Source organism: Vanellus vanellus, assembly GCF_965231255.1.
Source record: "Vanellus vanellus genome assembly, chromosome: Z".
NCBI classification, from domain to species: domain Eukaryota; kingdom Metazoa; phylum Chordata; class Aves; order Charadriiformes; family Charadriidae; genus Vanellus; species Vanellus vanellus.
Window position 1 is genome coordinate 76,078,299 of NC_138908.1, and position 72,089 is coordinate 76,150,387.

The 72,089-nt window shown below is 42.2% G+C and overlaps 1 protein-coding gene across 1 annotated transcript; it reads left to right on the top strand.

Annotated features, from left to right (window-relative positions):
- Positions 1 to 234: 234 nt before the first annotated feature.
- On the top strand, positions 235 to 43,284 carry NPR3 (natriuretic peptide receptor 3; the record flags this gene model as incomplete). The annotated part of the gene is made up of 8 exons (XM_082497588.1): positions 235 to 964; positions 6,155 to 6,277; positions 11,170 to 11,336; positions 31,568 to 31,703; positions 35,331 to 35,425; positions 38,497 to 38,632; positions 40,165 to 40,252; positions 43,173 to 43,284. The coding sequence occupies 8 exons, from the start codon at positions 235 to 237 to the stop codon at positions 43,282 to 43,284; spliced, it is 1,587 nt and encodes a 528-aa protein (XP_082353714.1).
- Positions 43,285 to 72,089: the final 28,805 nt, after the last annotated feature.

Here is a 72,089-nt window from a genome sequence, read left to right on the forward strand (position 1 = left end):
AATCTATCTATAAGAAAAGCAGAGCCGAGATGCTCCGTCCGTAACCCGCCGGCTGGGGCAGGTTGTGAATTCGCCAAACACCTGAGCAATAAAGCACGACCGACCAATTTCGAGGCGGGCGGGAGTGGTGGTGGTGGTGGTGTTTGTGGGGGCGTTGGGGGGGCGGCGGCGAAAAGTTTGCCGGAGCTCGGGAGTTCTCGGGGAGGGGTGCGGGGGGGCGGCCGGGCGGGCGCGATGCCGCCCTGGCTGCTCGGCAGCCTCTGCTGCTGCGTGCTGGCGGCGCGGGCGGCGCTGGGCGGCGGCGGCGGCTCCGCGGGCGCGGAGGCGGCGGCGGCGGCGGAGGAGGAGGAGGAGAAGCTGATCCGGGTGCTGGTGCTGCTGCCGCAGGACGACGCCTACCTCTTCTCGCTGGGGCGGGTGCGGCCGGCCATCGAGTACGCGGTGCGGAGCCTGCGGGAGAGCGGCGCGGGTCTGCCGCCCGGCTACGCCTTCCAGCTCACCTACGAGGACTCGGCGTGCGGCAACCGCGCCCTCTTCAGCCTGGTGGACATGGTGGCCCTGCAGCGCCGCCGCCCCGACCTGCTGCTGGGGCCCGTCTGCGAGTACGCGGCGGCGCCGGTGGCGCGGCTGGCGGCGCACTGGGATGTCCCCATGCTGTCGGCGGGGGCGCTGGCCGCCGGCTTCGGCGCCAAGGGCGGCGAGTACTCGCACCTCACCCGCGTCGCCCCCGCCTACGCCAAGATGGGCGAGATGCTGCTGGCCCTCTTCCGCCACCACCAGTGGAGCCGGGCCACGCTGCTCTACAGCGACAGCAACCCCGAGCGCAGCTGCTACTTCGCCATGGAGGGAGTCCATGTGGTCTTCCAGGAGGAGGCCTTCCACATGGCCGTGCACAGCTTCGACGAGAGCAGCCGCCACCTCGACCTCGACGACGTCGTCCGCACCCTGCAGACCGGCGAGAGGGGTGAGTGGTGGTGGGAGCGCCCGGCTGGGCTCCTCGACGGCGTTGGGTGGTGGCTGGGGCAGTGGGAGCACCGGGGAGGGAATGTCCGGCGGGAGCGGGGAGTCACATCGCGTCCCCACCCGTGGGGAAGCTCGCTGTGGTGCTGTGCCGGCGTCCCTAGTCCAGGCGGTCCCCGGCGGATGGGGACCAGCTGTCCCGAGCGAAAGCTGTGCCCACAGAAGTTCATTAGAGCTTTGCCTCCTGCCGCAGGGAGGGATGCTCGCCCTCGGGGACCCCGCGAGCAGGGTTTTGTGGCATAGTAAGAAATCAGCTTTCTGCTGGCGGTTTGGGTTACCCAAAATCGCCTGCATCTGCGGAGCAGCAAATCTGTTGCTTATTCTCCGAGACTTTTGCAGTGACTCTGTAAGTTCAAAGTCTAAGCAAAGTTGTTTTCTTCTCGCCCTGCTGTGTCTTCCCGCGGGGATCCTTTTCCCCACTCCTGCTGTTGGAAACCCTGTCGAGTACTTTATAAATAATAAATGCCTTTAGGGGAAGCAGTCATTTGGGGGGATGTGTGGATGCGAAACCTGTGAGTGCGTGCAGTAATATTGCCACCAACTGTTAGCAAAACACTGTGGAGATAAATGGCTTGTAAAACATCTTGGAAAGTCACCCCTGGGGTGGATGAACTGGCTTTGTATGATGAAGTAGTAAAATGCCCAAAGTGCCTTGGGATGTGCAAATTTGTAGTTAGATGTGTTTTAAAGTGAGATCTTGCTGACCGATGCATGGATACATGGGCTTATGAAAAAGGCATTTTCGGTTAGAGGCTTTTACCAGCCATAGGAGTCCCCAATAAGTTATTGCAAAAAAAGAAGAGAAAAGGTGTATTCCAGGAGTGGACCACAGGATCAGGTTGAAGAAAGTCCTGAGCTGTTTTCCAAAAGAGACGTAGATGTACAAAGTGCTTTGTACAATTTTTGCATCCCTGGTTATAAAATGTTAAAATAGCATCAAAATTGGACAGACAAAGATCGTGCTGTGTGTGACTGGTGTTATGGTGCTGTAGGCTGCAGACAGAGCAGCCTTGCACTGCCGATGTCGTTACACTGCTGTGAAGTACTTAATGTGCACAGGAGCGTGTGTGAGAGAACTGAGGTTTAATAACATATGGCTCTTTAATTCTCTCTTCACCAAGGCAGGTGCTTAAAATAGAGCTTTCCTATTAAGTACCGTTCAGGGAAATACACTGAATGGAGAGACAGAAATGTGTAAGCGCTAGAGGAAACCGCTACGTGGGGAAAGATGCTTTTCTTTTTTAATCAGCCTAACTTTTGTGTGCGTGTGTTTGGCTTTCCTGATGTGAGGAGCATAACAACATGCTTACGGCAGGAAAAGATGCGTGTTCGCCCTTAGTCAAAGGTAGTTGTGGCCATGCTGTGTGCACGTGACTCATGGCTAAAGGCAAACCCCACTTGTCAGACCACACTGACCGTCGGGAAGAGAGGCTTGCTTTCAGCCTGGACTTAAATGCTTTAATGAGCTGAGACCTTTGGTCTTACATCATTCTGTAACTTGCAAATGACTGAACAAAAGCAGCCCTCTGTCTTACTTCTCTCCCCTACTTGTGCCCTGTGGGGTCCTTTCTCTCCATCTCACCTCTTCATTTGTCCTCTGGCTCATGCCACTAATGTGAAATGCAGCAAGGGAGACGCTTCACCTTCCACTCGTGTCTTTCTGACTTTAAAGACTGATCATAGGACTCACCTGACACGTTCCTCTGGGCCTGAGGGGGGTCCTGCCATTCGAGACATCTTTCAGGCTGCCCCAATATTTCAAAAGTTGTATATCACATGAAAGATGCACCATGTGCCTTAGCTGCCCAGATGAGGTTTTCATTTCTCCTGGGGACTCCTTGGAGGTCCCCATGCAATGGGGCAGCAGGGCTTGTGGGCAACAGGGCACCATCCAAAGCACCTTCTAGAAACATTTTTGGTTGGTTGTTTTTTTTCACTAGTTTTTAAGGACTCCTGTGTTGCACCTACCGTGACACCATCCTGTGCTGTGGCCCTGCACCTTCTCTGTTTCCAGAGATTGCTGTTAGTGGTGGTCCCACTGGAGTGGTGGGGCTTCCTTGGAGTGGGAGTGGGCTTTCAAGCAGATGCGGGAAACCAACTTGAAACTCTCCCAGGGCTGAGCAGGAGGCTGGCCCGTGGGGACCCGGGGCAGAGGCTGGCCCCGCGGGTTAGGTCACTGCTGGCTGGGGGTTTGCACTGAGCTCTTGGGGGTCTAGGAGGCAGGAGCACCCTCAGCCATGTACCCGTGTTTGCCAGCAGCTGTCTGTTCAGTCCCTGCAGCCACTTCAAAAGGCTCAAGTCCTGGAGCCACAACAAAATCACGATGAAAAGTATGATGATAAAAGTTAACCACTTGTCTGTAATGAATTTTGTTACTAGTTCAAGCTCCCTAGTAGGCTTGGTTAGCCACGCTGCAGGCTTGATGCTGTAGGCTCAGGTTAGCTGCGATGGCCACAAACCCGGCACTGTGCTTAAACACATTCTGCATAAGCACATAGCCCAAGGGATGTGCATAGCGAAGGGAACATTTACTCATTGAACTGGAATTAAACTCTTAAGTATTTGCAGGATGAGTCAATAATCCTAGTCAATAAATTCAGAATATTAGTATTAGAATTACTGTGGTCTGCGTGTATCATACTGGAGGGAGAACATTTCAAATGTACGTACACATTTGTATGTACACAATAGTAAGGTACAGATGTAGATTGAAAACACATAATTTACATTTTTGGAAGATTTTGAGAGACATGCCCATAGCTTATTTGCTTCAAAATCTTGAAATATGTAATCTTTGCTATCCTACTGAGTTAAAAACCACATCCAAATAGTTAATATTACTTCCCTTACATTCCTTTAGAGGCTTACAAAATATGATTTAATGTATTTTAAAGTAGGTTTTTCCCCCCTATTCTTTTTTTTTTTTTTTTAATTTCTTTTGCTCAAGGTCTTTTACTGGTGGTGTGGGAATCTGTTTGATTCCATCTACGGATTACCATTTTATGATAGATGTGAACTATAAAGGCGAAGTCAAGGGAGAATTGGGAGGGCAGCAAGGAAACATTTCAAAGGAAATCTCTCACCTATACTGAAATTAGGAACAGTGAGACAAATTTGTTCCTGATGTGCATCTGGAAAAGATTTGATCCAAATTTTATTTTAAGAAATTTTTTTTCTTCTTTTCCTTCATGCTAATATACCTCACAATGGTCATGAAATACGTCTTGCTCTGTTGCTCTGGAAATTATTATATTACTCTGCTGTAATCAGGAGGACAGAGCTATGCATGGTATAACTCTCCTGAAGCGTGGGGATGTACCGAACGTGACTCACCCCAGCAGCGCATCTGGAGCTTTATGCCTGTGATGGCATCCAACCAGGAAAGCGATGGGAGAAGATTCATTGTGTGCGAAAAGATTTGGCCTGTTTGGCCTTTTCGTTTCTTATAATAGCAAACACTTCTACCCAGAAAAACTGAATGTGGTTTTGATTCAGTTTTATTGTTGGGGTGAAAATATTTGCGTACATTGTTGTAGCTTTTGAGCCCTGCCATGCGTGACGGCGTTCTTGGAAACGTGCGTGCAGTTGGTTTCAAGTCATCGTCCCAACAGGATCTCTTATGACTTTGCTGTAGGATATAGCCCCGAAGCACGCACTGATACAATACTTCACTGCTCTCTCTGATGTCAGTAGCTTCATACCCATAGTCTTGTGAACCTATATAAAAACGTATGGTATAAAGTGCTCAGTGTGGAAGGTGTCTCCCCATTGCTGAAGACCTCGCCTGAGGGCAACTAAGATGATTAAGGGCTTGGAGCATCTGCCTTATGAGGAAAGGCTGAGAGAGCTGGGACTCTTTAGCCTGGAGAAGAGAAGGCTGAGGGGAGACCTTATTATGGCGTACAAGTATCTCAAGGGTGGGTTGAAGGAGGATGGAGCCAGGCTCTTTTCAATGGTTCCCAGTGACAGGACGAGGGGTAATGGGCACAAGTTAGAACACAGGAAGTTCCGTTCAAATACGCGGAAAAACTTCTTTACGGTTCAGGTGACAGAGCACTGGCACAGGCTGCCCAGGGAGGTGGTGGAGTCCCCTTCCCTGGAGATTTTCAAGACCCGCCTGGATGCAGTCCTGAGTAATGTGATCTGCGCAATCCTGCTTTGGCAGGGGAGTTGGGCTAGATGATCTCTAGAGGTCCCTTCCAACTCTGAAAATTCCGTGATTCTGTGAGTTCCTGCTGTCCCTTTGCAGAGGGAACGGGTAGTAAGGGGAGCAGTTCCCTCTGCCCAGCAGCCTGGGAAAGAGACCTCTCAACCACAGTTGTTGCAGTGTGGATCATGGTGTCCACTCAGAGGACACCTGTGGTCTTGTAGGTCCCACTGTAGCAGCAGAGCCCCTGCTTAGCTCTTGGTCTGTGATAAGTGAGGCTCTGTGGTGTTTAATCTTGAAACCATCTTTAATCTTCATGCTCAGAAAGTCGCACTTGCTTTTCTCATTTCTGAATATTAAGTATCACATCAAAGGTCGTTGCCGATGCTTCTTCTGTAGTCTCCAGAGAAAAAGTCACGCCCTGGAGAGATTCATACTGCTTTCCCTAGACAGCTGTAGAGGTGCTGCTCTACATTAGCTGTAGAGAGGCTACAAGTTCTAGACCAGATATCTAAATTTTAGATAGCCGAGGTGTAGGTGAGATGAATCTACACCAAACTGTTCAATGGAATGGAAATTAAAATGGTAATGTTGTGGTATCACCTTTATTCTTCATCTTCAGATTGTCTTGTGTCCACTTAGAAGTAACAATGGAAGCTGATGGTTGCAATCGACTCTATGAATACATGCAGTTGAAGAAATTTGAAGCTAGAATTTACCACGTGTTGCAGGGGTAAAAATACTTAGATCACACAGAGGCTCTATTTAATTATTTTCAGAAGAGACAAGGGAGTAGGAAGCCTCTCTGTGGTACTTGTCTTCTGTCAGCTCTTTGGGAAATCAGCTTTGCCGTCTGCGTTGTCATGTTTGTTGCAACACTGGGAGAACAGCTGGGGTCACTGTCTCTGGCAGCGTTCATGCTTAACAGGCTGTTCCCTGAAGTTCTTGAACTGCTTCTTATCTGTGTTTTCCATTTTCTTCCACCAGTTGTAATCATGTGTGCCAGCGGTGACACAATCAGGAACATCATGTTGGCTGCTCATCGGCAAGGAATGACCAACGGGGACTACGCTTTCTTCAATATTGAACTCTTCAACAGCTCATCATATGGTAATGTTTTTCCTGCTACAAGTATGTTGCGAAGTCTTCTGTAAGCCTGCTAATATTTTTAGGTTTGTTAGCCTCAGAAACCGCCGCCCTGAGTCCCAGAATACACCACTGTTTTTCCCTGTTGTTGCAGTTACCTTCCACTTGGGCTGTGGTATGGCAGGAATGGATTTCATGGCTATAGTTGCCACTGGGTGGATCACAAGAGGCCAAAAACACTATAGGCATTACTTATTTATTTGCTTATAGGGGAAGCAGCACCAAAGGGAGACGTTGGTTATAGCAGCCAGGTGTGGGTACCCTGTGCTGCAGTGTGTGTGGCTTGCACCATTCCCAAGCCTTGTGACTACCAAATCTCAGGACAGGGCTATTCCTGGCTGCCTGGCAGCCTGCGCTCTGTGCGAGTGGCTGGAAGGAGGCACAAGCAATGGCCGGGACTGTGGGCAGCTGCAGGGCCTGGGTCTCCACAAGTCACCTCTGTGCTGAGGGATCCACACGTCTAATTTGTTGCAACTTTTGCAAAAATACTCAGTGGTGTTGTGTTGAAGGGAGAGCACTGGATGGGACACGGACAGTCCGAATATGCTAGAGCAGGGTGGATAAAAGTGGCTGATTCCACCCCTAGAGTAAAAAGGATCAGATTTGTCAAGTTAAAACATGACTTTAAAATGTAAATTAAATACATTTGCTCTTTGAAATATACCTACAGTCAGTTACGTTGCATATTATGATAGTGCATGGCAGGGACTAAAGCTGCTCTCAGCTGCTTCAGCTGCCTCAGATAAATTCAAAGTAATACTGGAGCAACGTATTTGCTGAGTTTTAAACAACATCAGATGGCTGAAGCTGAGGCAAGTTCATGCCTGGGAACTAGGTTTTGTTTTCGTGTCAACATGGCTTTTGAAAGGAGCAGCCTCTTTTGCAGGTGCAGAGAAAATAATTCCCCCCTGCAGGCTGCCTTAACTAATCCATAACAATAACAAATTCATTTCAAATTGAAAACCAAGTGAGAGCTGAGAAAGAAGGAAAACTTGTTTTCTTTCTTTCAAGCTTCAAAAAGCTGACCAACAGGAACAACTGAATTCACAAAAAGATGATTTATTGTGTTTAATAAAACAGTTAATTGTGAGTTAAAATCTTCTGCATAAACTTTTTGTTATCCACCTACTACCTCTGAGATTGTTTCACAGCAAACAGTGCTGTTTGTTGAAAAGTTCTATAATGAATGTATGTAGTTCTTTAAATGCAGAGATATAGATACGTACAGAAGTACAGATACTGCTACACACATCGTCTAGGTTAGCTAAAGAAGTGCCAAGTTTTGCTAGAGAATAAGGAAATCACTTAAATAACTGAAAGATAAAGTTGCGGAGCAAGGTCAAAGCCAATGGTTTGAGTCAAGGTTTTCTTTTTGTTGAGTTGAATTTGGAGTGACTTTATCCCTTGTGGCATAAGCAAAACCATTTGGCATTGCAGCCTTAATCAGGACCAGAGCAAAAATCTGAAGGTCTACCCATACCAGCAGTCACAAAACCCTGTAGCCTTGGCCCTTCTGTACACCCTGGGAGCTTTGCAGGCTTGACTTTACTAGAAACCACTGATCAAATAACCTCTCTGGCTGCCGGTGGTGGCTCGTTACCCCTGCACTGTTACTGCGTTTCATCTCACGGAGTAGGAATGCTTTAGAAGTGATTCATCTGGCCAGAGGTACTACTCTGTGTGTCAGCTGGGCTCCCTTTGGAGTCACAGGAGAGAAGGCGGCACCCCTGGACAGCGATTCACCTCGTCCGTCAGTGTCCACGGTGGCTCGGATGAATTGTCCCCTACAACTGATGGTTTCCTTGGCTTAGCTGAAATCAGTGCAGGGTGACTACCTGGGAAGCGCTCGAGCTGACTGGGACAGATGGTACCCAAAGTTCTCCTTGAGCAGGGGATGCTCACGTAAGAGCAGCGGCTGCAGGAGGTGGGCTGCTGCCTTTTGGAGTGGTTTTGCTTGCCAGGATGGTATTTGCTAGCAGGCAGCGGTGGTTACAGGAGGCAGTGCTGCAATCCCCAGGCTCAGCACCCTGCCCCGGGAGGCACCCTGGCATCACAGCTGGTGTGGGGTGGGAGTCCCCCGTGATGCAGCCCCCAGTAGATGGCCCTTTGTTGAGCTGTGTACAGGGCAGCACTGTGCGATCCTGGTGTGGAACCTCCACGCGGCACGGTGATGGGGGCAATACCTGTTTCCCTGTGGTCGCGTGGGAGCTTCGGCACCATCCTCCTTTGCATCACAGTCTGCTTGTGGCTTTTCTAAGGGATTAATGAAAACTGTCTGTCTTCTGATGTAGTGTAGTTAGAATGTGGCATTTCCTGACTTTTCTAAGTAATAATTCTTTTTAAACCAATTTTTATGTTTCTTTGTGGATGTATTTCCCATGAAGAGTGAAATGACTGTGCGTCAGGAGTTGACTTGTGTGCAGATGGTCATCACATGTGGAAAGCAAGCATAAAAGAGAAATGTAGAGAAATTCTCCCAAAGTCCCTTGTTCCTAGTGTTCAGAGTTACTAGATTTTGTACCTTTTATAAGAGTGGGTGTGATTGGCAAATTGGCACTTTGCCTTTAAGTTCAGATGACTGTATTGCAGTTTGTTGTTGCCCTCTGTTCTGAATATTTTAAATTTTTCAGAAAAGCAGGCGTGTTAGGTGCCAAGACTGCAATAATTGCACATAAGTACTGTGGCAAGATGACCTCCTGCAAAATAATCCATAAAGGAATTTAAATATGTAAAATATTCTAGGAACACTGTTATGCAAGTGTACCTTCCCTGTGCCCAGTGTCACGATTTTTAAAAATAAATATGCATAGCATCTAGGACAGAAACTTACATTCTACCAGCAGTACCATTTTTGCGTGTCTATAATCTCACCCTTTTTAGCTGTCTCCGTTTGTAAATACAAAGCTATAGCAAAGCCCTCTGTGCTGCAGTCTCTGCCGTACTTCTTGAATACTGCACCTCTGAAATGCAGGTTCCCAGCTCCAGGGCAGAGGCTTTTCAGTTTTGAGGCTCTGGCAGGGCTTGTACCCTCTTGTGGGGAAGCCAGCAAGACGTGCTAGCTTGCAATTGCCAGATGTGCATTTCTATTGTTTTGAAGGCAGTAACAAGGAGGGCGTGCAGGCACTGAAGAGAAGAGTGCTACCTCTCAGGGCAAAACCAGATGGTGGGGTGCTAGTTGCTCTCATCAGGTATGATGAATAGGGTCCTGGTGTAAGTCATTTTGAGCAGTTAAACTAGAACTTCTTCCTAAAAGAATAAAATCACTTCCAGAAAAAAAAAAAAAAAAAGAAAAGAAATTAAGAATTAGCAAGGTTTGTGGTATTTATAAAGATGACAGTCCTAGCTGGTGCTGAGCTGTATTAAGTAAGGCTTTCCTGGGGTGGAAAAGAGAGGTAAAAGGGCTCTGGTGGTCCTGTGCCTACCACCCTGTGGTGGGAGTGACGGGAGCTGCCCTGGAGCCAAAAGCAGGAGGAGGAACGGCTTGTCCTTTGGAGAAGTGCAGGTCCTTTGTTCTTTCCCCTGTGCTCTCTGAGGAAGCAGAACAATTCTCCAATTACATTTATTGTCAAAAAAAAAAAAAAGGGTGGGGGGGTGGAAGTCACAGCAGAAGTACTGGGGTACTGGGAGGACAAAACGCAGGCTCTATGTTCACCTGCTTCGGGGAGACCAAATAGTCCACCCATTTATTTGCTCTTGCAGGCATGTGGTGCAGCTGGTAGTGCTGTGCAAGGAGCACCGTGGGTTTGACGCCCGGACTCCGTCTCAGTTAGCATCTCCATTCCCAAACCACTTGCTTCTTTTGGTCTAAATGACACCACAGTCCTTGACCCAAGCAAAGCAGCCACATCCTTTCTCATCTCAGGGTCCTGTGCGCCTCCAAGTCACCCTTGGGAGCTTAGCGTTAGTCTTCATCTTGGCTCATTTAGCCATGATGGGGTTTGTTGCTGTTAGAAAAAAGACTGTGTAGCTTTTAATTATTTGTAAGCATTTAAAGGCACACTGCTTAGGGCTACTAATGTTCCCTCTGGGCCTCTTTTATTTATCATTTATGTAAAATAACACACAACCTGCTCCAGAGCAATGTGAACCTTTCCACTGATCTCGTGAAGCTTTGGATCAGGGTTATAGGACCTGCTGAGGTCTGGCCCTGTTAGGCAGAAGGACTCCTCTGCTACTGAACAGCCAGTCAGCTAGCCTGCTTTTTAAAAATCTGGTTGCTTTACTGGTGGTCTGAGTTAAATTGTTCCCCTGCTGTGACACAAAACACGTGTAAATACAGCATAGGCGCAGGATCCCATTTTATTTCTAAGTGTTTCTTTTCCACTAAGAGCAGTGCTGGTCTGGCAGCCACTGCACACATGGTTTTCTCCTTGACCGCAGTGGGAGAGCTGTGGGAGAAGTAGCTGCACCATCTGCCTCCCATGCAGGGTCATGATCATACTATTGACTTTATTGGTGCCTTTCTGACTGTCCAAGAGTGTGGCTGGTGGAGTGATGTGTAACAAAAACTTTGTGGTCAAATCCTCCCTCACTTGTTCTAACTTAAATATCTCTGCTTTTGAGATCTGGCACATGTTTTTGCTCTGAGATGTCTTCTCACACTTAGGCTTCATCCCACCCTTTAAAAATAAGCAAGCACAGCATGGGAGTAAAGTTGTCCTTCTGTTTGCACATTTACTTCCCATCAGCCGTTCCTCCCTGCCTGGTTTCCTGCACGTCTTGGAACAGGTTCAGTTCTCCCTTGTACTTTGCCATCTCCCCAGGGTGCAGGACAGGGGACTTCTGGGTGGAAAAAGGAGGGCAATCCTGTCATGGTACCTAATTTGGAGTTGGAAATATGCTTGTTTTCCCCTTAGGAAATGGCTCTTGGAGAAGAGGAGACAAACATGACCTTGAAGCCAAGAAGGCATACTCATACCTCCAAACCGTCACTCTGCTGAGGACCGTGAAGCCTGAGTTTGAGAAGTTTTCCCTGGAGGTGAAAAGTTCTGTTCAGAAGCAAGGTCTGCACGAGGATGACTATGTAAGTACTTGATGACAGACTTCAGGTCTTAGCATCTTCAAAAACGCGCTTCTAATTAAAGCAAAAGTAGCAGTGAGACCTTATCAGGACAGAGTCACCTGGGTTCCATTGTAAAATCACACTGTTGCCTATATAATCTCTTTTCTTTTTTTTTTTTTGTGTGTGTATAACGCAAATAGCAAGAACAGACTTGGTCTAGGTGCACTAGATCTGTGCACCACCATCCATGACCAATTGTCCTGTGCTCATTCCCTTGTTCATCATCAGCAGGAAGGTTGGGAAAGGCAGATTGTCAGATCTCTCTCCCTCTCCCAACAATCACTTGTCTTTTTTTTAACAGGCAAAGCACTATAGTCTTCTTTTTTGTTTTCTCCTGATATTTTGTTTGTATAATCAGATCTCAGAAAGTTACACTCTTTCTATTGCATCTGATGTTTTTCTTGATGTGAACGAGAAAAGTGGTCTTATTTCCCAACTAAGCATATTTAGGTTGTTGCTGTTGTTTATTTTAAACTGTCTAAAATACCAGTGTATTCCGTGTGAGTTGTTTTAAGGCTAAGGAAGTGCCATTGTCCTCCAGAGCTGGATGTGGGAGAGTATGACTTTTTTTAATCTCTCCAAATGTAGGAGGAAGATGCCTCTGAAAATTGCTTTTGAGCTACTGCTAGGCTAGTTCATTAGGCGTTTTCATAGAAAAGTCTTCTGTGAAAGCAAGAATGTACAGCACATACCTGTAGGGATTTCTGCATGCTGATACAAGTACTTCCCAGGCAGTCAGTCTTCCCCATGATCGGAAGTAAACTTTCCAAATATGCTTATGAAGAAAAGAGGCTTCAAGAGAGTTTGCTCCATGTTTAGCTGTAGAAAATGAGAGCTAGGAATTGCTGCCTGAAATTCGAGAAAGCAGCCAAAACCCCTCATTTGCCAGGTGCCACTTAGGCACCTATCTCATCTCTTTGGCTTCAGCATTGTGTCCCTCACAGGTGGAGGCATCATTTTAGTTTGAAGCATGAGCTGATGAACTTGAATGTTATGTTAATAAATGACCTTTCCTGCAGTTTATTGTAGCTTATTACTTCAGAAAACCTGTGCTTCTTAGAACTTTAATATATTTTATTTAATTATTTTACTTAAATGTTGTTTGAATCACATCACTGGCTTATATTTTTCCTGTGAAACTTTCAAAGTCTAGGCAGGCAGAAATAGTCTTCTGTTGGCATTCTTTGCCTTGGCTTAGTGGAGAAACCCCAACTGCCGAGTTCAAGGTGCTGCTCTCTGAAGAACCTGATAAATGAGTTTTGAACAAAGCATAGGACTGTAGCGTGTGCTGTTCCTCCCTTTTCCCTCTATGTGCCCCTTTTCAGGTGTCACTTAGCAAGCTGTGTACCTTGATAATCTGCCATGTGCTTTTGGTTGTGGTTGATGAGAAATGTGATTTTGAATATTAAAGATCCAGTTATACACAGTTTTGTGGCTTTTCTAGTTTGGGCAGTGCGACATGTCCTCAGATGAGAAAAGCGTTAAACTGCTGAGAGCTCAGGATGCTGTCTGTGGGTGGTTTGGAGGCAGGCAAGGGGGATGATTTACTATTCTTTAGGATGTGGACCCGCTGCAAACCCTGTGCAAGTTCAGTGTTGATAGGCGCTGGGTAGATGCAAGCCCTGTTATGGTCAAGCATATGGTCCCTGGTGCCAGCAGAGGGAAATTTTGCAGGCTAATGAGTTTTTTGGGGAGACTCCTTGCACAGCTGCATACCCACTGCCAGAAGCCGTCTTTTCTCTTTCCTCATTCCATGGCCGATTGTGCCATCGGCCACCCGTACTGGCAGAGCTCCTGGCTGTCCCAGGGCAGCTGCATGGCTGCCTGGCTTCCTGCTGCCTTGTCCTTGACCATCTTCTGCCCGGCTCTGAGGGCTGCCTCTCCCTATATCCCGTTCCTAGAGCTTTTCATCTTGCTCCTCACCCAAACCCATTAGTCTTTGCTACGGCCCCTCCTGCTGCTGCTGCCTGTCCTACTCCTCTTCCTGCTCTTCCTTTCCCACCTGGCTTTTTGCACCCAATCTCTTCTTGTCAGGGCAGAGAGAGGACTTGTGGTCTATGTACACCTGCCACAGCTGCCAGCCATCTGAAACATCAATCCTTGACTCATGGGAGCCTCGTGGTGGAGGCCACACGGATCTGGAGCCCCTGTGGAGGAGCTACAGATCACGGATATGGGGGAAGGAGGTTTGCTTTTCATCATTTGTGATTAATTTTACATTTGCCCACTTGGGACAGTGGGAAAGAGATGCTTCATATTCTCGTAACTTACAGTCCTGCTGCTATGTTCATAGCAGAAACATTTCGGGGCAGCCTTCAGGCTTAAGAGAAAAATCCATTTTAAAAACGAATGGGGACAAATAAAACACCAAACTGGGCCAGTTCCTTCCTCTCTGGAAAATATGTGGGTAGAGGGCACCTCATTAACGGTGCTTTTTTTTGGCAGCATGGGTGTGTGCTAAGCAAGGCTGTGTCCTCCAAGGAAAACCTGGGAGGGAGAGGTCCTTCAGCTGAGTGGGTGGGAAGTGACAGAGATGGATTTTTCTCTGCTGGATTCTGCTCCTGAAAACAAAACTTTTGCGGAAAGATTGTCTGTGGTACAGTCCATCTCAAGTCCTATCCATGGGTGTTGAAATATAATCCTCATCCTTTTCTGCAAGCTGTGTCCCAAGAGGATGAACTCAGGGAGGTTTGGATTTGAAGCATTAAGTGTTTCTGCTTCTCTGTGTGGATTCTTCCAGTGTCATGGGAAAATGGGGCCCCGGGTCTGTGGTCTAAATTATCTCGCAGTGACCCTAACTCAAACAAAAGTTGTTAGCGCTGCCATTTTGTCCTGGCCTCTTGCCAGCAGTATTCCTAAAGGCATTATTATCTACCAAATAAGAATATCATAAAAATGGAAAATAAGCAGATGACAGAAGGAAAGATAAGGGAGACAGAAAGGGCAAAGTCCTAAAGCAGCAGCTGTCCAGTTGCGGGAGAAGACATACGGCCCTTGGAGGAGTAACAAGTCAAAGACTGTTGTTGGCCATCTTGATCTCCAGATGTGAAATCACACAGAAAAGAGAAAAAATTGTTGTGGCTACGTCCTTCCCAGGTCAGAAATTGCTGTTGTTTCTGCAAGGGTGCTATGCTGTGTCAGGGGGAAAGGTAGAAGAGCCTGTGCCTTGGGAGTGAGGAGGAAAATGTGGAAAAGGCAATTTCTGTGACTCCCCCAGGAGTCTCTCTTGTGAAGGAAAAAGCTTCCTTAAGCACCTTTTAACTAAACAGCATCAAAAACAAGAGTGGCAAAGAGGTTCTGAAAAAGCATCTTTGAAGTATTTGGGTAGGTAGTAGTTGCACAGGATGGGGCTAAAAAGGATGATGTTCTCTGTCTGCAATGCCCCATTGCAACATCTCATTGCAACAGCTGCCTGAGTCCGTTAGCAAATATTGTTAGTTTGCTTGGTCACCGCTTTTGGAGTCTGAAAGCAGTTACTGTCATGTTAATGTAACCCAAAGAACTGTGGGCTGAAGCATCAGATCTGCTCAGCCCTCGTTTCAGCGTTCAGTCAACGCATGATTTTTTTTTTTTTTTTTTTTTTTTTTCTCAAAAAACATCCTGTAGTTCTGGAGAAAGCCTGAGCGTTTTATTTCATGCCTACCTGGAGACTGACTTCTCTGATAAAATAGCCAAAAAAAGTGGAATGCTTTAAAAAATCCAGTCAGATTTGGGGTTTAGGCATAAGGACAGCAGAATCACTTTAATGCTATCACACAAATCACAGCAGTTTTCTTACTTCTGTAATGTTAATGCATTACCAAGACATTAACAACAACATGTCCTGGTCTCTCTAAACCAGTTGAGATCCTTGGTTTAATTGGAAAATACAGGACAAGCTCTGCTTGCAGACCTGTAGCCTAGGTGAGGCAGACAGCAATGGGAATTGCATGCGTTTACTTGAAGGAAGAATTTGAAACTGTCTCTGACTTGATGTGTGAATAACTCCCAACAGATACTCTAGTTAAAAATGTTTATGAATAAATAGCGTTTCAGTTAAAGTATATGCATAAGCCATTTTTATTAAATAATGCCGAACACTTAATGAATTGGCGGTAGCCTGCAGTTTGGAAGCTCTTAATGCACCTTCTGTTCCCGACTCAGGCCTAACATTCAATAAATGCTTTTTTTATGTCCAACCCAGTATTCTGAGCTGGGATGATTTTACAGCCTGGGATATTTGCTCTTCTGAGGTTACAGACCACCCATGGCTTGTTTTTTCTTCTCATTTAAGAGCTGAAAATGTAACTAATTAAACAAATATTTCTGCCCCGTTAACTACGTGACAGCATTGTTTGCGAGGTGGGTGCGTGGGTTTTATCCTATCCACAGCCCTTTTCACACAAAAATGAGCAGCAGGAGAAGGGAACCGGAGCCCAATTTTCCTGTAAAGTTATCTCAGTGAAAGAATGAGCTACGCAGATTAATTACATCAGTGAGATGCTACTACCAATTAGAAAGGGCAAGTCTGTTTTGTTTAACGATTTCAGCCCTCTGAAATGAGAAATAGTCTGCATAAGAGCAACTGTTCGAGCTCCAACAGTTAACTACAAAAGCTACGTGGGGGGTAGCTGTGCTCATAAAGTTTATAATCTCATCCATAACATTCATGCCAGACTCTTCCCCGTGTGTATTCCTTACGTCAGCCTTTTAATTAGGAGTGTACACCAGCTAAGATAAGGGTTGGGAGAAGCGAGCAATTCAGTCATGTCACGGGAGAGAGACGCTGCAAATGTAACATACTCAGCAGTGTATGTCCCACTTGTCTTTTTTCAGGCACAGGCAGGCAAGATTAATTACAGGCAGACTTTTGTGTCTCTTCTGACTATACCAGGATGGGAGAGAGTTTGGGGGAGATTTTTTTTTGTTGTTTTAAAAAAAAACATGCCAAGGGATAATTTGTTCAAATGAATAGGTCTATTCAGCTGCTGGAGTGCTTTGCTAATTGTGTTCGAAAGAATAAAAGCAAACCAGAAGCTGCTTTCAGCAGCCGGAAAAAATGGGTTCACATGCCAGCTTATTAACAAGATTAATTCTATTAGTAAAACATATTTAGGATTTTCGCGACCAGCCCTTCACCCCTTGGAATTAATGAGAGTTTCTTCAATTTCTGTAAGAGCAGTGTTGAACTCTGGACTGCTAAATTTGGTGAATACAGCAGACACTTATATTTTTGCTGGAGTTAATGCTTTCTCAGTGATATGAAAGACTAGTGTCTTCCACATTGGGGTCTTAGGTAAAACTACGGTGTAATAGTATGTTATTTCCCATTAACAGATGTCATAAAAGACAGCAAAAGAAAGAAAGAATTATTCTTCTCTCTTTCAGTGGATTTCTCTTTAGTTTTTCTAGCCTGTCTAAGCACATTTTTGAAGCTATCTTAAACCATGGAGAAGATAGCGTAAAACTGTAGGTATATCTGAAAATAGTAACATCTGAACTCTTTGGGAATGTCGAAGTTTAGAGTTGATCTTCATATATATGTTGTATATTTTCCATAGCCCCATGTTTTTACTTTGGTTTTACAGATATTCACATTCCACTTTACTAAACAGACACTCAAACATTTATGGGCAAGGCACTCTCCCTTTGAAGTACTTACTAGAAATACACCTTATTTTCCACTAATAAAGTGTGAAAAATATGTCTTCCAGCAAAGTTCATAACTTGTTTTTGTTTTTAAAGCCTCTCCCTGCCATTTGCATTGCTAATGATCCAAAAGCTAATTTGTCCCATTGAAGTCTTGCTTTTATGTAGATTTGTAGAATTTTTGATGTTGGTACTAAATGGTCCTCAGGTTTGGCTCTGAGATGTTTGAATGAAGGCAAGGAAAGACTATCTGATTTTGCACAAAATGACACTTAAAAAATAAAAGGCCTTTGATAACTGACTTTCTAGCAGCTTCTTCTACAAGCCTTATTCCCTGAGTAGCTTATGAGAATAACCCTCAGTTGAAAGTTTCCTTTTTAACTGGAAAAAACCCTCAGCTCAACAAGGCATAAAGCAGGAGGTTTGGGTGAGCCTGTCCCGTGTCAGGATGCCGTTGCAGGCAGAAGCAGAGCCCTGGTGGGGCAGCTGGAAGCTGTTTGCTCGTGAGAGCAGTGTGCTTGCTCGGTGGCTGATGGGATGCTCCAGCCTCAGCGCTGCGGGAGGGTTCACCTGTGCTGGTGGCCTCACGCTGTGGTCACATAGACTGGGCTAGGAGTTCGGTGTTTGAAATCTGGCTGAGCCAAACAGTTTAATTGGAGAGTGTGATCAGGAGGGTGGTGGGGGTTGGAGGGAAGGAGCTACATTTTGTTTTCTTTAGGGGAGTAAAGGAAGGACAGTTCTTCAAGGCCAGAAATGAGTATTCCTTGTTTGTGAGCTCCAGGGCAGACGAGATGTTGGCTCCACAGGGGCAGATCCCGCACTGAGGTGGTTCAGGGAAGCTTTGCTGTGCTCTTTTGAGGTATTGATGAAAGTGGTCCCGAATGACAGCAGGACAAGGTCTAACTTTGACACTTGGGTGACAGGTCTTCCTGGAAGAACAATATAGGTGGCAATCAGTAACATGTCAAGTCTGTGACCTCTTGCTACGTTGCCACAATAATTTCTTAAGGCTGAGCGCTGGGAGGTTAAACAACCTGAACGTAGCTCTGAGAAGGACCCATTTGCCAGAGGGACATACCTTTTACCAGGGGGGCACACTGGCCCCGTGGGTGAGCCAAGTCACCCAGGTGTATGAGCACTGGCAGCAGGGCTCAGGCGTGCTTTGCCTGGGCTCTGGGAGAAGATCAACTTACCGCACTGCCAGCTCTGATTTCTCTTTTTTTTTTTTTTTTTTTTTTTTTCTTCAGTGGATGTTTAGCAATTCCTCTAATTCAGAGGGGTTAATGTAGTCAGTCTGTGAGGATGGGTTGTGTGAATAAAGGCAGCGGTGTTCTTGTGCATGCAAGAAGCCATAGGAACCCACAGGAGGATACTCCCAACCTCCCTTCTCTCTTTAATAGATATTTTTTTATTAGGAGGAGAAGCCTGAGACAAAAATCAAAAGGTTTAGTCCATTCCAAGAAGAACTAATATATCAAGGCGGATTGAAAAGACAAGGACTGTCCATGTCCCAGAGCAAATGAATAAGAGGGGCATGAGAAAGGGGCGCGGGACAATGGGAGGAGGGTAGGTGAGGAGCTCTGGGCACCCTTCGCTCGGTGGCTGGGAACAAGGCGGCATTCAGTAGACAGGAGGACATTTACATTTGATGGGACCCATGTTTGTAAAATGCATACAGTTAGCCCACCAGACTGCAGGCTACAAAATACAGTAGAAAGCAAAATCAAGCAGGATCTCGGGGATCAGACAGTCAGTAAGGAAGCTGAAAGAGTGAGGTTTTATCCTTTTGGAGGGGCTGGAAATCCTCAAATTTTGAGGCATTAACTACCATGCTGCTGCTGGATGGTGGGAGGACACATTCCAGGTGTGTGGCTGGAACATTACTGCCTGCAGAGAGGTACATACAAATATCTTCCAAGATAGCTGCTGTACCTCGCCTTTCCCCTTGTTAGTGGGGTCCTTGCAAGTATGCCAGCGAAGAGATAGTTAGTCAGCCAGCCGAGCACCTTTCATCATGTATCTGGTATCTGAAAGAAAATGACAAAACCAAGACATTAATTTCTGAATTATCTGGAATGGAAGCGTGATTAATAGCAGCCTAAAGGTTTGCATTAGTTCCATGCCGTTAAGGTTTACAAGTTCGTATGCCCATTTACCCTGGTATTTAATAAAAGGATCATTTGTCATGGCAACCTCAGCCTCAGGTGGGCTCTTCTGGCAAATGGTTTACTCCCAGCCCAGAGGTACCCCAGGTGTTGGCAGGTCATCCCTCTTCCCCAGGACCTGGGCTTCGGCTCCCGGGCCACGCACCCTGGGATGCCCCGCAGACAGGGCAGGGGAAGGGTGGAGTTCAGATTCCCTGAAAGCGGGGATTTGATCCTGAATTTCTCTCGTGCTAGCACAGAAGCCGTAGCCCCGGGGTTTTCAGATGAAAGGGGCAGGGAATTTGAAAGAACTGGCTCCCTGTGGGGTTTTTGTAAAGACTTGACTGCGTCTCCATGCAGCAGGGAGTTTGTTACCTGCCTGTGTGAGAGTAACGGGGTCACATCCATCCCTCATCCTCCACCTCTGCTGGCAAGGGTGAGGCGGGGTGCTGGTGCTTATGAATCCTTGTTTTGTCTGCCTAATTTTTGCTTGGTACTGAATAAGGAGCTTAGATGACTAATCCCAGCTCCAAGCATACTTTTGAGCTAAGCACCACTTTTGGCTGTGCCTAAATCATCCGTGTTTATCCAGACCTTAAGACTGGATTTCAAGCAAACGCTCTGCTATGTAGCCTTCGCTAACCTGCTGCAAAGCAGAAATCAGATGGCCTTTTCATCAGGTGGCTTTTTACCCCATCGAAGATTTCAACAGCCCACCCTCATACTATTTATTCACCAGCCGGTGTAGCACAGGTAAATTCAGTTTGAAAGTGTGAGTTTTCTCAACAATGATATCGTAATTTTTCTCTGAATTTTGCACGAGCACTGATGTGTTCTTGAGAATTTTTAGTATAGAAAATAAAATATTTCCATGATTTTTGTGGTTTGGTGATAATGTTAGAAAACCAGAACCCAAAACAATTGCACATTGTACAAGGATAAACGTTTAACAAAAAATGTCCTTCCTGTTTGTCCTAGCTCTGCATTTATTTAAGCCAGTTAGCTTATTTTAGCAAGTGGAACTGATTTCTTCAGATGAGTGACTCTGTCATCCTGAAAACTGAAATATTTTCCTGCTTGAAAAACAAACTTTCTCGCTGACTTTTAAAACTTAATAGCTAATGAAAGAACTAGAGGGTTTTTTTGGTTACTAGGTGTTTGTCTGCAATTAAAATGTCCCAGCAGTTGCATAAAGCTAAGTTAAAATGTAAGCATTCATTGCAAGTGTATGACAGGTTATCATCAGACTACCAATGGCGTCCTTAGAAAATTCTATTTAAAAGAAGCATGTTTCAATTTCTGTCTGTGTTCAGCTGAAAAGAATAACTTCTTTAATATCTCTTGTGTTTCACCACTGTGACTAGAAGTATGATTTCTGAACATAGTGTTGTAACTCATTGCACGAATGACTACGTAGTTTGTTAGAAGGCAGGAAATCCTAAAAAACCCTAGAATGGTTAATTTATAAATGACAGCTATACCTTTTACAGTTAAGATTGCGTCAGTATTCAGGCAGTCATAATATAGTGCTGTGTGTTAGACATCCTTTGCATTGGTTGTTTATCTGGAGTTAGAGATGTGTTATGAACATGGGAAGGTGGATTTCACCTCAACTGCAGGAGCACGTTAATGCATTCTCTGATTCTGTCCTTTTGTTTGATAGGTGGCCTGGACTCCTTTAGAACTAAATTACATAGGTGAATAGTACTTTTGTAAAGTATACATAAAGGAAAAATTCTCCTAAGTGATTATTCTGTAGCTGGTTCACTTTTGGTACAAACCAGTACTGCTCCTAAGCTACATTGATTGCACTTGTTTGAGACCCATATTAAAAGGTGACACAGGAACCAAGACCACAGAGGGGTAAAATGGCTGGTACCAACTTGCAGAAGGAATCGGTGAGTGCATTGGATGGAGCCAGGAACAAATCTCACATGGGTTTGCAGGAGGAAAATCTGGTCCCAGAGGTGCTCCCTGTTCCTGGAGCAGGGGAGTTTTCAGCTCATTCCCCTCCTGCTTTGGCCGCGCTGTTGGGGATCTGTTGGGGTCTGAGATCCAATGATGTCAGGGTGTGCGTTTGGTCCAAAGCTCGTGCAAATCAGCAGCAGTAGAAGCCGTTGACGTGAGCCGACTGTGGGTAAGGCTCTAGATCTGCTGAGGTGGCGATTCCCGTTTCTGTGTTTAATGGAAGAAGCAAGTTTTGGATGTGTCTTGAAAGATTTCTGTCTGGCCTGTTGGCAGCAGGCACTAGGGGTTTAAAGTTGTTTTCTAGATAATCATAGGAGAGTGTTGCAAGCAATAAACAAACAAAGAACGAGCAGCTCTCGCAGGCAGTGGAGTGGAAAGGTTCCCCCATGCCCTTGCATCTCGGTTGTCGCTGTGACCCGTCGAGTTTTAGCTGGCGTTTCGCAGCGCAGCTCCCCCGCAGCCTGGGACTGAATAGGTTTCTGCTTCGATTCACTTGTTAAAACAAAAGAGCAACTTGTGGCTGCCCCAGCAGGGTGACAGTGAGTAAATCTACCAGTTTTGCAAGAATGGGGTATTAAGAAAAACAAGGGAGAGAGTATGAAGAATGAGGATGAGGTACAAGAGCAAAAGAGCTGTCTTTGTGGTTAGTTTTCTTTCCCTGGCAAGAAAGTAACCTTCACTGACAAAATCCCTTAACTCCCTGAAGTTGGCAGTCTTTTTTAAGTAAACCCCAGATACTGGTTGATAATTTGCTTTTATTTTCTTTTTGTTAATTCCTTTTATTTCATCAGGCCTTTTGGTGGAACAAAGGGCTGGCTTCAGGTCCACAGCTGGCCTTAAAGTGGATGGGAGTTTGTGACTGGTGGTGTTTCAGCCCTGTTGGATAACCGTCCTCTTGTCTAGGTAGAGCAAGGGTAGCAATGGTTTGGCACGCTCGGGGTGCATGTCAGCTCACCTGCCAGCTGGTCAGATGCGTGGCTGAACAGTGCAGGCAGACAAAGGCAAAGGCACAGTCTCACCCCGAAGGAAAAGGACTTAATCACAGCAGAGCGTCTTTGTGTCCAAATCAAACAGAAAGCACAGTAAAAGCAGGGATATTTCTATATGTCTTGTCTCTCAAATGGTGCTTGCAGGCTCTTCTGTGATGGAGGTGGGCAGCTGGTGGGCTGTGACTGCTGCTTGCTCCTCAGATGTAATCATCACTCTGGTTTTTGTACCTACTGCCTTCTCTCTCAACTTGCACTTCAATTGCAAAGTCCTCTGTGCTCAGCGTTACTGCCGTACCAATAAATTCCAGTGAGGAGATGGACACCAGCAGGCAGCCTTGTTGGAAAAAGCCTCTTTAAAGTTAAAGGGAACTTGTTCGACTGCAGTGCTAAATTTTTAAGCTATGATTTTAAAGCAGAGTATAAGCCTCAGTTTGCAGAATTCACATTACAAAGTCAGGTGCTCCCCTGTAAGAAAAGTTTCATATGGGTTTCCACAAACACACTGGCTCCCTGTGAAAGTTGAAATTGATGCAACAATTTGAATAAATCTCTCTTAAATATGCACAAGGTTTTATTGTTATGTGACATCTCCTTACACTGGGCAATGCTCATCCTCATTTTCTAGGGAGAGATGTGGGTTCCAGCCCCAAATTACAAACAAGAGTTGGGACAGTTATCTGTCATTCAGAAAACCATGTCCTGAGCTCTGGCCTCATGTGTTCTTGAGCAGGTGCCAGCTTATGTATTTATGTATTTATAGAGAGTTGGTATCAGTGAATACAGTAGGAGGCTGTCCTTGGCTACAGCTGTGTTGCCCAGAATTTGGCATAACGCCATATGTTCTATTCAGTTGTGAATTAAATATTGAGGAAATGGCCTTCTCTGGAGAAGGCATGTGCTTCTATTATTTTTCTCTTTCCCTTCCTGTTTCTGTGAACCACTAACGTCCAGCTCCGTTAGGGAAGCAGGCTGGTTGCCCAAGCGAACAGGGTGTATTTTTAGTATTTAGCAATTAACTCTTTTACAGCTTTATCCTCCTTTCTATTTGCTGGGCTGGTTTCACAGTGATGTGATCTCTGTGGAAGCACATTGGGTCAGGTAGCTTTTTCATTAATCCTCCTGGTCAAAGGGAAGGGGATTTGAAAGCGCCAGTTGAATCTGGCAAATCAACAAATGGTTACAGGACTGGTGCCACAGCCAGTCTAAGTTTGGCTACTTAGACCATGTAACTCACTTTGAGAAACCTGGTCTGCAAGGCGCTGATGGTGTCCATCTGTCAGAGAAAGGGGAGAGCATCTTCGGTCAGAGTCTTGCCAAGCTCGTGAACAGGGCTTTAAACTACAGCTGCTAGGGGAGAGGAACCGCATTTCATGCCACTCCTACCAGTATGATGCCAATGCCAACAGTAGATGCCCAGAGCCTTCAGAAGGACCACAGAAGAGCACCTGGAGTGCAGCGTAAAGGAATTCCAGCCACTCCAGCCAGTAAGCCACTTTCACTGGGGCCCCGACTTCAATGCCTCTATGCAAACGCACATAGCATGGAGAATAAACAAGAGGAGTTAGAGACATGCACAGGCCTGCAGGGCTACGATCTCATTGGCATCACAGAGATGTGGTGGGATGGCTCCTATAACTGAGTGTTGGAATGGAAGGATAAGGGCTCTTCAGGAAGGACAGGCAGGGGAGATGAGACCCCCCTGTCAATGACCAGCTGGAGTGCCTGGAGCTCCACCTGGGGATGGATGAGGAGCCAACCAAGAGCTTATGGGTCAGGATTAAAGGGAGGGCAGGGAAAGGTGACGTAACAGTGGGGATCTGCTATGGCCATCCGTCCAGGATGACCAAGCAGATGACACCCTCTATAGACAGATAGGGGCAGCCTCACATTCACAAGCCCTCGTCCTCATGTGGGACTTGAGCCACCCCGATATCTGTTGGAGGGACGAGACAGCAAGGCATGAGCAATCCAGGACATTCCCGGAATGTGTTGATGATAACTTCCTTCTCCAATTGATAGAGGACCCAACAAGGAGAGGTGCCATGCCAGACCTTGTTCTCACCAACAAGGAGGGGCTGGTGGGGAATGCAAAGCTCAATGACAGCCTTGGCTGCAGTGACCATGAGATGGTGCAGTTCAAGATCCTTGGGGTGGTGAGGCGGGCACACAGCAAGCTTGCTACCCTGCACTTCAGGAGAGCAGGTTTTGGCCTCTTCAGGGATCTGCTTGGTAGAGTGCCACAGGGTAAAGCCCTGGAGGAAAGAGGGGCCCAAGAAAGCTGGTTAATGTTCAAGGACCGCCTCCTCCAAGCTCAGGAGCAATGCATCCTGACAAAGAGAAAGTCAGGCAAAAACACCATGAGGCCTGCATGGATGAACAAGGAGCTCTTGGACAAACTCAAATGCTAAAAGGAAGCCTACAGAGGTGGAAGCAAGGGCAGGTTGCCTGGGAGGAATACAGAGAAACTGTCTGAGGAGCCAGGGATCAGGTTAGGAAAGCTAAAGCCCAAATGGACTTAAATCTGGCCAGGAATGCCAAGGGCAACAAGAAAAGCTTCTACATCAGTGATAAAAGAAAGACTAGGGAATATGTGGGCCCTTGCTGGAAGGAAATGGGAGACCCAGTTACCTGGGACATGGACAAAGCTGAGGTGCTCAAACACATTTTTTGCCTTGGTCTTCACTGGCAAGTGCTTTAGCCACACCACCCAAGTTGCAGAAGGCAAAGGCAGGTACTGGGAGAATGAAGAACTGCCCCCTATAGAAGATCATGTACAAGACCATCTAAGGAACCTGAAGGTGCACAGATCTATGGGTCCTGATGAGATATATCTTAGAGTTCTGAGGGAACTGGCAGATGAAGTTGCTAAGCTCCGTCATATTTAAGAAGTTGTGGCAGTCTGGTGAAGTTCCCACTGGCTGGAAAAGGGGAAACATAACCCCTGTTTTTAAAAAGGGTAAAAAAGGAAGACCCAGGGAACTACAGGCTGGTCAGTCTTACCTCTGTGCCTGGCAAGATCATGGAGTGGATCCTCCTGGAAACTCTGCTAAGGCACATGGAAAATAAGGAGGTGATTGGTGACAGCCAACATGGCTTCACTAAGGGCAAATCGTGTTTCACAAATTTGGTGGCCTCCTACGGTGGGGTTACAGCATTGAGTTACAGCCTGGAGAAGAGAAGGCTCTGAAGAGACCTTATTGTGGCCTTCCAGTACTTAAAGGGGGCTAAAGGAAAGATAGGGAGGGCCTCTTTATCAGGGAGTGTAGCGATAGGACGAGGGGTAATGATTATAAACTGGAAGAGTGTGGATTTAGATTAGATATTAGGAGGAAATTCTTTACTCTGAAGGTGGTGAGACACTGGAACAGGGTGCCTGGGGAAGTTGTGGATGCTCCCCTCTCTGGAATTGTTCAAGGCCAGGTTGGATGGGGCTTTGAGCAACCTGGTGTAGTGGGAGGTGTCCCTGCCCATGGCAGGGGGGTTGGAACTAGACAGTCTCTAAGGTTTCTTCCAGCCCAAACCATTATATGGTTCTGTGTATCCATGTCTGTAGCTACCCTGAGACATGCTGTTTATGACAGCTGGCTGTGGGTGAATCCCATGGATTTGCATTTGTTATACTTGGGTGTTCTTGAAATCCCAGTCCCGATGCATGGGAGTAGCTGTTACCCACAGGTGAGATTTTGGAACTCTGTGTTTCTGTTGCATAGTGGCATTAAGATATCACATGAGGATCTGAGGAGCTGGCCGGTAAGTCAATGAGAGCTGTGATAATCCTATTAAGATGGTAATGTGCAGGATGATATGCGATAGCATTATGGCAGTAGGACTAATAAATTACTGCAAAGCTGAAACCGGACGGCATTGCGGGTTTGAAATGCACTTCGTCTATTTTCCAGGTAGTGCTCAGATGTAAGGAAGTCTTCCCTCAGCTTCACATTCTAAGTCTACGTTTCACTTCCATCCAGAGTTTTTCATTGAGTGTATGCAAACTAAAAGTTTAAAAGAAAATCAGTTTGTAACAATCATAGAAAAAAAAATAATCGGTTGTATGTGCCTATCATCTACTCTGTGGGGATCATCAGCACCTTGTTCTGGATTTGTGCAGCTCAGAGCAAGGGCACAGTAACTAATCAAGAAACTGCTGAGGGCCCCTGGGCATCCCAGGAACATAAAGGAGTACTTGTAACAACAGCATCAGCAGTGGCAATGTCCTGAATGGCAGCATGTAACATCAGCAAATGGTATCAAAGACAAAAGTCCCTGCTCTGAAAGTAGGTGAAGAGTATAATGCTGGATAGTGAGTCAATTGACAGAAGACAACCAAAGATACGTGTCAAGAAATGCATGTAAAAAAGTTAGCTACGTCAGGTTTTCTTGGAAGAGCTCATAAAAGAAGGACTGTAATTACAATTGGCTTGGTGAAGAAGGATTAAAAAGAAAGAACTGACAGTTTAATTACAACTGCTTAGAAAAAGACTATTTTATTGAGATATGTTGAAACAGCATGCGATAGTAGGAAAACATCTACCTAAGCTGTAAGATGTGTTGCTGTATTTGAACTTAATTGCCATATTTTTACTGTGTCATGCTATAATTATACAGTATAAAACTATTGCTAAAATTCATGAGGGTTCATTTACAGTATTCATAGTCTTGAAGTTAGATGAGCTTCATGTGTTTGTAGGATCAAACTTCCATACTTGATTGCTTAAAGTTTCATCCCTGTAGACTAATGTGAAAAAGCGTGAAATATCAGTGAACTTTCGGTGGGCATTAGCTCACCTGAGCATCATGTCAAGTATTTTGCAAAAAGCGTGGGTACACCCTATGCAGTCCCCCAGCATCCTCGCTGATTTTGCCTGGGACTATAGTGTGACAACTTGAAAATCACTGCGGATGTACTGGGAAGTAGATGCAGAGTCCAAGTTTGGGGAATGTTAGCTGTTTGCTTTTGCAGTAGAGAAAAAGTGATGATCCTCCCCACACAGCACTGAAGTGGTATGAATTGCTGTAATTGCTGTGATTCAGAGCTGGGAAGTTCCAGATGGAAGAGAACAAGCTTACTTAACAGTCAGTGGGCAGGATATGGAAAATTATGGGTCCTGCATAGCGGTAGCTTGGCCATCTTCCATGTCGGTAGTATTTTGCATTGCTGTGTATGCTGTTAACACCTTGGTATATATGAATAGTGCGGTCACACTATAGCTGCTTGGGGAACTGTAACTTCGAACTGTGTAAATTTATTTATGTGATTTCCATGGAGAGTTGTTTTGTTTTTTTTTTTTTTTTTTTCTGATGGAAGATGGTTAATTAGAGTGGAAAGGTAGGAAAATAAAAGGCGCAAATGTATTCTTATCTCATCCAGCTATTGCAATTATCTCACCTGCTCTTTAGTTATGTGGTACCTTGAATAGGATGTGAAAGTAATATGGAACATATCTCAGCAGAGGGGGTTCCACATATTTGTGTTGCAGCATCCCAAGACATTCAGCAAACCTGACAGCTTCTCTACTGCAACTCGCATTGCTGATGACACGCATTGAGGGGTGGCTTTGCTGTGCAGTATGCATCAGGGACAACAACATTTTAGTAGACCTAAATTTGATATGCAAATTAAGGTCACAGCATTTGGAGCTCAGCTTGCACCTGTAATTAAAAAAGCAGCATAAATCAAAATGGAAAATACTCGACTAAAAGAACTGTTAATCACCTACAGGATTAGTGGATCTTTAATAGCTTTTATGATTTGTTTAATTTTGTCCTGAGGGCTGTCTAATATTGAACCACACATTATTAATTACCATGGAGACCTTCAAGTAACCTGTGAAGACATCTTCCCATTTACTGTCATCCCTATTTGAAACATTCATGGAACATACACCACTTCTATCCCTTTTTAACCCTTTTCCTGCAGCAAAGGAAGGTTGGGGTTTTTGTTAGTATTATTTATTCTTACTGCAAGCAATTCTAAAATTCAAATAAACACAGTCCAAAAGGTGTGAAAATTGTTGAGGAAAATTTGGTGTCAGTCTGTTTCATCATTTCTGATAGGTGGCTATTTCATAATTTCTGATAGGACTGAATGTAGAACAGAAGCTATGTTAAAATAATAAAAAAAGAAGAAGAATGAAAATCCTTCATACCCATGAGGTACATGAGGTATCATTAACAGAGTTAATGTTGTCCAGAAAGGAAGTTCTGAGATTATACAGCTTGGGACGTTGTTCTAATAAGTCAGGAGTGGAATCAGATGGAACAAATTTTGCACTCTTTTTACTCAGAGGATCTGTTGTAGTCAGCCACTGGCAACAGGGCTGCAAAATGAACCTGAGTGAGCTCTGGACACGTGGAAATGGAACAAAGAAAGAGCAATCTCTTCAAAATTGCCTGCAGCTGTTACTTTGCATTGTGTTATTCCTCCCATCTCCGATGCTTTCTCCTTTCTAGGTTAGAGCAGTCCTATACATGGTGCAACCTATTCTCTACCTAGGATCTTCTCTTGCCTAGGCAACTTCTAAATGATCTAGCAAGATGATATGCAGGAAAACTTTATGCCCTTCATGTCATCCTGTATCCCCTTTCAAAAACTGGTGCTTGAACAGGTTCCTGGAATAATGTGAAAAGTAGCCAATGTGTCAGACATACGGTTTGGCTGGGGAGTGTGGTTGCGGTCTCACCTGCAAACAGTGAATATTACTCTTTTAGAAGAAGATTTGAAATGGCATAAATTACCAGCAGTTTTACCTTCCTTGACAACGTAAGATAAAATGTTGGGTTTTGTGCGTGAGGAACTGAAAGGTGGCACAGGTGATCTTCTGATTATTTTCTAATGTGATTTTTCGTATGTAATGTCGGGGCTTTTGGCTGAGAGTCAAGGCGAGGGGCTGTGCCAGTAACATCCCAAACTGCCAAATGAGTTTTGACAGGGATTATCTGGCAAATCTGCAGTGTCTACAGGAGGGTTTTTGGGCTGGTGGCATGGGTAGATTTCAGATTGAGCAAACTACAGAATCACAGAATGATAGGGGTTGGAAGGGACCTCTGGAGATCATCTAGTCCAATCCCCCGCCAGAGCAGGGTCACCTACAGCAGTTGCACAGGACGGTGTCCAGGCGGGTTTTGAACGTCTCCAGAGTGGGAGACTCCACAACCTCTCTGGGCAGCCTGTGCCAGTGCTCTGCCACCCTCAAAGTAAAGAAGTTCCTCCTCATGTTAAGATGGAACTTCTTATGTTCAGGTTTGTGCCCGTTACCTCTTGTCCTTATTACCGGGCACCACTGAAAAAAGACTGTTCCATCCCCCTGGCACCCTCCCTTTAAGCATTTAGAAGCATTGATAAGATGCCCCCTCAGTCTTCTTTTCTCTAGACTAAAAAGACCCAAGTCCCTCAGCCTTTCCTCATAAGAAAGATGTTCCAGTCCCCTAATCATCTTTGTAGCCCTAATTAGCTGACACAATGGATTTTGAAGGTTGCTGTGTTACACTGAGAGGTCTTTGCCATGGACAAAAGAAGTGCCAAATAGCTTTCCTTGAAATGGACGCCAGCCACAAGCTGTAAATCAGCCAGCAGGGAGGTAAAGCAACTAGAGAGACTCATTTCTCTCCTGAGAGGATGAGTGTCATGTCAAGAAAGCCCATGTTTGATCATCCACAGGCCACTTGGACTCTAATGGCAGCACATAAAGCAGTTGTCAAGCTTAGTGGTATCTTGGTTTGTTTTTTTCAATTCTAAAAAATTAAACCCACTGCTGGCAAAGCTTGTCCTAGTGTGCACTCTGACCGTCAGCTCTTGTTATTCCACCAAAAGCCTGACTTTCATGTCTTCTTTCATGCTTTCTTCTTAGCTCAAAATAATTGCAGCTGCCTTTTAGTCTTCTGCGCCTTCTGTAGCGCTATGGGCTCTTCCCCTAAACTGCTGGTGCATTTTCTTAATGAAACATAGGTTGGAGTTATCTAAAACCCTGATTTTAAATGTCAGAGCAATGTAAACTCTTGTCCTATCAGGAAATAATTCGGAAATTCTCCTTACTGTTGGCAACTGGTTTAAGAGTGAAGGAATGTCTTGCATGTAATTACATTACCAGGGGCTTGGTTAGTTCGGCTTAGCCAATCAACTATGTCATACTTTTTATCTATGGAGCAGTTATTTACTTAACTGGCTACGTGTTTCTATCTTTTAACGTGTTTAATGTCAGCTAAAGCTGTGAGAGTTTGAGTAGCACTTTATTTACCAACATTTTAATTAGTGTAGATACACTGAAGTGGAAGATAAGGTAAATGTTGTTTCTGTCCAGAAGAATATTTGTAGAGGTGGGCTGTTCACTGGAAATGGCAATAAGAGACCCCATAATGTGGTATAATCGTTGATTACACCTTTGCTAGGTTGTCAGGAGCTTTTCCATTGTAATGAAACTGAGTGAATGGGAACATCTTTCTTGCAGCTGAAAAGACAATTCATTCTGAATTATTGTGCATCAACGTGCTGGGTGCATTGCACTACTGAGATGTGAGTTGCTGCTTACAGAAGAGGAATAGCTGTGCTGCTCAGGCCATGTGTGCCTGCTTCTGCGGATGGGTCTGCATCTGAACTCAGCTCCTAAAACAATTATTACTTCATCACTGAAGCACACCAGGCTCCCGTAAACAAACCTGTAATGTTCCTGCAGCACTCTGCTTTTAACTGTTGTTGTTACTCCTGGTGATGTAGACCAAAAGCTGTAGGTTGCCTACGTAGACTCGTGGGAGGCAGAGCTGGTTGGCAGCAGTCGTCTTTTATATTAGGGTTAGAAAGCAGCAGTTCATTCATTTCATGTCACTTATGAAAAAACTTTAAAGGACAGGAAAGTGTTCTCCTGGCAGTTCCAGAGAATGCATTACTGTAGAGAGTAAGTAGTTTCCCCCATCGCTTATTTGCTAGTGGAGAGATGCTCAGCTGAACAAGGGCCAGAAATGGAAATGGTAATCATTAAACAAGCAAATCCACCAGTTGTGCTCTCCAAAAAAAATCATGGCAGAACATACTTCCCAATCCTGAGAGGTGCTAAGTCCTCTGCACAGAGGGAGGAGGACATACTCAGTGCTGTGGGGATGAGGGTGCTCAGCACCTTACAGAATCTCACATGGTCAGCTGCAGAATTTGTGCGTCTGGGCATGGGAACTGCGATCTACAAATTTCTCCCCTATCTGCAGAGCTATTCAGACACAACATTAAAGTCTGAGTTGAATGTTCAGAATAGCAGATAGTGGTTAACTGTTCTTAAAAATGGGTCAAAAGTTGCCACTTCCCCTCCTGATTTTTTTTGAGACACATTCCTTTGTGTTCCAGCAGTTGAGAAAGTAACCCTCCAAATTAGTCATTTTGTTTAATTTGGAGATTCTCTCTAGGTAATCAATTTCATAGGGAAGAAAAGTTTTTCATGTGTCAATTACCATTGCTTTTTTTATCTTCTTTTTGTTTTAGGTGAACATGTTTGTGGAAGGATTCCATGATGCTATTCTTCTATATGCTCTAGCTTTACAGGAAGTCCTGAAGTTTGGTTTCAGTAAGAAAGATGGGGAAAAAATTGTTCAGCAAACACGGAACAGAACATATGAAGGTAAGAGTTACTATGGAATTCCAGCTTTCAGAGTCAAAAAAATACAGGTCTTTGTTGTGTGCAGAGCAAGGAACTCTGCCTATTCCACTCTTGAATGAGGGGAAAATAGCCAGATGAAACTATATACATCCTTAAGGCTGGTTCACATACCTCACCAATCTGACTTTTTTCTGTACCAGCCCTTGAGGTCTTATTCAGCTCAAAGAACTCGTAACAATTTAATGACCCTCACTGATGTTCTAAAGAAATACCAATAATTTTCTCAGGCTCCTTCTTTGTTTTTTAACGGATCACAGCTGCTCGCTTTACTCATGTGCATCTATTAGCTCTGAGATTGCTTCATTTTTTCCATTTGACTTTTTTATCTTGAAAGCCTGGGAATGGATAGAAGCAAGCAGGTGCCAGGTTTTTTTGGGTTTTTTTTTGGTTAAGTCTTGACAGGGCTCCTTTGGGCCCTGGAAGGATTTCCCCCCAGTCTCCTTTCAGGAGCTGTGCATGTTATCTCAGTGGCAGCAGTTGAAGAGCACTGTGCCTTTCTGTGCTTAATCCGGTAGGCTGCAATTCCTCAGTGCAACTGGCACTTGTATGTCGCCCTGCTGATGCAAAGCGATGCGAGTCCTTTTGCCAGGTAGGGATCATAATAAAGAAACTGAGGATTATTGGATTCATCTGTCATCTCTTCGAATATTCCTATCCCTCTCTTATAATACTCCAGTCTTTTGGTGTAGGATTGGCAAGATTTCCTATTGAAATACCTAAGAGAAGGAAACATTTCCCCTGGATAAGAAGTGAATGATTAATGTGAATGTGTAAGAAAAACCTCAGTGGCCAGGTTCTCTGCTCTGAGAACACACTGGACACAGCAGAGGAATGCAAGAAGGACAGCAGCTCCAAACCTCCTTTCTGTTCTCAACTTGTGGCCTGAACACAAGGCAAAAGGGTCTCCAGAGCAGCTTGTGGCAACACAGGGATTGCTTTAAATTATGCTGGGTGCAGTCATCCCAAAAGGAGCCCTGCACCAGCTGGAGAGTGTGCTTGATGTCCCACTACCTCCTTTTGCATCCATGGCTTCCCAAAACACACTGTTTTAACAGAGGGAATCTGGTGTCTGAGGATTTGCCTCACTGTTTGGCTGTCCTGTGTATGAACAGATGCCCAGCACAGCCTGTCTGTGTTTTCTCTACTCCTGCTTTTCTGCTCCAGGAAGCCACCAGCTGGTGTGCCCATGCAAGTCTTTTGTAGTACCGTGTGTTCCATGCAGGTTACACAGTCCATTCTCACACCTTTCTTGTAAAACCAGCAGGAGGAAAAAAATACTCTCCTTCCCCACTTGTCAAAACCACCTTGTTGTTGCTGGCTGACTTGTCACAGCTATTCTGAAAATGTAGCTGTCAAATTGAGCTGTGAAGGTGCAGTTGAAAAGGTCAAAATGCCATGTAAGTCATATGCCATCTCCTCCCCGTGGTAATACTTTGCTGGACTTAAGCTGACATCTAGATATCTAATTGCCTGGCCACCTCATTTTACAGCCTGCTCTGAGTAGGTGACCCATCAGAACTCCAACAGGACGCAGATGCTGTTCCCTGCAGTGTTCACAGTCTCCCAGCTGCAGCTGCACAGGCAACATCATGTGCTTGGGAAAGGATAAGGCTGAGGAGATTGAAGGATTTCTTATTGCTTGGCTTGTTACAGACACCCTGGTATGACTGCAGGGCCCATTTCGTGGAGAATAGTTACTGTTCATTGGCATTTCCTCTGAAAAAGTAGATACCCACATACAGAAAATGTATCTAACATAATAGAACAAAAAGAGAGTCTGGATAAAATCCTTCCACCTCCAAATGCAGTTCTTCATTAAGGTTGTTTCAAAATTTCCTACATACATTTCTTAAGGAAGACCATTGCAGGAAATGTCAACATTTCAAACTCTTTGAGTCAGATGGAAAATTTAAAAATTAGACTCTCCCATTAAAAAGGAGTCTTCCCCATTAAAAAAGAATCCCATAGGAATTCTGAGTTTCAGCAAATTTTAGTACCTACTTCCAAAAATTTGAATTTTCTTAGGCCAGGAAGGTGTCTGTTCCAATTAACGCCTCGTGTTAGATCCAGAATCCAAATTGCTGTGTAGGCAAGGACATTGCAGCTCTTAGTAGTGGCCTCTTCCAGTGCTTTCACAGCCAATTGGTTGTTATACCGATTCTGTTTTCTTGCAGAAATCAAATTGGCAATTGTTTGATTACTGTATTGTTATAATGAAACAAATGCTCGACAATAATTTTTTGATGACTATTACATGTTTTGAAAATCACAGTAAGTTTAAACATTCCTGACATCACTAAATGGCAATAGAGACAAGATAAATGGAGGTGTGTTAATCTGTTGCATGCTTACTGTCATTAGATATGTTGAGGGGAATTTGTACTCTGGCTGAATATCTGACCTCTGTCTTCTGATTTACAGTCACCGGGAACCTGATTCTCTACTACTTTGTGCCTGGTCTAGTCACATATTTGGTGTAACATGGATGTATAATGATGCTTGTTTGACTAGCACTGGTGTAAATGGCTACGTTTGGTGTCAGGCAGATCACATTTGAGACTATCTGAGGTGATAAAGCATATCAGCAAAGTCTTACAATGTTTTCATCATAGTTAATTGGTATTGCTTGATGGGTTTTAAGAACCTGTTTCACTTACACCGTAAGAAGTAGGAGCCATGCTCTTTGTACACAAGGGCATACATTGAAAGGAGAGGTTCAGACTGAATACCAGGAAGTGTTTATTCACTGTGACAGTTGGAACAAGTTGCCCCTGAGAGGTTGTGCAGTTTCCATCCTTGGAGGTTTTGAAGACCAGATAAAACCCTGAGCATCCTCCTATTCTGACTTCCTGGGTCACCCCGCTCTGAGCGGGAGGTTGGAATCAAGACCTCCAGAAGTCCCTTCAAACTTGAGTTATCCTATGAGTCTATGATTTCCAGTTTCCCTAAAGTTTCCTAGAACTCGTAAAGGAAGGAACTGAACCGGGGCTTCTAAAAATATAAACCAAACAGCACCATATTATGCAGTTAATCCTATGTAAATGAATGCAGGACTTAATGCGTATTTGTGCACATGGTGCCCCTTTTTCATGGTTTGGGCTGGACCATTCCCCCTCCAGCATCCCATCAGTTGAAAACAACACTGTACTGGCTGTATGGGTGCACTAACCCCATCAGTCTGCGGGGCGCAGGGCTGTGCCCCGGTGTCCTCTGCGGCACATGAGCTGGACTCTCCTTATTGAGTCATTGTTAGATGTTTCAGGGTTAGGCTCTCTGTAAATAATTCACGTTAAATATATTTGTGTTTTATTCTTGCGTGCTGGCTTTTGGATTAGATTTTTCTCACGTAGTCCCCAAACAGTCTCACACATTTGATATTTAAAAAGGAGAAATGTTAAGAATTCAGGAATGCAGACACCGAGATGAAATTACAATTTCTTTTGGAATGCCAACAAAAATGCTGGGAGACTGATGAGATTTCCTGTCGTATCGCTCTGTAAAAACCTGTGCACTGTTTTCTTGTTTTCCTTGGAAAGGCTCAGTATTTTAACTAATTAATTTTCTAATTCCTCACATGCCATTCTTTAGGCATTGCAGGGCAGGTGTCCATTGATGCCAATGGAGACAGATATGGGGATTTCTCTGTGATTGGAATGACGGACCCAGAAGCAGGCACGCAGGAGGTAAGGAAAAAAACCATTGCAATGGGCCACTGATGAATTAGCCAGTGTAATGTAGCACGGTATCATCTCTTTACTTGGTGAGCATCTGTTTATTTAATATACACATTAAAATGGTATTGCTTAATCTTATCAACCTGGAGACCAAATCCTTTCTGTGAAATAATTACCTTGAAGTAGTTATCCTGATTTTTTTAAACTTTCTTAAATTCTTTTCTTTAACAATACATCTTCACATGATGGCAGAGTCTTTAAAATTTAAAGACTGAAATCTCACAAGCTTACCTAAGCGCTGATAAATTTCAAATACAAGAAATTATTGTTTAAAATGAGGAAGACGTTTTTTTCACTGGTAAGAAGAAAGATTAATCTTATAGCAACAGCAATGCACAAATTATCCTGATGTATAAACACGGTGAGTACAGGAATTTTAATCTTACACAGGTGTTTTAATCTTACCCTGTGGTCAGCCACAGGCAGGAGTGCAGACCTTGCCTCACCTTGTTTATCAGGCAGTAAGACCCGAGTGCCTTGTTTTCAATGTGTAAGAGACATTTTAATCAGACGGCTCCATGTACACCATGTGGGTTGATCCACTGGACGCCGCAGGAGTGGAAGCAGCCAGACTGTGAAAAGCAGTCTATGAGAAATAGCACCAGCTGCACATAGAGAATAGCATGATTGGGTTGAGTTTACTAATGCGTACATTGCACTAACTCCAGCTGCAGCATAAAGCTGCTGTTGCGAAGTCAGCATCAGCCTAAGCTTTGCTGGCCCTCCCCTATTTCATCAACCTCAATCATAAAGCAGCAGTAAATCTGAGCTGAACATTTCTATGTGTGGATTTGAATCCAGTGAAGTTATATTGTTCTTGTCAGTGCTGCTGCAGAGACAAACCAAACAAACCTTTTTAAAAGCATGAGGATGTCTAGTGTGTTTCGGTATGTAAACGTGACTGAAAAACTATGGCAGTAAACTGCAGGCACTCCCAGGGGTAGGAGTAATCATCATGAATTGAAGCTAGGAGTAGAAATTGCTTGGGATAACTTTGGTTTGAACGACTTGTATCTCTTCTGTTTGTTCAGTCCATTAGATTTTTATCTTGTTTATCAATTTAATCCCTCTCTCCTATCCATCCTTCCATTGCTCTTTCACTTGTCATTTAAACCATCTTTTATTTCTTTGATGTTACATTTCTGCGTTTAACATATCGCTCATTTTAATTTTCCTCTGCTTTGTTTATGATATATATAAATATAGATGCAATTAGCATATTTTACATGTGGTTACTTATTGCTTGTGTCTGCTACATTTCTACCCTCATGCCTCACTCTAAAAACATTGTTTCTTTGATGCCTTGTTTTATTCATTTTGCCAATTTTTTCTGTGTCCATACAAGAATGTTTCTCAGCTGAACTGAGCCAGATGAATGGGTGTTTGGGCAGAACTGTTTTCCCAGGCCCATTCACAGAGTTTAAAGCAAGAAGAAAACACCAGATTACCTAGTCTGACCTCTGCTGTGTTACAGGCAGGCAGGTTTCTTACCCTCGTATGGGGTATATCCTACTTCTGATCTGAATCTGTTTGGTTGCTGCTTATAGCTATTTGTTCTTCGTAAGCCTTTCTGTATGCTTTTACGTTTAGTAAGCCCTGTCCTGTTTGATAAATTAAACAATCTCTTAATGAATAGTCTGCTGCCTGAAAATGGTCTCTGAGGTTTTTTCCTTCTACTTTTTTCAGTTTACTGAATTTGCCTTTATTTTTCAACAAATGTTTAAAAAAGTCTTTCTTCTAAGCATTTATCTCCCAGTTGCAAAACTGAGAGAGAAATTAGCACCTTTATTTAGTGTGAAATCTACGTTTATGTATCTAACCAGGACAAATGTTATCTTTTAACTCTTTCCCTTCAAATGAAATTCAGGTGAAAGGTTTGAACAGGCTATCAATGGCATGGATTCTAAACCCAGTGTATTAATATGTGGGTTTTATCCAGGGTAGGACAAATAGTCTTTTGATGTGCTTCTGCCATCACTTCTGACTACTTCAGTGTCATGATATTTGGCCTTTATTACTGTACATGGGTATTTTTTTTAACTGTTTTCAGCTGAGTGACCTACTACTGTTAGCACAACTTAGTCCTGCAACTTTGAAGTAGATCCAACATATGTTATCTTGAATAAAGCCTGGATTTGCTGTTGAGGACAGGACTGAAATTCTAAAGTATCATCTTGATGAATTGGTCTGAAATAATAGTCCGTATTACCAGAATAATAAGCACGAAAGGCCCGTTCTGTGTAAATATCAACAACTGCAGAAACACAAGGTGGAGAATTACAGGCTTTGTTGTAGTTCTTCAGGAGACTTGAAGATTTTAGCTGAACAATTCTATGATTCTAAGTACCTCTAGATCCTTGCAAAATAGCAGAGTCTAGCCTGGAGTGTGTAGTTGGGAGCCTCAGTACACAAAGTATTTAAAATGATACTTTCAGTTAGCTGGGTGACAGCCCTGAGCACTCAACCCACTATGGTGCAATTGAAGAAAGCCCAGCAAAAGCACAAGGAATATTCCGAGGGTTAAAAAATTTTGTGTGAACTGGATTTACATAGAAGAGAAGCCTGAGGGCAGACCAGATAAGAGCCTGTGAATATGTAAAGTGATGTTTTGGAAAGGAAGAGTCTACCTCCACTGGCAATTAGTCCACTGGCAATTAGGTAAGTAGTGATGGATAATTGCAACAGGGGAGATTTAGGTTACAGGTTAGGGGAAACCACTGACAGTAAGGATAGGTAAGTTCCAGAATAATTGCCTAGAGAAATTGTCAAGCCTCCATCTCTGGAGGCTTTTAAGATCAGGTTAGGTAAACATCTGTCAGGAATGCTCTTAGTTCAGCTGATCCTGCCTGGGGCCAGGGCATGCACTGCATAACCTCCCACAGACCCCTTCAGACCTTTTCTCTGTGATTCAACATCCTGCCACAGGAGTCCAAGAGAGTGATGCCAGTCTCCTGTCTCCTGTTTGTTTTACTTCCCTAAGTTGATAGGAAAATCTTTTCATTCCTTTCTTTTTTGCATAGGTGATTGGGGACTACTACGGAAAGCAGGGGCGTTTTGAAATTCGATCGAATGTGAAATATCCTTGGAATCATGGCAGGCTGCGACTAGATGAAAGCCGAGTTTCAGAGCACACAAACAATACACCATGTAAATCATGTAAGTTTAGTGACTTAATGCTTCTGCCTAGCCTGTCAGAGAGAGGAATCCATGTGGTGATGCAACATAATGGGCCCCATCAAACTGCTTAGCACAGTTGTCCAGCCAAGACATCGTGACTGTGTCTCTGCTGACTCTTTGGGAAGTTAAGGTCTGGCAGCCGTGGGTAGTATGTGGTCTGAATCACTTCCCTGAACTTCGGCATGACAGTAATCATGATGCTCAGCCCAGGGCCCTGGAGGCTTTAGGACTTTCCAGGGGCTAAAAGGTAAAATCTCTTTTAGCCAGAAAACGGATATAACTGAAACCCCAAATGGTGAATAACCATGTTGATAATTAGCAGCTGGGGAGGCCAGTGCTGATGGGAGCAGTGCTCTCCCAGTGCAGAATGATTTTAAGTGCTATGAGAATGCACTGCAAGGGGCCCAGTAGGCTGAGAAGAAGTGAAGTCGGTTGAATTGGGCAACACCTGTGAATCCAGAAGGCTGGGACTACCCTCCATAGAGAACGTGTCCGTGTTTTCCAGCGCATTGACTTTGCAGACCATGTTGTAGTGAGCAGGACGTTGCAAGGAGATAAGAGTAGGAAGATACTGGTGCCTCAGTGGCAACGAGTGGTCTTAGCTTTTCACAGAAAACAAATCTCTAGTCCTGCAGTGAAAAGGTATCTGTAGTCTGATAATCATTCCGTCCCTGAAAAACCTGTGTGTACACGCGTGCTGTAGGGACTGTTTCCAGGCCATACCCTCTATGCTCAGCATGGTGTAGCTGTGCACCTTTTTCCATCTGCATATCCTGATGTTCAGACAAAATTCCTCTCAAGGGGTCAAGGGTAAATGAAGAAGAGGGAGCAGTTTAATGTCCTTAGTATTTCTCTGTTCCTTTCCACAGACTCGGATAGCCACATGAAAATGCTGTTGTTCTTCAGCTGCTCTGTGCTTTGTCGAGTGTCAGTCCCTACTTGGGCTCCCCCTAGCCACTGTGTCCCTGCTCTGCCTCTGTTGAGATTTGGGACAAGCTCATACGGCTTTAACTTGAAACAGCATAGGTTCAGAAACAAAAAATAAAACTGATGACCTGTTAGATAATCATGCAGTCATTTTAATAAATGTGGGCGATAGAGGGTTATGATGCTACACCAGGTGAAATTAGTTTGTTTCTGTTATGACTCAGGGCCTATTCAGTCCTCAGTCCTATTGTGCGCGTCCTTGTAATCCCAGTCTGTCTTATGATTCAGACCAAGCTGTCCAGACCAGTTTCTTAACAACATTCCTGTGTATGACATCTCTAGAATTGTGTCTTCATCTGACACTGATCTTGGGGGCTTCTTTAACCCCAAAGAAAGCAAGGACAAAAAATAAACAGGCAGAAACAGGAACAAAGGAAGAGGTTCCCATGGAGTCCTGAGCTCTGAAAGGCTTTAGTTATTATCTGATGTTGGTCAGTCATTTCCTAGTTGTGTGTATTTTCCAATATGTGAAGGCAAATAGTTCTCAATATGAACCCTGATTGTTTATTTTTCTCCTTTTCAAGCAGGTGGTCTAGGAGAATCAGCAGTTACAGGAATAGTTGTGGGTGCCTTGCTCGGAGCAGGACTGCTTATGGCTTTTTACTTTTTCAGGTTAGTCCAATTCATTGAAAGTTCTGTTAACTCTTTACTTGTCATCCAAACCTCTCAGATCCTGTCAGCACATCCTTGATGGGAAGCAGAGGGGTGCCATAATAATCTGTGGTAACATTCCCACCAACGGCAGTGAACACACTTTGGTTGTCCTTTTGTGTATATCCAAATCATTGTACTGACTCAGGGCCTCATCCTGTAACCACGTACATCTCTGAATAACTTTACTCATTGAAGTAATTCCAGTGAGTTCCAATCATTCAGTGTTATTTAGTAAAGTGTCGTGGCCTTGAAAGCCTTCTTTGTTTGGTACTCTTTGCCAGTACAATTCTGCAGGCTTTAATTGTGCTAGAGATTTATATAACTTGCCTGGTACCGTGCTTAGTTTTTGAGTATTGAGTGGAATTGTACTGGAAGCTAGAAAGAGATTTCTGTTTTGGTGTAATAGAGCATTTGGATTTCAAAGCTGTGCATTTAACTTAATAAGCTGAGGTCAGTGCAGGGTGATCAGTGTTTTATTCCTGTTTAAGTACAATAATTCTTACACTGCTAGCCAGCAAATCTAAAGGCTTGAGAGTTGATCTGACACTGATAGAATAAATTAGTTCTACATGTTCAGCATCTTATATATACTGTAATTTATCCTTTTATGGTATGGAAGAGAAAAGACAGATAGGAGAATAGAATTAACCTCAGCACATAAGAATCAAATAATTTTATACAATAAAAATATCTATTAATAATGAAATGTTAATAGAGTGAAACAGGCAAAAACTGCTTCAATTCACCAGCACACTTCCAGGGTTTCAAAAGTTATTTGGGATTATTTATCCGAGTAGTTACAACTGATATTCTGCAGGGTGATTGTATTCTTGCATGTGTTTGGTGCTTATATAGTATGTTATTTGGGTTTGAGACAAGATAAGTTAGCTGGGACTGATTAAGGACTGTCTTTAAAAGAAAAAAAAGTCTGTCTTTATAGTGTATGTCATCAGAGGTTCTTGCATCTTTTATATGTTCTTAATCTAAGATGATAATTTTTAGGTTTGTTTTTTAGCATGACTGATACTGGGAGGGGATTGGTGTGTGAGGACAAGAAATGAGGCAAAAGGCATATCCTGAGCTACTATAAAACTATGCAAAGCATCATTGTAGGAACAGGACTTAAACTCTTAGTCATCTGACACAAACATTTGTATTGGAAATCCATGTAAGCAAAGGTGAGTGTCTGTAAAAGTAGGTGTACACAGATGATCTCAACACCCAGTCTTTGTATTTATGGTTAGAGGGAGAAATTAGCACTTTTTTGGGTGCAGTTCATGTCATCCTTATGTAAAAGCTAAATCAGGTCAGAAGAATGCCTCTTAGAAATGCCTGTTTCTCTCCATTGACCGAAGGAATTTGTGAGTACTTTGTCAGGTAGACCTGCAGGTTGAAGACATCTAAAGACACGAGTGAATTTCATCCTGGAGATCTGATTGCACCCACTCAAAGCAGGAGTAGGAACAGCTTTCTAATTCCACCATGGCAATAAACACGTGAAACAAAACATATCAAGATGTATGGGTCAGATTCTCAGAAAATGCAGGTCTAGGAGTTGTGTTACCTGGAAGTAATTTGTATCTGCAGCTTCTGTACCTTTAAGACTGTATGTGTACCTTCTGATTACATGTAATTTGGATCTGTAATTAACACAAATGAGCATGCAAATACAGCTTTGAGTGTGCATGCAAGACATTAAAAGAGCTGGGTAGTAGTTCTAATACATAGCTTTGAAAGGATTTGAACTTAAAAAGCTACGTTTCTAAAATGTAGACCTGTCCTTGTGCATGAGCTGCTACTGTGCATGCTCGGACCTGTGGAGGGATCTGACTCGAAAGAGCATAAATGAAGTAAAGAACGTAGTTTTTTCGAGTTATTTTGGAGCCTACTGATACAGACACAAATGTCTAGGGAATCTTTTCAGAACTTGTAGGTTCCCACTTTCTGTTGAGCCATGTTACCCAAATTAAAACCTTGGTGTTTTGAAAATCATTCTTCCATTGCTACATGCCTAGCTCTTACTCCTGCTACATGTGCAAGCGGAGCAGAGCTTCCCTTGGCATATAAGCTTTTTGTCATGCTTCTGCACAGGCAGTACTGTGTGCACATGGGGCTGGACTAATGCCTTTCTGAAAAATTGGTCCTGAAACTCAGTACAAGCATAAAGGCATAAAATATAAATGGGAATCTTCTTATGATTTTGGAGGGAGATTTGGGTACTAAAGGGCAAACTGAAAGACAGCCAGAGGGCTTGTTTGACGTATAAAGTAACATAACAGAATTCTTCAAAAGGCCCAAGAGGAAGACACACAGGAAAAACTCTGTCTGATGCATGAGCAATTGTATTTACTTCTTATCTATCCTCTACATCCCCCTTCTTAATTCATCATGCTACCTCCTCTGACGTTACAAACATAGTAGCTTTCTCGGAGGGAGGTGGGAGGATTAGTTAATACATAGTTTCAGTGAGAAACGCAATGGAATAAAGAGTCAGATCTGTTATTTGAACTTTGCAGACAGTGGCCCTTATATACTGGGAAGAAATTTGGCTTTGATCAATATAAAGCAGTGATGTGACACAGTTCACATGGCACTTCACAAAAACTTCCTAATCACTTAGATCAGAAATTTTCAAAGAAGCAAATGTCTGTGTCTTGGTGCTTTGAGACTGTCGTGTAGAAATTAACAGGCATTCCTGAGCCTGGGTAAAACGTTTTGAGGCAAACTACTTTAATCTTTGACCAGGGTTTCACATTCTGCCACATTTCATTTTTCAACTGGCACCCAGCTGTCCCCTAAAGGCATTCTTTATAAGGGAAGTCCTGTTATTCTATAGCTGGAGAAGGATTTCTCACTCTGTTCCTCTTCTTTCATGCAGAAAGAAATACAGAATAACTATTGAGAGACGAACTCGACAGGAGGACTGTAACATGGGGAAACACCGGCAGTTACGTGAAGACTCCATTAGATCTCATTTTTCTGCTGCATAAAGAAGAAGAAAAAGAATCCCATTCTTCCTGGGGAAAAAAAGAATTAGGGAAAAGGACACAACCAAAGACATCAGTGTAAAAAGAGGAGGCTCTTGAAGAACTCACTCTTTTAAGCAGTAATTTTGTCTTAATTTCTTTCAGAAGCTCAGGAATGATTTATTAAACACGTCATGCCACATGGTCTTTCATCTCATGAAAAAAGAAAATGATGCAATTCGATGTTATAGGGTGCCCTTTATAAAGACAGTATTTCTTAAGGCATATATTAAGGGCAGGAGATCAGGATTTAGTTGATGGGGAATGCCTCATTCTGTTCCCTTTTTTTTTTTTTTTAGCTCCTACCATCTTCTTCCTTAATTGCATCTCACCCATGGGTATCAAATATGGTTTCACAGGCACAGATGCTGGTTGCTGTCAAAAGGAAAAAAGGGATTCATTTAGGGTATGATCCTGCATCACTGAATCATTGCCATTGATTACAGGGGATACAAGATTGGGGAATATGGAGTTTAGTTCTTGGAGGGAACTAGCACTTGGGTGTAATTAACTCCACTGGGGTGAAATTAACTCCACTGAGAAAGTCAGGCAGGTGGAAATACACACAAACCATTCTTGCCTTGTTTGTGTAGTATCACAATCAAAAGCACTGATTCTCCCGCTTAGGTGGTGGGAGTTAGTTAAAACTCCAGTGAAGGAGGAGGACTTTCACTGGTGTGAAATAGTGAGAGAGAAAACAATCAGGCCTCCAGAGAGGACTGGGTAATTCCTTGGTCTTATGTGTGTTTTATCATGCTCTTTTCTCTCCACTGCCATGACTTTTCAGAGAGGCAAATACAGCCCATGTGGAGCCTGTTCCTGTTCCCAGTGAAGTCAATGGCAAAATCCCATTAACTTCAGTGAACACAGGACTGCATCCAAAATTGTAAATATAAAAGTGTTTGTATAGCTGAGGCAACTCAAAAGGGGATCTTTTTTGTGTAAAAATTACATTCCATGCTACCATTTTATTTTTAGCATATTTTTTATCTTGTATTTTTCTATTAAAGTATCTATTTTTGCTTTGGTAGGATTAAAAATTAAGGGAGAGGATGTTTTGAAGACATTTTTTATGATAGGATTAACACGCAGGGAAAGTCAACAGCTGTAAATACATGTTAGAACCAGTATTTAAGGGAGGAGAAGTGACTTCATGGATAGTAATGGACTTTTTGCCCCACTTTTTTCTCCAGGAATGTGCCAACATTCAAATAGTTAGTTAAACAATATAAATGCAGTTATTGAATTGTCTGTCATGGTGGCCCTGATCCTGAAAACAATGAACTTTTCACATGTTAAATAGTCCTACATTAGTTGGTGAGACAAACTATTAATGTGTGTACAATAAAGCACACAAAGAACTACCTTCAGGAATCAGGGTCATAAAACACTACTCTAGGGCTGACTTTAATCCTGCTGCCATCAGTATCCCTGGGACTTTTGCCGTTGACTTTACCAGGAGCAAAACTGAATCTGTGGTGAATTAGCTACTGACAGGTTATTTTATTCTAGTCAACAAATGGAAATGAACAGTACGTGTTATAAATGTGGTGAAGAAGACCCATAAAAATATTGTCTGGGAAAACCCAGCTATGACTATGATTTAAGTGTGTGAAATCTTTTGGTTTATCCTATTCTGATTTCATAAGCAGAACTTTCTGGTCTCAGCAGTCACAGTCAGACTTTAAAGTTAATCTCAAAACTGGCACTGAAGCCTGTGTTCTACAAAACTTCTAGGCCCTGAAAAGCCAGAATGCCAATTCAGAGAAACTATTTTGGAGTAGCTCAAAGTCAGTGAAGCTCTGTCTTCTTTCTGCTGCCTTTTATTTGATGGGGAAATACCCCATGGAGTATTTATGTGGACTTTTTTTTTTCTTACGTTTCACTTGTCTGCTAGCATATGCAGGGGTTCATCACCTGCCCTTGTGGAATACTGTCCAATGTCCCTGGCAGCCAGAGGGCAGGGCTTTGTTCTGACTTGCCTTGCAGTGTGAACTAGTACTCAGTCCCTAGTTAAGGAGCAAGACATTTTTCCTGTGCCATGCACAGTCAGGTCAGACCAGAAGATCTGAGCCAGGAGATCTAGCTCGGAAAATCAATTTTTAAGTCAGCTTTTTTATTGTGTCATCTTACTATAACTAAACATATTTCAAAAAAAGTATAGTGAAAGGTCACTTTTTAATTAAAAAGATAATTCCGATCCCCAGTTTAATGTAAGGTTTTTAATCATGACCTCAGGAAGTGTTTTTATGAGATGTCTGTTGGTGGGATGCTGATGGTGGCTTACCATGACTTTACATCCCAGCACCTCCTAGGAAAGGTGAACCTTTCTTGCCCATTGAGACACTTTAGATCAATGGGATTTAATCTTTCTAAGTTGGCGCACACCTACCTGTGCATTTTTCCCATGGAAGCGTCAAGATAATTTAAGACGTTTCACATAAGTAAATTCCTGTATAGCATAAATAAACTTGCTCTTCTTAGCTGCCTTTCATAGGCTTCTTGCTAATAGTTCCCAGGTCTTCTATGGACCATAGATCAAAAACTTCCTTGAGTTTAGATTATTCAGCAGAGAGATTCTTCACCAGCTAATGCACTTTTCCTTTCTGGTTCATCTGCATTAGCTCAATGCCACAATGTTTAGGCTTCAAACTTTGTAAGGGAATGTCTAATCAAAATAATAATAATTGATTCTCAAAAGAGTTTTCAAAACCTACATTTTTGGCTTCAACAAATTGTCCGCATTACAAACATATGTCTGTATTACAGAGCAGGACGAGGAGGGCCTTGACTCAGCTCAACATTTTAGAACACACTTAAAATATGCTCAGCTTCAGCTTCTAAGTGCTCTGCTCACTTGGGACCAAAGGGTATGATCCTGGCCATGGCTGAACCAAAGGGAATCTTGCCGTATGCTTGAATCGGAGAAAGATTAGCCCATACATCTATTGCTAAATCTTACAGTTGTGCCTGTTAAATTGAAATTGAACTAGTGGCTTCATACTTTTTGTTTGTCAAAATTTTACAGATTCTGCTAATTTTTTGAACTACCAAATACTGGTCAGCTTAATAGCTGATTCACCTCAGAATCCTCTTTTTGAGGTTTCTGTGGACAAAATACCTGACTTCCACCCTCTTATCTTCAACACGTAGACTTCCACTGCAAATTGCTGAAGATGAAGCAAAACTTTCAATAGTACCTGTGATTTAGTATGCTGAGATCCTAAACTTCAGTGAGGACAAAATAAGAGTGACAGCATGTTTTACTGGGAGGTTGATCTCTGATTCTTTTTTTTTTTTTTTTCTTGGAGGTGCTATCACACTCTTATTACGCTGACAAAAAACCCCTCTCATTGATTCAGAGGAAGTAAACTCGGGCCTTTGCCGAAGTGTCTTCAGGCTTTAAACTCAGCATCTTGAAGCAGTTCAGAGTGAATTTCTCAGCTTTGCAGTAGAACTGGCTGCATCAGCCTTAGCTGACCTTGGCTTCAGCGCGATTTTCACCTCATGAATGCCATAATGCTCCTGGAAAGCCAAGAATAGACATCAAAGACAGGAAGCTAATAGTCCTGGTCATAAATTTCTTTGGCAATTCAGTCCACCTTTTCCGGAGCTCAAGACAGTTCCACATCCTTCACTACCCTCCACTGTGCTTCAGAGTAGCCATGTAGCTGGTCTGTTTCTTTAAATAAGGCAGTTGAGGTTATTTTTCCTCATTTTCTCCCAGGGTAGAGTCAATACTCTTGAATTCCCTATTTTTTTTTTCATGTTCTTTTCATGTTCTTTTCTCTAGCTTCAGAAGTACTTTGTAAAGAGACAGCCATTTTCCATCATTTAGTCAGAAATGTTCCCTCTTCAGTGAGAGGTGGCTTTTGCGAAATTTCAGCCGTTGTTCATTGCTGTTCATTGCTGCTCAGCTGCCAGCATACCTTGCTTTGGCCCATGGCCACACCAGCCATTATCTCAGGTCTAGACCCAGAATTGCCTGATGCTGCCTGTCTTTTAACCAAGCAAAGTTGAAAAATCAGGTTGACCAAAAACTTTCTGAAGTTTAATCTGAATTTTGCAGTTGGCATTCTGTCCTTTTAAAAACACCCAAGTCTGGCACCATAAATTGTGGTCACAGGAGCAGTCCATTAAAACTAAAATGATTACTGGATGCCAGTGGGCTCGCAGAAAATGCAGTAGTCCAAGCATAGTGAGATGATGTCAGGTGATGCCAGCCAGTCTTTTTTTTTTTTTTCCAAACTTGTTGCTATAAAATGACCTCAAATCTAGTGACCACCTTCCCCAAAGCAGAGCATATAGGAACAGAAATACAAGTTTCTAATGGTACATTACCTTTTCTGTTGGTTAGGAACATGCCCTAGTAACTTGACTCACAACAGTGAGCAACAAAAGCACAAGTTTCAGTGAAGCGCATGTCTTGTAGGAGGCAGTTTTAGCCAATTTTAGAAACAAAGAAATACAAATGTTACTTTTTGGAATATTTTTTTAAGGGCATGCTGGAAAAAGTTTCATCTTCAGATGGGTTGTGTGTGTCCCCTCTCCTCCCTCCACCCCCTTTCTTGCTGTTGAAAGCATAAAAAGATTTGTGTGTGTGTGAAACCTTTCAAGTGGAAGAATAGAAGTGCTTGCGCTGTGCATATCCCTGCAGAGGCAGAAATGAATTCAGATGGCTTGAGGCCTGTATTTTTTCCATTCTGTGGTACCTTTTAACATCCGAGCTCTGAGACTGATGGAAAATGATTGTTGAAATTAAAACAAATAGCTGTTTGTGAGAGACCTCAGACCTGGCTGTCTACAGGGGTCAGCAAGCTGTGCAGCAGACTTTGATAGTGTCTTTTCTCTTCTAGAGAATGACAGGAAGCCTAAGCACTGTGGTTTGCCCCAGTGAAGCCTTAAGTCTGGCATAAATACAGCTCTCCATTTATCTCGCCCATAGAGGAAAAAAGGATAAAGGTTAACATTGGTGTTTTTATGAGGTTACTGCTGGTTTTGATCAAGAAGGTAACGCTGCTATGGCTTTGAGGCTTTCCTGGGCTAGTGTTTAATTATGTCCAGCGTATCATTACATAGACTGTTTTATTATGCTATTGTTTCTTCCAGAATTTACCTTTCAGAATGCCTCCTAACTGTCATACACCGAATTTACAGCATACAAAACTAGCTCTTGAAAGGAGAGGCTTCACTAACCACTAAGTTAATATTCTGCATCAAAGGCAAAATATTCTAAATATTAGAACACTGTTAAAGTTTGTATGTTAAGCTATAGTACTTCAGAAATCTTATGTGGATTCATTAGGTGTTAAATCTTAGAAAGGTTAAAATCCACTCTGTGTGAACTGTTGCTTGGTGTTTCTGTCATGTGAATGTTTCTAGAGGACACTTGAGCAAGCAAAGGAAATGTACCAAAAAGGCTATTTAACAAAATAATCTTGTTTTAATGGTTTCTTTTGTAAATCTCACCTGGTATGCACAAGGAACACACGATTCTCCCCCACAAACTAAACCATCAGCAGACGTAATGAGCACAGCTATGTTGGTTCATCCTTGGTGATGATCTGGACTTCTCTTTCTCTGTGAACTGTGTATGCAGTGTGACAGAGGAACAAGCCACCACTGAGAAGCCAATACCACAGTTACTAATCAGTGGTCATTTATCTTGGTGCCATATGAGATGATAAATGTGTCCTCCCGTTCCTCCCATATTTATTATCTTCCTGATTGTGGCAGGTGTTGCGATGACTTCTGCAGTATAGGATGCAAGAGGTGAAAAGATCTGCTGAGAATATAGGGAAAATATCTGTGCAGTTGACTTAGGGAGAGAGAAGAGGGAAAATGCTCAGGGATTGATTATACTCCCATCATGATATTGTCTGCAGAGAGGATGGAGTCAAGCTCTTTCTGTAAGAGTACACTGTCTTTATTGTTCGATATCTACTTTCTCAGAGACTCGGCAGAAAGCTTATTCACTTTTTAAATCCCACATAGACACCTTACCTAAAATTGAAATGGGATTTAAGTGGTGCATAGGACCTGCTCAGGGTGTACCATGCCGTTAGGTTGGGTATTTACCGAGTAACAGTGTCGTCTTGACTCTGCAGGTCTTAAAAGTGCTGAGAAGACTTGGGTAGAGCAGCAGGATGAAGACAGTGGGTAGAATTTGATGTGTTTCTTGTGCATAGAATGTAATTATCACAAAACTAAGAGGACTCAGGATAGACAGTGTGGACGTTAAATTTGTCCCCTTTTTTGGTGATACTGTTCATTATTAATGTAAAAATACTGGACAACAGAGAAACCTAGTACCAGACTAGTAGAAAACAAATGGAAAGCTGCACAGTATATTGTACTGATGTAAGTAGAACTATCTGCATATAATGTGATTTTATTTATTGTTGTTTTTGTGTAGAGGAGAGTGCGTATTCATGACTGTGGATATAACCTTTGTTTATTTGTGTAATGTATTTTATTTCTTTCATGACTTGGTCATTTAAAATATCTACATTCATTGGTGTCCTTCGACTTTTTATTCTGAGCATTTTCTTTCACACATTTTAAAAATGCAAGAACATCACATAACCTAAATTGTAACAAAATGTTTCCATTAAAGATGTAGGAATAAGTTATCGCTTGTTTCTGTAGTGTCTTTTGTCACATGTTTACTACATTCTTCATCTGTTTCATATAGAGGGTACTGTCAGATTTTTATGGAGTTAATAACAGGAGAGTTATTCTGGGTCTAAGACACCATATAAACACCTGATTTTAATGATGATTAGTAACTGATTAAATCAGGAATCAATCTAACCTTTATTTGGGAAGAAAATTCCCCCTGGTATTTTAAGGTCTGGGAAAAGTTTTAATTAGTATAAACAAACTTTGGATGTTTTTCCATTTATTCTCAGTCCTCCAGAAATGCAAATAAATAGGAACTAAATTATTTAAATACATTGGAACCTTAACTAGTAAGCACTGATTTTTATAGCTTGCAGAGAGGCAAAACATACTCATTTTACTAAGCTGCGAGTTCGTTTTGCAGCAATCTTATCAAATCAGGGGAATTTAATTCTGTTTCTTTTCTGTGCTTTTAAATACAGTCTTCAATTTATCCTGTTTTGTCTAGCCCTGTGCTTTCTGCATGCATGTGTCTATTGTAGCAATGTTGCCAAATTTAAGATTTGTGCTTGACAGTATGCCAGGCCTTTATAATCTAAAATAACTTGGAAATGAGTGTGAGGAAGAAATATCTGATCACAATCATATCAAAACCACAAGTACCAAGAATTCACTGGAGAGTTGATAGAGAGATAGAAACATCCTCTGGGTTAACTATGAACCTAAAATCTTTCTGCAGCTCAGGAAAGAAAAAAGCAAAGAGCAAAAATACAGGCTTGGAGAGGCCTATTCAGTTAAGGGAGGGTTGAACTACTTTCCTAGCTGCAATGCCTTTCACTGATAAATCTCTATATTTGTCATTAAATTTAATTAATTCCATACTGTCAACAACGAAATTAATATTACCAGTTTGTACAGTTGATTAAAGGTACAAAGAGATTAACTTTCCAAAATTGTAGAAGATATTCCTGATATATGTTAGGATTGAGATACACTTCTAATTGTATGAATGTTTTACAGATATTTCTCCTGCTTTTGCATGATGGTTATGCTCTTATGTCTCCATCCCATTGCAAACAGGAATTCTCTGGAAGTACCTAGAGATTTTCCAGCATTTCTGTATAAAGCACTGCAGAAAAAATTGTAAGAGTTGTGTTTTGTGTTCCTGATAACAGCAGTAATCATTAAGGGTGTTTTGTGATCTTTTCAGAAGTGCACATTTGACTTGATTCATCTCCAATCTCTTCTAGCAATTTAAGATTCTAAACAGGATAAACTAAAGATTAGTTTATTAAAGTGTACTAATATTCTAAGTTTGCTGGAACAGAGATCAGTAATCATACATGCTTTACTGCTGCTATATGGTAGGGATACATTGTTAGGGAAGACAGCAGGAGAAACTTTTGGCACCTTGCCTTCATTGATAGCAGTGGAAAAAATACCATCAGCTTCAATAAATTTTTCACTCAGGCTTGGGAATGTAGCATGAGAGATTATTGACTGAATTTATGTTCAGTATATGCCCCTCAAGCTATTAGTGGATGCCCAACATATCGTTACCTACACAGTGGCGGGACTTTCTTTCACTGTCACTAGATTTTCTTGTTTAGTATCTTATCCTTCAACATGAATGCTTGAGATACGTTTGATGAATTGTGTATGTGTATACATACATCAATATTTATGAAACAGTTCATCCAAATATGTCCGGTATCTTTTTGTCAGAGTATCAGGCAGTCTGAGAAGTATAAATTGCATTTGGTGAAATTACTTACATCAATTGATCTTCAGTGGTAGCAACTTTTGGATATCATTCTAGATATCCAGTAACCTAGCTCAACACATTCTTGTGGCTTGCTTAGGAAACTATTTCTTAGGGAACATTCATCACATTTCTGAAAAATTATGATGGCATTTGAGCCAAATCTTGATCTTGAACCTCATCCAATGTTTTCTTGAGTTGAAAGAGCACTGCCAATAAAAAGTAATTGTACAACTGACAGAACCTCTTTTGTTGCCTCCTAGGAATAACTATAATTTACAGTCTGTAATGCCAAAAAGGGTATCCCTGTGTACATATGCTACTCTTGGTAAATTTTCCTGAGTCATCTTAGGGTTGGTTTGATGGTCTTCAGTCCTCTGCCTCAGGAAACAAAAATGGTATTTCCATTTCTATAAGTAATTACTCTGTCCTGCTATTTGTTCTGGCAGTGCAGTGGTTTATTGTCAGTGTCTATTACTTCTTGACACTGACATTCAATTTACACAGTAAACCCTGGCTTTCAAATTTTAACTATGTGTATATATGGTTTGGAAACTAGCTAATGGCAAAAAATTGTAACCATGGATTTATGTTTGTCCAGGACATAAGGGGACTTAGGAGGCTTATGTCTGTGGAAGCCCTGTTCTTCTCCCACCTGTACTTCTATAGTTCCAAAGCAATTCCCCCAGCTTACTTGTCCTGGTTTTGGCGGGCCTGGGGTTAAACCATGACCCTACTCTGTTCCTAGTACTCACTGTGTGAACAACCACAAAAGACCAACTACTACTGTGCTGTCTATGAGCCAGCAAGCTTCACAACTGGTTATTTCCCCTTCTGTCTCCCTTTTGCTGTCTAGCAGGCTAATAGCATACTTAAATCATACAAAACATACAGGACAAGTGGTGCTCGTGCCTCTTCCTCTTAACTCTTGCCCAGTGTTAGAGTAGTAGTGGTGTGACAGGGGGAAAACCAATGTCCTGGGTTTGGATCAGGGATAGAACTGCAGTTTTTCTGCCTCCTAAGAGAATAACCTAAACAGGAATGCTATTTGTGAACTAGTGGCTTGCTGAACTCATTTACTGTTGTATAAAAAAGGAAAATGCCTCAAGTAAAGGCATTTAAAAATAATTTTCCCATAATCTAAATGCCTAGACAACCAGACTACATCAGGCATTTCTTGCTTCTTATTTCTCTTGCTGCAGCAGAATATTTTTATTGTCATTTAGCCTTCAAAGGGAAAGAGTGAGAAGACAGATTATACATTATAGCGCAGGGGCCATTCTGACAGCAATGAATTTTCTGGATTTAATTTGTGAATTTAAATTCCTCTTCAAACTGAACAGAAGTTATGTGGGGCTTGTTACAGCTCTGGCAACTAGTATTTATTAAAAGGACAGGAGTAGGAACAGTCCCTCGGAGTATGACTTGTGTCCTGGCCAAATTAGATGCCTGAATCAAGGACTGAACTAATTTCTCTGACATCTGAAGAAGGAGAAAGCTGCTCTCGTGATGAAGAATTTCACGTAGTGAAAAAGTCCTGACAGCGCTGTCTATCAGTGAACTTGCATACATGTATAATATGCCCCTGCTGAAAACGGTTGCCAGTAACGATTATATTGAACTACTGCTTGGGCAGCCTTAAAGTGTGGAATAAGCTGAGATTCTTCTGCAGTACTTGCGCTTGTGCAGGACGGAGTGTCTAAAGGAGGAATTCACAGACCTTGACCGAATCCTTACATGCAAGATTTCTTCAGAACAAGGGAAGGGAGCCTACTTGCTCCCATTTGATTACGGCATTGTTTCATGGGATATTGACTGGACTTGTATCTTAAGAAATACCTTTCTTTCTTAAAAAAAATACTTAAGAAGTACCTTTCATGCTTAGGCAGCAAAGGAACTGGTCCAATGAAAAAGTATTGGTAAACCCCTTCAATTTGGGGAAGAACAAAAAGCATGGCAACAGCTAGATGAGTACAGCAAATTAAACTGGAGGAATTAGGCTACTGGGTAATGACTAGAAAAAGGCACATTATAGACGGGAGATCAGAGCTTTGGTCTCTGTTCTCAGAAGAGATTTACCAGAGCAGAGGACTGGCCAGTGTCCAACTTCCTACCCTCCTGGGATAGAGAGAAATGAGGCCTTTTACTGGGTCCTGGGCAGTTTAAGGGAAGAAATAATGGATCCTGTCAGGAAGGCACCAAACCTTTAATGAATGTGGACTAGTCTCTGCCTTTTTGCATGCCTTCTTAAACAGAAATAAACCTCAGAACCATCTGGGATTCACCCAGCACTAGTTATAAATAGGAATAATGGAGTAAAGACATCAAACAAAGGAAAATGTAGGCTATGTATCAGGAAAAATTGCATAAGAGTGTGATCTATTAGCTCTCAGGCTCCCCTCCCAAAGGGGGTGGGGGTGGAATTTCTGTTGCTCAAACCATTAAAACCCTAAGCCCTTGGGAGTGTGCTGCAGGAACAATCCCGCACTGACTAGAGGGAGGATGAGGTGATTTAACTGGTGGTCATTTCCACCTCCAAATCCCTTTTATGTACATGCCAGGATGCCTTTAGTGACAAGCTGCAGTTCAACGCCAGAGCTGAAAGCAGCCTGGACACAGCTTGAGAGAGTGATTCAGAAGTAGACAGGAAAGGAGGTATAGAAATAGGGGTGGGGGGGTTAATTTAACCGAGACATGCCAAAGTCCATAAAAATTTTTCCAGTTCAGTTTAGGATATGACCTGAAGCTGAAACAAAGAAAGAGCGGTTAAGTGATCCCATCATTCCTTGAATATTTATAGATGCATGTCACATGTCAGTAGCAAGTATGTTAAAGCCTCATTAACATTGCTTTCCTTAGTCAGGGTCTGAAAAATTAATACAGAAATTAAAGGCTTCTGCCTCCATCACAGATACCACTGGTCTGTAAGCCCTCACCTGGGTCTGACCAAGGGAAATTCTTCCCTTGCCTCAGCTGCAGCTGAAACAAAAGTGCCCATCAGCACCAGCACCAAACACTTAATTTCCTCCTCCCTACAGCTCCCCCTTCTCTGCCAAGGAAATAGCAATGAAGGAGAAATAACCTTTCCTAACTGTGAACGTCTGCATATAAGATGATGTTTTATTTCACCCCTTTACATTGTCAGTCCTTTCTATAGTCCCTCCTTTCAGCACATGTTTTCACTTTGTTGTTTTTCCCCTTTATTTCCTCCATTGTCCTCTCTAGTCCCTCTACTCTGTACCTAACCTCCTTCCTTCCCTATGCCTGCCAGTTTTCCTAAGTGCTTGCTTTCTCTTTCTTTAAAGCTATTTTTAAAATTGTTGTTGTCTTGTTTTAAAGAGTCCACCTGGATTGTCCACGCTTCGAGAAAAAGCCTCAGCCAAGCCAGCAGCCTGAGGCAACCAATCTCTGGCCCAGAGTCCTTTCATTGGGGTCCACCAGGCTGTGCTGTGTTCTGTTCCTCTGTCACTGACCTGCTCTCAGTGTCATTTTACCCCCTTACTGCTGCAGGGACTGCTACTGAGGGAGAAAATACCTTCTTTAATGCTATGGGGCTCTGATTTTATTTCTGGCTTGCAGCAGAAATGTAAATATGACAAACAACTGCATTCCTTCAGAAGACATTGCTTATGTCACCTGTCCATTAGCAAATACCACACAGTGTCATGATTATTTTTTTTCATCAAAGATAACACAACTTTTCTTAGGGTGGGATTTTATTATTTTTTTTTGCTAGAAATAACTGGCGTCTCTCCGATTTCTCAGAGCCTAACCTCCCAGACTAGATGATCAAAATCAGTTGCAATATTGCAGCCTTCAATCCCATACAGACCACCTGTTGAAAATAAAGCTTATTGTCTGCCAAACAAACATTATTGCGAGGCTGTGTTCTGCTAGAACATAATGTACCTAACTTGGCAGACTAATGTTAACAGGATAGTACCATTGTGGAGGGAGGATGCAAAGACACACCCTCATGTATCCCATGATGCCAGCACAATCCTTCCCATTCCTACAGGTCTGTAAAATTTGGAGCTGACTGTGTTATCTGTAGACCTACAGTTGTGTGGTTAGGCAGCACAGAGAGCTCCATCACAGGGGAAGATCTTCGAACACTGACTGTAACAACAACTTACATAAGGCTTCACAAAGGTAGGAAAGTTGTACACAAACATTAACCACCACATACCACAGGGCATTGACAGTGAGCAGTGCTGCCTCTCAAAGAATGTTTTACTCTTTCGGCTGAATGCCAGCTCAATTTTCCTTGTGGAGTAAGCTCTTTGACTGAAACTCTACCTAAATCAATCTGTGGCATGACAGGTCAGGGCATCTGATGCAGCCCTTGTATTTCTTTTGTTGATTTGGCTAAATATTGAACCTGACAATGGGACAAATGCCATGACTTACTTGCATCAGAATAGAATAGTCTGGTTGGGTTAAAATGCTTCCAGATGCAGTTTCCAGATGAAAAAGGACTGGTGGTTTTAATTTTCTCAGTCCAGGGGGGTGCCTAATTTGAGATACTTTGATGTAATTTGACTTTTCCAGTGTTAAAGCCTTATTCTGAGAAAATCAGATCTACTTTAGATTGACTCAAGCAGGCCCACGTATAAACAATGCATCCAAAATCACTAATCATTTGGAAAACAGAAGTATTAAAGAAAAAAGTCAGTCCCCAAATCCTCTTCAACCCCCAAATCCTTAGTTACTACACTAAAAAGCTGATTATTATGTCCTTTTTTTGGTAACTGCTTTGTTCTCACTAGTAGTTTTACAAATGCACATATGAGGAAAACACTGAAAACAGCAAGGAAACTCTATAGGAAAGATTGGAATTCTGAAAACAAAAAACAAACATAGAAATTATTTTAAAGAAAGTTATATACTACTATAGAAACACATGTGGTCCTTTAATTAGAAAGTCAAGAATGATCCTAATTAATTTCCTTTTTGCTGTTGGGAATTGCTCCTGGAATTCCAGAAGCCCTGCCAGCCCTGTGGATGTAACAAACCTGAAGTCATTCCCTGACTTACACCTGTGTTCAATGTGCAATCTAAAGCAGAGCTTTCAATCAAAAACATCACCTCTCGGGTCTGCAGCTCTGGTAATTTTAAATGCCCACATATTTACATTACATTTACACTGCTCCAGTGCTCTATGTTTCCTAAGTTGCTTAGGCTCCCTTGTGGTTGCAGGGCTGACTGGATTAATTCACGATTCCCAAGAAGGTTAGCATCCTAGGTGGAAGGCAGGAAGATGGGCAGCTTTGCAAACGGTCTGTCTTGTTCTGCTAATGGAGCAAGTTGTTCCTTATTGTGGCTACAGTATAATAATCAAGGGGGTAATGTTATACTAGCTAAATACTGCATTAACTGCAACTTACTAAATCTAGCCAAATTGTATCAATTCATTCTCATGCACAATACATTGTCTTCTGTTAGATCATGCCACATACATATTTGAAATCCTAAAAGCATGCCTTAACTATATAATGGAAACAGAGCTAGGTTGTGTATCTATGTGTTATTTTCAAAGAGTTGGGGCTAAATGCTTTGTATGCTATAAGACTCACGCCTCCTCTGTACATTTATACATTTCTCTCCCTCCAATGTTTGGAAAGAAAATTAACAGTTGAGAAGAAACATTTTTTAATGGAAATATGGGCTCTTTTCTCTTCCCTGACCATCCTTCTTTGCACAACCCTCTTTAGGGTTTGTAGTATTCGGAAAAGGAAAACACAGCTATTAGAATAAAGGACAACTTCTAGAAATTGTTCAAGACATGATCTATGAAAATAAATTTGGTAGAATTATTTCCACTATCCCATCACTGAATTTAGCCCTTAAGACACATGTGTGCAAGATTTCTCACAAACACCTGTATGTAATACTATCAAAACAAATACATTCGAGGGTGACTTTTCAATGCCTATTCCAAGTTCTGAAACTTCTTGATATATTTTCTATTTGTTGCATTCTTGCTCCTGATTTGATGATCATGTGAAAAGTTTTAGAAATGAGGTTGATTGAAAGATGTTCATCTGCACTGTGAAAAAGAAGACTGATGAGCCCTGCTCATAATACTCTTTCCTTCGAAACCTTTGAATGACTGTTACAACTCATTGAAATAAAAAAAATCTTTTCCGTTAGTCTTGTTTTTAAAAAAAATATTGCTATTTTCTGGAAGGAAAATAGTCCTTAACCTTTTTCTTTTGAACAGCTCCTTTTTCAAGTATGTAAAACAAAGGAGTTATTTGAAGGTAAGGCAAATATATTAAGTAATGTTACCTTCATCATTTTTTACTGAAAAACACTCAAAGTTTCAATCAAGAGTTTTGTAGCAAGGTACAACTTAAAGGAAGAGTTTTTGTAATTAAGGGACTCATTATGCCTTCTCCTGTGCTTGCCTGGTTTCTTAAAGGAATGGGATTATGCACTCCAATAGTTTGTTCATTGATGACAGGTTTTGAAACAGATGGCTAATTTCAATTACATTTCACAGAGGTGTGGAGGGGTCTGAAAGATATGTGGGGTACAGAGATTTCATGCAAATGGATGACTAAACTCAGGGAGGCTGTAAGAGTGAGCAGGAGAGAGAAGCAGCTGAAGGTCTCTACTGATAGAAGAAGTCAAAGCTGGGTTCAGCATTTATCATCTCTTTTGGCCTGATCTTAGCCAATATAAATCCATGCACTAAGGGGGCAATCAAGCACGTTATCCCAGATCCATTTCACAATAACTATTTTGAATGGTAGTATAAGTTGGAGTCATTATTTTTCATTTGGCATTGAAATAAACAGAGGAAAAGGACAAGGAAAGGGAAGGATAAATATTTTTGCAAAACACATCTAAAACACTAATGAACATTAAATCATTTCTACAGGAGTTTGCAAATCAAAGGAAACAAGGAAGAAACCCTCCTAAGTTTTTTAAACTGAGAACAACTACACTTATTTTTGCTTTTCTACTATTATCTGGAATTTTCCTTCTTCCTAACATTATCATTATTACCTTACATTTAAGCCTATGCTAAGTGTGATTTAACACAGGAGACAGAAAACCAGAGAGGTCTGGTTTTCAGTATCAGAGGTGTCTTTGTTGTGGAAAGTTGTCAGCTCCCAAACGTTGTCTACACTGCATAGATCTGTGTACTTTGGCAGGTTTATAGCTCAGAATCTAACTCCTCAGAGACTTGCTGCAACTTGTAAACCCATAAGGAATTTTTCAGGCCAGTTCTATATCCTAATTCATTCACTTATGAGAACAGACCCATTATAAGATTTTTAAAGGCATTTTCAAATACATGCTTTTCTTTGTCACTGTTGCAGCAACAGTGATTTGAAACACTGAAAAAGATGTCAGGTTAGCTCCTTGTACCAAATAGCTTTCTCTCTGGATTTCAAAGTAGAATTGCTAAAGCTTTGGCTTTGTTATCCAAGATGCAGAAAAATAGAAGGGGCAGAAAATATTTCAGCATTTGTTCCTGGCTTTTTTCTTGCATTTATTTCTAAATGTACTGCTTGCCCTCTAGGTCAAATGCCTGTATCAGCTGTGCAGCTGGACAAAATACTTCCAGCTGAAAAGGGTGAAAAAACTGAACCAAATAATCATCAAATGAAACATTTAATTTTGTGTTAAGCAGTAGAGTTCAGATAACCTGGAACATTTTGGAGTTTTTTATTTGATCTTTTGCTGGGAAAAGAACCTGTTTTGATTTAATTTGGGTCTGAATCTGTTACTCTCTGCAGATGTTTTAATCTTATTTAATTAATCACTAATAAAGAAAAAGCATTAATTGGGCTGTATATTACAGTATCATATAATTCCATTCTTTCACTGAATATCCAAAATGTTCCCATTTTTTTTCAGGGGAAAAATATCAGCTTTTTTTGACTAGAGACTATTCAGGAACTTCCATCACTATGAAAATGTAGCTCAGTAAATTACTTTATACTTTGTCCCAGGATTATAGCTTCTTTGGCTGCCTGGATTACTTGGCTTGGGTCTTTTATGTTTTTTTCAAATCAGTGGCTTCCAGTCTTCCCCTCTTACTCTTTCATGTTTACTTTCTCATCACTCCATCCTTTATAACCATGTTTACTTTCTCATTACCCCATCCTTTATAACCTTTTCTTTGTACTATTAAAGCCACGTTTCCAATTTATTTATTTATTTATTTTGAAAGACACATCAAAACTTGACTCATTCCTGAATGCCAAGAAAACATTGCAAATGATTTCAGACACCATTCCAGCAGGCCTGCCCAGCACAGAGATGGGTCTTGCATTCATGGGGTAAGATGTACCTTAGGACAGAAAGAAAATGGTCAAAGCTTTGGGGTACTCTAACAATCCCTGCCTAAGAAATGGCTCAGAGAGGGGCTTTTGTAACTAGCAACACCCTGAAGCCCTGCAAGATCCTCCAGGGTGCCTCTGTTCCTGCCCAAGGTGAGCGAAGATGGAAGTAATTTATTGATGCAGCTGATCCCTTCACTTCCTCACAGAGCTCCAGCACACCTGCAGGGCTGTCTCACTGGGGCTGTGAGGGACCAGGAGTGACTATGCAATTAGCCTCTGGAGGACTGACCACCAAATGATCCAAACAGCATTGTATAAAAGCACATTTCTGATAAAGTGTTTACACACCAGTTTATAGTGTTTTCATGTAACCCATATTTCCTCCTATTTTGTTCTGGTTCATTTACCCTTGTCCACAACTATAGTATGTAAGGGTGTTCAGAGGGTGTGATTACATCTGTTTTATCAATACACACCATGCTGTGGAAATGGGACCAGCAATTAAAATTAAATTATGTTGCTTTTCCCCTTTGAAATCATTGATGAAAAAAATAATCTAAAAATATTATCTTAACCTTTTGCTAATATCACTGTGAACCTTTGGTTTAAGGTCTCTTTATTTAACTGTTCAAAAGAGGAAGTGATAACAAACAGTTCAAGTAACATTGTTCCCAAAGACATAGGAACTCTGTCTCCAAGCAAAATACTTAACCACTTCTTGTTTACAAGAGGTATTTTCTGATGTTCTTTTCTGGTCTGAAAAGGTCCAAAATTCACACCAAAAAAAAAGAAGCACCTTTTTTGAACTCATAAATACAATCCCGCATTTGCATTGTAGCTGGTCTGATACAGAGGTGGAAGAGAAGACATGAAAAGTACCCAACAATCAATTTTCCCATAGGACTACTCCTATGTATGCACATAAGCACAAGTGAAGCTAATACCATCTAGACACATTAAATTGCAGATAAATTAGAGCCTTCTGTAACTAAGAAACACTTGATTTAGCTGATGTTTCAAACAAAGACTTTTAACATTGAATTGACATAAATAAATTAATGCTGCAAAATACTTGGTACATTGTTAACTAAATTAACAACTTTAACCAAGAAAAAACCTACACATAGTACTAACTGACTTTTGCACAGTGCTGAATGCTACTTTTACCCACATTCCCTCCATGAAACTGATGGAGCTGACTGGGAGTAAAAGTGGTATGTGAAAGGAATCATCACTTTCATTTTGATTTACTTGTCAAGGCACACCTAGGAACCTGAACATTCAAGAGATTTTGATCACCAATCTTTAGTTACAGAAATAGGACTGCTGCAATTAGAGGAGAAACAAGTGCCTCATGGGCTTTCCTGGCTTGTGGAGTGCATGCTAAAAGGACTCAAGCACTTCTGGAAGGCATAGAGCTTATGAAACCGCTAAGTGTTACCAGTTGAAAAAATTGTTAGGATTTATGTTGCTGACGTGGAGACCATAATCTGGCCTGCAAAATTCAGTTGCTTCTTCAGTTTTCTGCAGCTGTCCTGGACAGTTGCTGGATCTGGTGTCTGGTGGGAGTTCTCTGTTGAATGCTTTCTGACAAGTGGACAGAAAGACCCTTGTTTAGTTGTTTTCCTCCTTGCAATGGAAAGAAAAATCAGCCTACCAGCTAGTTTGAGGAAATCTTGGGACTGGGGGGGGGGTGGGGTGGCGGGGCAGGGGGAGGAACTTTTAAAGAAGGTGATATTTAGCATTTTTAAAAGTGAGGAAAATATGCCAGCCAAACTGTCTGACCACTGGTATTCAGCGTCAAAGACAAAACTAAGGAACTTTAATTTGTCTGGGGTTTCAGTTCTTCCCTTGCATAAGTCAGTAAGGGTAATTACAGCAAGTCAATAAGGTCACTCAATTGACTTGAAACAAGGTTTCGTTTTTAAGCCTGGATGTGGATGTTGGGTTAATATCAAAGTTCTGTAACTATATCTGGCAGACTCACTTTTCCTGGTGAGGAACATTAGGACTTTTATCATAGCTAGCGAGAAATGTATGCATTACTCAGGAGAATAATAACAATGAGAAAGAAAACAGATTTTCCAAGGGATCTTTTAGTTCATAGTATTTACCCTGCATTGTGCAGTGATCAAGTAGTTTAAAGAAAGCTGATAAAAATCTCATCGTGTAAAACCTTCCTGGAGGAGGAATTTTTTGCTATCTGCGTTATTTAGAGAATACTTTGTGTCCTGAAGCAAAAGTTTAATAAATAAACATAAAGCACTATGCCTATATTAATATCAGATTCCTATCTGAATTCATGCAGTGTCTGTGAAAAAGTAGCATTTGCTATGATGGGTTTCCAGAATATTTCTGTCAGATATTCATGTGCCTTGGGTACTTTTGAAAAGCAAATTAGAACCCATTACATTTCACTCTGTGAAAATGAGCTGTGACAGAATTAAAAAATTGGCTCTCCGGACTTTTTTCCTATGCTAAAACACTACAGTGGATCTAGGTGAAGGTTGCATGGTACCTTGCACACCTAACATGAAGAAAAACAAAAGGAAAATTGCAGGTTGGACATACCTTTTACAACTTTCCTGAGATAACTCTACACTGTACCAACCACGGTATGAACCTGGCAATGACCACAACCATAACTCTGTTCCAGGGCAGATTACTGTCAGCTTCCTACTGCTCAAAATCATTTGTGACGCTGCACAACTCTTTACTGGAGATGGGAATAGTGAAGGACTACTGCTGACTGGATTTGCATTGCTGTAATATCTAGATGACCTGCAAAATCTTCTGCAATTTCTTTTCCTTATGCTGCTTTATCTCAGCATGGTGAGAACCCCTCCTGCAATTTCATTAAGAGAGCCAAAGCAGAATACAAAGATGCAAAGTCTGACTGGTAAAGGATGCTTTCCTCGCTCAGATAAAAATACTTGGTTTTAAGCCAGATTTAGATCTTTCACAAGAGTACATAGACGTGAAGCAACGCATCTTGATTTTTGCCAGCATCTTGTGTCATAAGAAATCTGTCTAGCCATTCCAGAAGGAATTTTGGAGGTGATTATTTATCACATAATTTTACAGTTCTAAAATAACTCTCACTTCCATGTCAGTAGAAGGAAAATCATAGTCAGGACAGCAAGCCGTGCCCTGACAGTGCTACCCTTAATCAATCTGAAGCGCTAACCGTTTCTCGTAGAAATTATTTCCTGTCTGCTGGACATATTCCCACAGCACTAATAGAGAGCTGGTATATTGCTCTAATTGAAAAAGCTTAAGTTATCTGGGAGTATTGCTTTGTATAAAATGCAACACAGAACATTTGCTATCAAATCGCATAAAATACAGAAGTTAATCCAAACATGTCTATGTTGCTTTCAGCTTCAGAAAAAAAAAAAAGGTTTAATGAACAGAAGAACTAATAAATATTGGTTATAGTATGCAGTATGCTATGCTACCCTTTTAATAACCTTGACTCCGTGACCCTTTCACAAAATTACTCTTTGTTCTCTCATATTTGCCTTAAAGCATCTCATTTATTTTCCCCAGTACTTCCTCTCTTTCCCACCTTCTCTAATGCCTGCTTATGCAGAAATTAATGCCTGCTGTAATGCGTTCAAATACAAACAGATATTGCCCTGCAACCTTTCTTTTGGTGGTGGCAGCAGTAATCCATTGATTTTCCGGAAATGAAGAGGGACGTAATTTCTATCCCTTTATGAAATGTGTTTGAAATCAACCAATGGATTCACAAGTTATTAGTGGAGTGTCAGATGGACCGTCAGAGAGATGTTATGGATGGTTAAGAAACTAGACTAAAAAACTGAGGCTGGAGAAATAGTACACACATTGTACACTCCTAATGTTAGAGGTGTGATACTCATATTGCCTGCACAACATACATACATCTGTTGAGGAAGGAAATACCTTTTAAATTAATATTTCCACATATAAATACCTGCATCTAAGTACTTATGAGTTATTTTCATATTTAGTGTGAGTGCATGCAAATCATCCAGGTAGCGCTTATGGTACACAGATTCCAATGTATAGCTTTTTCTCAAATCTGCTGTGTATTCATTCATGAGCATTTAAAATGCATTCCATAGCAATTAGATAGGCCTGTCTGTAGTGGCACTGATCTAAATAAACCCTAGAGCCAAATTTAAGTCTATTAAAAAACAATCTAGCTTCTTCTCCTCAGGCAGAGATTTACTGAGTACTGATCAAAAGCTATTACCCTATTATGCAACCAGAAAATCCCTATCTCAGGTAATGCAAATCTGACAACACGTTTACATATTTGCAAGAATCCTTTCCATTTCATTAAAAAAAATTGAAGAAAAAAATTAAAGTGGCATATCGTAAGTTAAAATGGGACTTATGCGAAGTGTATGTCCTCAGTAAACTGGTCAAGCCACCCCTTTTTTGACATTCTTGAGGTTGCTGAGAATAGTAAAATGATCATTCTGTTCCTCACTCTGATTTCAGTGCCTAATCACCCCTTTCTGAGAGCTGAAAGCCTGTGGTCCATGAGTTTAGACACTGTGATTAGTACAGCAGCCACAGACTCCCCAGTGTCTTAGCATAACCCTTCACAGAGTTCCCTTTTGTGGGCAGTCTCACTTATAGTTCATCTCTTCAGGGACGCATGATGGTGGAAGCAGGCAGACACAGGCCTTGAAAAAGATCCAAATCTGTTAATCTTTACTTCTGGTAGCATAAGTGATATCCAAATCCAGACAAACAATAAGCCATCTGTATATATTTGCCTGCTTCAGTTTCCTCATACTGAAGCATTCTTTGGGGTTAAGTCACTCTTCTAAGGAGTTCAGCATTTTCTTCCTACTGTACTTTGAATTTTCCTTCAAAGCGCATAGTTGAAACAAGCTCTACTCTAAACTACTCTAACGTATCCACAGGAAAAAAAAAAAAAAGTTTTCTTTTATAACTTACTTTATCTTGACAAGCTGACTAACTTTGTTTAATTTCTATGTCTTGGGGAGCTCAGACATGAAGAACTAGTTTGTCCTGAGCAACAGTTTCCTGTAATGCCTGAGCAACAGTTCTCTGCAATGCCATTTGAATGCACAATCATCAAAAAGTTTAACATATTATTGTTATCTTCCATTATTAGCCCTGTAACCAGTGCAAGATTTTTTCTTGACATTGCTGCTGATTTTTAACTTACTAGGGAGGCAAAAGACAACAGTGAAAGCAGTTAAGCTCTACCTCCAAAATAGATGTTGCAAGCTGACAAAGTCATGTGCACATGGAGAGGTCATTTCACATGGACATTTTCAGTGACCTTTTTTGCTACCCTATTGCAGAAGTGATATTCTGCAATAACTGTGTCCACATGGCCAGCTGTTTCCTACTTAATTTCTACAACAATGGCATAAAGACAGCAGGGGCCTATTTCAAAGTAAGCACATAGCATTCTGGGCAGGAATCCTATGGTGCTTTTTCCAGATGGTGAGTTAGCTGTCTGTGTTCTGGATCCTCTCTTGTGGTGTGTTGTGATTATATAGCAGAGCCAGCTGGAATCGGCCAGAGTTGCAAGACTTGTGGTCAAACTACACATTTCCACTGGTTCATCTCCTTTCGATGCACCATAACATTTTCAAGTTGCTGTCAGCTAGCATGAAGGCAACTCTTCTGTTTGCCAAGTCCCTAGGAGCCTCTCATACAAAGAGGCTGAGATCTCCACACTGAATGGTTTTATCTATGGAAAGCACACACCATTTTGACAAGTCATTTAGCAGCTCAAGTGAGGTGATGGCACCAGGAAGAAGACAAGAATACTAACCAGGAATGAACTGTTTCTGAAATAATTTCATTTTCTGAGCACAGGAAAAGGGCAGAACATGCTGGGAAAGCACTGTGCTGCAGATCTGTCATGCCTACTGGAGATGATAAAAATATTAAGTACTATGAAGATCTTAGGATCTCTGACATGCCCATCTTATGGCTATAGCAGCAGCACAGCAGCATGGGCCATAGAACACAGAAGGCATAGGAGATTCTTGGTGGCTTTACCTGCTTGTTTCCATGTGATATTAATGTATTAATGGCACCCATACGCCCATACTTTGCCTGCTGCACCAGGATGAAATGTTCTAAAGAAAAGTGGTTAAAGAGATGTTGCTCTCTAGTTTTTGCTGTCCTGCTCAGTACAGGAGCTTCTCCAACACCAGAGTCACAAGATCATGTGTACATAGAGAAAACTGGGACATCGCTCTAAAAACGACAGGGGAGGCTCATGGTATTTAAATCATTGTTATTGTTTCAGAAAAAAAAAAAAAAGCTTACCTGCCATTGCCCTTCTCCTGAAGTCGTTAAGAAACAGTCCTGCACAGCAAGATGTATTCATTTTTCCTGAGAACCTACAGGTTGACTTTGGAGTGTACATTTAATGGACTGAACGGGAAAATAGTGTGGTTAAGTGCATAACTTTGAACACTAGCTGCCTTGTGAGCACTTGCTTCCTTGCTTTAATTTCAATTAATTCTATTTGATGAGAAGAAAGCAATGCATTTCTCATGGAGGCAAAGAACAAGAGCTATTCCCAGGTGGCAACAGGTAAGAAGAACAAATTCAGAAAGGATTTGGTTTTCTACATGGAATGTGAAAGTATCATAGAATCATAGAATACCAGGTTGGAAGGGACCTCAACGGTCATCTGGTCCAAACTTTCTTGGCAAAAGCATGGTCTAGACAAGACAGTGCAACACCCTGTCCAGCTGAATCTTAAAAATGAATCTTAAAAAGTTGGGGAATCTGACGCTTCCCTAGGGAGATTGTTCCCTGGGGCTGATGGTTCTCTGTGAAAAATTTTCCTTTTGTGTCCAATCAGAATCTTCCCAGGATTAACTTGTACCCATTACCCCTCATCTTTTCCATGTCATTCCTTGTAAAAAGGATCTCCATCTTCTTTGTAGCTACCAAGACGATCAAAGGACTGGGAAGCCTGCCATATGAGGAAAGGCTGAGAGAACTGGGTTTGTTCAGCCTTTAGAAAAGAAGGATTAGGGGAGACCTTACCACCGTGTTCCAGTCCTTTGGTCATCTTGGTGGCACTCCTCTGGGCCCTCTGCAGTGTGTCCACATCTTTTTTGTGTAGTGGGGACCAAAACTGAACACAGTATTCCAAGGGTGGCCTGACCAGCACTGATTAGAGTAGGATAATGACTTCTTTATCTCTGCTGGTGATGCCCTCGTAGATGCAACCCAGCATCCTGTTGGGTTTCTTTGCCACGGCAGCAACAGATTGTTCACTCATATTGAGCTTGTTGTGCACCAGGACCCCCAGGTTCCTTTCCATAGAGCTGCTCCCCAGCCAGGTAGATCCCAGTCTGTGCTGTACTCCTGAATTAAGTTTTCCCAGGTGCGAGACCTTATATTTGTCTTTGTTGAATGAAATAAAGAGATTTTTTTCATCATATCTTTTAAGCATGGGAATTACGCTTTCATGGAAAATAGAATTATTAGTCACAGAATAGCATATCTTAAATACATTGCTTTGACAAGAGAGACCGCTGTATACACTGTATTTTGCTGATCTGGATGAAGGCCAATGCTTTTATGAGCCATTCATTGTGCTCTCAGCCTGGAATACTTTGCCTTACGAGAATCAAATCAGTTGTTAACAAAAATGTTCTTATTAAACAAATAAAATCGACTTACCATCATCTGATGTGTAAGCTTTATAACCACTGAAAAACATCTGGGGAGGGTCAGGCTTTCTACCAGTCACTCATGATGGGTTGAGCAGTCTGCTCAAAACCCCACTTTCAAGCAGAAGGTCACGTCCCGTCCCCAGCAGCTCTGTCTGCCCTGAAGGGTGCTGAAGATACGTAGGGGAAAGTGCTGCATAGAAAATTTCTCTTCTAGGTAGGCAGTATTCTCAGTGACTCATGTATATGACTAGATCATTGCACTGTCTCAGGCTCCTTTGGTCTCTGAGAAACCAACAATAATAACGTGCACTTGTGCAAAATAATTTGTCTCTTCATCAACTCCCAAGAGCTGCCTCTGGCTGCCTTTGCCCTGTGGGTACTATTGTGGGGCAGGTAAATGCTCTCTCATATCAGAACGGTGCTGCTCAATGTGAAAGCAAGCCATCAGACAGATGCTTAACTTTCTTTCATTCCTCCTGAACAAGATATCAGCTTTTTTCACTTTCTTCTGTGAATTTGATAGGATTCTGGCTCATCTTCTTCTTTCTTACCTCTTTCCATTAGACCATTTGTTAGCATACAATAACAAACCTCACCTTGAATGTCTTGACACTTTGTTTATATTGGTTGTAGGAAATAGAAAGGGAAAAAAAGCCCTAGCTCTGGGTGTTAGCTTTTCCTTACTCAGCCTCCACCACTTTGCACGAGATGACAAACTGTGAATTGGGAGCAGATCAGTAATTGCACTGGCATGTCTGCAGGCAGCCCTTACAATGTTGGATATTAAATTTTGGGTTTAATGTTATTAGAAGAGATTGTTCACAAGACAATGCAGATTGAAGAGATATGCAAAAATGCTGAACAAGGTGAACTCCTTGAAAATCTTGCTGGATGGGAAATGCCTTCTGATGTGTCTCATTGCTGTACAGGTCTGCCATGCTGTCCATCTTCTGCACTGAAACAGAACATTCCTCTGGTTGTTCAGAAGGCTCAAGGTTCATTCATCCTCCACAGATTTCTACACAGGTGTCCTCAACATTTGAGAGAGTCACTGTGTCAACAAGAAATCCTGGCTTTCAAGGAGCTCCTTGTCAGTAACAAGGGCATATCTCACAAGTCTCTTTATTGTTGTCCTCTGCCTCTTTATTGTTGTCCATCCAATCCTGGATGCTGAAACAGCACCCCAGGTGTGGAAAAGTATCAGAATCATTGGGATGCACATAGTTAACCAAGTAGGAAAGTAGCAGACAATAAGAAAGCACTGGAGGACTGCTGTGAAGTACAGATACATACACGAAAACATTACTCATCAACACTAGTCAGAAAACCACAAGAAACTGAAACCTTTTTCAGTGCAGACAGGAAAAGTCACATCAACTGGCAAGTAAATTCACAAAGAAAAATACATCAAGTACTGCAGAAAGAGTAACTGTGGCAAACAGTCTGATGCAGGCATGCTCACAGATATTGAAATAAAGTTCCTACTGTCAAAGATCCATGAATCTTGCAAAAATTTCTTTAAGCATTAAGTACGAAGCTATTTGTCTAATTTCTATATATAAGTACCATACAAACTGGAGCTTGAGTTCTTAGACTTTTGAAAATGAATGCAATTAAGCTCACAATTCAGGTGTGAAAAACTTGATTCTAGATATTTGCATATAGCACTGTGTAAATAATTGATTTTCCAGTTGGCTAGGCTACCATTTCTGTTTGATTTCACTTGAGTGCACAGATGAGATACAGGCTCCTCATTAGCATTGAAAGAAGAAACATTTCTTTAAGTATTTTTATTCCTCAAAGACTCCTATGAAAAACACAAAGTAGATGTACACCTTGATACAGTTAGAGTAGGTGGTAAGGTTTAGTTAATCATGTTAAGATTCTGTTTCTCTCTATTTTTAAATTTACAAACAAGCTTTTAGTTTTGGAAAACTGTTATGTTGATGTTTGATGTGAATTATCGGGGGGGGGGGGATTTAATAAGGAGCAAATGCTTGTAGTCTTTGCTTTAGTATGTCCAAATGAGATCAATTTTTCAACAGTCAAAATTGTTCTAAAAGCTGTTCATTCATGTTTAGGTTAGTATGTCCATGGCATTGAGTTCAAGGGCAAGAACAATTACAGAGATAAAATGAGTTACACTAACACATACACAGATTCCACATCACTGATGTCTCTTTCAATAAAAAGCCAACAACCCCTGTCACGGACATTTGTCACCACACAATGAAAGTGTGACAGTACCCAAACCCCACTTTTCCTTTGATTAAAACAAAACTCCTCAGGCTGGCAAAATGTAAGTGTCCGGACATGCAGCAGGAAAGGAAGTGAAAAAGTGCACACTTAGCATCCATCATTAGCTATGAGGAAAACATTTTTATGTATAAGGTGACATCCATTCTTAGATATGATCTGAATATCAAGGTCAGTATGGTGACTCCTGAGGAAAGGATTGTCGTGGTTTAACCCCAGCCAGCAGCTAGAACCACGCAGCCACTCGCTCACTCCCACCAGTTGCAATGAGGGAGAGAATTAGAAGAGTAAAAGTGAGGAAAAACTCATGGGTTGAGATAAAGGCAATTTAATAGGTAGAGCAAAAATCATGCACACAAGCAAAGAGAAACAAGGAATTAATTCGCGAATCCCCATCAACAGGCAGGTGTCCAGCCATCCCCAGGAAAGCAGGACTCCATCACGCATAACGTTTACTTGGGAAGACAAACACCATCACTCCGAATGTCCCCCACCTTCCTTCTTCTTCCCACAGCTTTATTCGCTGAGGATAACATCACATGGTATGGAATACCCCTTTGGTCAGTTAGGGTCAGCTGTCTCAGCTGTGTCACCTCCCAACTTCTTGTGTACCCCTAGTCTGCTTGCTGGTGGGGCAGTGTGAGGACCAGAAAAGGCCTTGATTGCTTGGCAACAACCAAAACCACCACTGTGCTATCAACACCATTTCTCATCCCAAATCCAAAATACAGCACTATACCAGCTGCTAGCAAGAAAGTTAATACCATCCCAGCTGAAACCATGACAAGGATCATGCTCAGCTTTAGATTAAGTAAATTGTTGTGGTTTGGTACAAATTTTCATATGACCATTGCTTTCAGTTTCAGGTTGCATCTATACAAAACAGATAATTTCACAAAAGGGTTTTGAAATGAGATGTGTAGGTACTTGACACGGGTGGAAATCTGCAGCCTGAAATTTGATTAGAAGCAATGATGTTAAGCTGACCTTTGGCACATGCACTGGGGGAATCCAGGACTCATGCAAGGCAGGAGAGTTTAAGGTGTTTGCCAGTCTCTGCACTGTGCCTATTACCTCAGCTGAACTGCAGTTCCATATGTGTGGGGATGAAGCTCACATACATGTCAAACCTCTATGCTAACTAGAAATTCTTTCTGAGATTAAGCGAGATCCACACCTGCATGACATTTAATTATAATAAATATTGAGTTGAATTGTAGTTTCATCAATGTTAAAGCCAGAAAGAATTGCTGAGCCTCAACTCTGACATCTTGGATAACACAGGATAGTCAGGTTGTGATGATCTGACTCAGATTCACACAAGCATTAAAAGAAAAAGACCACTGAGTTCTGTTACCTGATATATTTTTAGCAAATATAATTGATTACTTTTTATTGTCAAATTATCATGGAAAATACCCTTATTGATGAGGAGCTCTTGATTTTCAAGGATTGTTTGCAGAAATTGGGCCAGGGACAGCCCTAGCACAGTTGGCAGTTGACCAGGGCAGTGGATTACTGGTATGGAAAAAATGGCCATGGCCACACTGTTTACCTTTCCCATGCTATAGGAGCTGTTAAGCAACCCTGCTGCCAGAGGGGAGTGCCAGAGCTCATGGGGCAGCACCTGCATCTGGGAGAACCACTGCCACCTCTCAGCCATGACAGTCACCCTGTAGCCTCTCTATTTCATGGCAGGAGCCTCAAGCCCTTTGCCTTCTGCCTTCTTCCCTCTTACTATTCCCCTTCCACAATGTGAGCAGCTTGATCCAAGTCAGGAATATGCCCATCACCTACAACACAGAGAAAAGCAGTATAGCCTCTGCTGCTAAGAAGCCTTCACTCAGCTCTGAGTCAGGAATATTGTACTTGGATCCTTGGAATTCATAGAATGTGTCTTTAGATTGCTGACAGGAGCTCCTAGACCTTGTATTAATCATTATTTATTAATAATACCAAACTAAAATCTAAAGGAACAAAAATTCCTTTTTAATCCCCAGGAAGTAATGCCAGGCAGTCAGATTTCCGGTTATACTTGGCATTTTGCTTCCTATTGTCCTTAGATGAAGTGTGAGAGGACAAAGATCACTCGTGTCACCAACCCAAGGACCCAGAGGAGCTCTTTAGCTCATTTCTACTGCATACAGTAAA